General features: G+C 46.5%; 1 protein-coding gene across 3 annotated transcripts; it reads left to right on the top strand.

Moving 5' to 3' along the window:
• Positions 1-41,042: 41,042 nt before the first annotated feature.
• On the top strand, positions 41,043-44,303 carry LOC123445540. Of its 3 annotated transcripts, XM_045122530.1 has the most exons (5): positions 41,043-41,259; positions 41,700-41,765; positions 42,021-42,210; positions 42,807-43,448; positions 43,581-44,303. In XM_045122530.1, the coding sequence occupies exons 4-5, from the start codon at positions 43,320-43,322 to the stop codon at positions 43,998-44,000; spliced, it is 549 nt and encodes a 182-aa protein (XP_044978465.1). In that variant the 5' UTR covers positions 41,043-41,259; positions 41,700-41,765; positions 42,021-42,210; positions 42,807-43,319; the 3' UTR covers positions 44,001-44,303. The 3 variants fall into 3 exon arrangements, with proteins under 3 accessions (XP_044978465.1, XP_044978466.1, XP_044978467.1); XM_045122531.1 differs by lacking the exon at positions 41,700-41,765; XM_045122532.1 differs by lacking the exon at positions 41,043-41,259 and having other exon boundaries at positions 41,287-41,765.
• Positions 44,304-72,089: the final 27,786 nt, after the last annotated feature.

The raw sequence follows: 72,089 nt of genomic DNA, 5'->3' as shown, positions 1-72,089 counted from the left end.
TTAGGCGATGCTGGATCGCAGCTAAGCCCCCGAGTGTGACGTTAAGTGCACATTCGGAGAGAGTTAATAGTTAGGCGATGCTGGATCGCAGCTAAGCCCCCGAGTGTGACGTTAAGTGCACACTCGGAGAGAGTTAATAGTTAGGCGATGCTGGATTGCAGCTAAGCCCCCGAGTGTGACGTTAAGTGCACACTCAGAGAGAGTTAATACTTAGGCGATGCTGGATCGCAGCTAAGCTCCGAGTGTGACGTTAAGTGCACACTCGAAGAGAGTTAATACTTAGGCGATGCTGGATCGCAGCTAAGCCCCGAGTGTGACGTTAAGTGCACACTCGGAGAGAGTGAATACTTAGGCTATGCTGGATCGCAGCTAAGCCCTCGAGTGTGACGTTAAGTGCACACTCGGAGAGAGTGAATACTTAGGCGATGCTGGATCGCAGCTAAGCCCCCGAGTGTGACGTTAAGTGCACACTCGGAGAGAGTTAATACTTAGGCGATGCTGGATCGCAGCTAAGCCCCCGAGTATGACGTTAAGTGCACACTCAGAGAGAGTGAATACTTAGGCGATGCTGGATCGCAGCTAAGCCCCGAGTGTGACGTTAAGTGCACACTCGGAGAGAGTGAATACTTAGGCGATGCTGGATCGCAGCTAAGCCCCGAGTGTGACGTTAAGTGCACACTCGGAGAGAGTGAATACTTAGGCGATGCTGGATCGCAGCTAAGCCCCCGAGTGTGACGTTAAGTGCACACTCGGAGAGAGTGAATACTTAGGCGATGTTGGATCGCAGCTAAGCCCCCGAGTGTGACGTTAAGTGCACACTCGGAGAGAGTTAATACTTAGGCGATGCTGGATCGCAGCTAAGCCTCCGAGTGTGACGTTAAGTGCACACTCGGAGAGAGTTAATACTTAGGCGATGCGGGATCGCAGCTAAGCCCCCGAGTGTGACGTTAAGTACACACTCGGAGAAAGTTAATACTTAGGCGATGCTGGATCGCAGCTAAGTTTTTTTTTGAGACCGGAGTCTGCGACCGCGGAAGAACTTTGAACCTGCAAAAAACTCAATCTGCTTTATATTATTTCGCCAACACTTGTTCTTTACATCGCTTCAGTCGACGGTCACGTGTAGAAGCGCTTCAGGAGATCTCCGTTCCATGCGCGCGGCTCGTCAGTCTCTCTTTCGATGTTGTAGAGTCTGGATGCTCCGTTGTTCAACACCTTGGAGATGATGAAGGGTCCTTCCCAGGCCGGAGCCAACTTGTGAGTCCTTTATTGATCCACTCGGAGCACCAGGTCGCCTGCTTGGAACGTCCGACTTCTGACGTGGCGTGCATGAAAACGCCGCAGATTTTGTTGATAAATGGTCAAGTGAGTTAATGCCATCTCGCGTTCTTCCTCTAGAAGATCTACTCCATCTTGCCTTGCTTGTTCTGCCTCAGCTTCGGAGAAGAGTTCGACTCGTGGGGCATTATGAAGCAGGTCACTCGGAAGGACCGCTTCTACACCATAAACGAGGAAGAACGGTGATCGCCCCGTTGATCTGTTCAGAGTGGCGCGGAGGCCCCAAAGCACTGAAGGTAACTCGGTGACCCATGCGCCAGCAGCGTGTCCCACCTCTTGCAGGAGTCGGGGCTTCAAACCTTGAAGAATAAGCCCATTCGCCCGCTCAGCCTGTCCGTTGGATTGAGGATGTGCTACGGAAGCAAAATCCACTCGGATACCGTGACTCGCGCAGAAACCCTTGAATCTGTCCGAGTCGAAGTTTGTCCCGTTGTCCGTAATTATGCGGTGAGGTACACCGAATCTGAAGATGATGTCCCTGACAAACTTGACGGTTGTCGAAGCGTCGAGCTTCTTGATGGGCTTCGCTTCGATCCACTTCGTGAACTTGTCGACTGCCACCAACAGATGTGTGTATCCACCTTGGCCTGTCTTGAATGGGCCGACTGTATCTAATCCCCACACTGCAAACGGCCACACAAGAGGGATCATCTTCAACGCAGACGTTGGCTTGTGGGACTTGTTGGAGTAGAACTGGTAGCCCTCACATCGATCAACCATATCCCTAGCCATCTCATTAGCGTGTAGCCAAAAGAAGCCAGCCCTGAACGCCTTGGCTACGATTGCTCTCGAAGAAGCGTGATGACCGCAGGTTCCCGAGTGAATATCCTCCAGAATCAGCTGCCCCTCCTCTGGGGAGATGCATCGTTGAAGAACACCCGAGATACTTTCCTTGTACAGTTGGCCTTCAATGACAGTGAATGACTTCGATCTTTGGACTATCTGCCTGGCTTGGACTTTGTCTTCTGGAAGTTCTTGCCTCAAGATATATGCCATGATCGGCACAGTCCAATCGGGAATGACAGCCAGAATCTCCATGACCAAATCAACCACCGCAGGTACATCGACTTCAGTCGGATCTGTTGCGCTCTTGGGTTGTACTGATTCCTCTGTGAAAGGATCTTCTTTGACTGAGGGGAGGTGGAGGTGCTCGAGGCAGACGTCACTCGGGACTGGTCTCCGAGTAGATCCGAGTTTTGCTAATTCGTCAGCTGCTTAGTTCTTCAGTCTTGGAACATGGTGGAGCTCCAGACCTTCAAACTTCTTCTCCAGCTTCCTCACTGCATTGCAGTATGTGGTCATGGTGGGGTTCCTGACGTCCCACTCTTTCATCACTTGATTGACCACCAAATCCGAATCGCCGTAGACCATCAAGCGACGGACGCCGAGTGAGATAGCCATGCGCAATCCGTAGAGGAGAGCCTCATACTCTACCTCGTTGTTGGAGGAATCAAAGTGTATCTGCAACACGTATTTGAGCTTGTCGCCCTTTGGTGATATGATCACAACACCAGCGCCGGAGCCATTCAACATCTTAGACCCATCGATGAACATTGTCCAATGAGCCGAGTAGATGTGGGTCGGTTGCTGTTGTTCTACCCATTCTGCTATAAAGTCAGCCAGGGCTTGAGACTTAATAGCTTTCTTGGCCTCGAACTTGATGTCACAGTACAGCATCTCCATTGCCCACTTCGCCACTCGGACTGATGCGTCTCGATTGTGGAGAATTTCCGACAACGGAGCATCAGAAACGATAGATACTGAGTGGTCTTGGAAATAATGAGCCACCTTCTTCGCAGTCATATAGATCCCATAGATAAGTTTTTGATAATGGGGATACCTCTGCTTGGAAGGAGTCAGGACTTCGGAGACGTAGTACACTGGCCGCTGAAATTTGTATGCTTTGCCTTCTTCTTCTCGCTCGACTGTAAGAACAGTACTGACGACTTGATTTGTAGCCGCAATATATAGAAGAAGGGGCTCTTTACTGAGCGGAGCAGTAAGAACCGGCTGGGTGGAAAGTAGGACTTTGAGGTCGTCGAATGCGACTTGGGCTTCATCTGTCCACTCGAAGGTATCTGATTTCTTCATGAGTCGGTACAGAGGAAGTGCTTTTTCACCGAGTCGACTGATGAACCTGCTCAAAGCCGCTAGGCAACCTGTGAGCCGTTGAACATCGTGTATTCTGACCGGCCTTTCCATTCAGACGATGGTCCCGATTTTTTCGGGGTTGACGTCGATCCCTCGTTCGGAAACGAAGAAACCGAGTAACTTTCCGCTGGGAACACCGAATGAACATTTGGCTGGGTTGAGCTTGATATCGTACCTACGAAGGTTGGCGAATGTTTCTGCCAAGTTAGTCAGCAGGTCGGAACCTTTGCGTGACTTGACTACGATATCATCCATATATGCCTCCACATTGCGACCGATCTGGTCGAGGAGACATTTTTGGATCATCCGCATAAAGGTAGCTCCTGCATTCTTCAAACCGAAAGGCATAGTGCTGTAGTAGAAGCACCTGAATGGGGTGATGAAGGTTGTCTTTAACTCATCGGGACCATACAGACGGATCTGATGATAGCCCGAGTAGGCATCGAGAAACGACAGATGCTCGCAAGCCGCAGTCGAATCGACAATTTGATCTATGCGGGGGAGCGGAAAATGGTCTTTCGGGCAGACCTTATTGAGGTGCTTGAAGTCGATGCGCATTCGGAGCGACTTATCCTTCTTGGGCACCATGACAACATTGGCGAGCCACTCGGAGTGGTGAACCTCGCGAATGAAGTTGGCTGCCAACAGCTTGGCCACCTCTTCCCCGATTGTCTTCCTCTTGTGTGCGGCGGACCGGCGCGGGCGCTCTCGGACAGGCCGAGCTGTGGAATCCACGTGCAGTCGGTGCTCAGCCAACTCCCTGGGTACACCTGGCATGTCAGAGGGTTTCCATGCGAAGATGTCCCAGTTCTCACGGAGGAATTGGGTGAGCTCGGCTTCCTATTTAGGATCGAGGGTGGTAGAGATGTTCGTCGGGGTAGCAGTGGCGTCCGTCGGGTGGATGTTGACCTTCTTCGTCTCTCCTGCCGACTGAAATGCAGACTCTGAAGCTGGCTTCTTCGAGCGCATCAGGTTGGCGGGGTCGACTGTTTTTTTGTACTCGTCCAGCTCGAGGACGGCCATCTGCTGGTCGGCGATCCTTGATCCCTGCTGCAGACACTCTTCAGCCCGCTGCTGATTGCCTGTGATGGTGATCACGCCTTTCGGGCCCGGCATCTTCAGCTTCAGGTACACGTAACATGGACGGGCCATGAAATGCGCATACGCTGGGCGACCCAGAATTGCATGATAAGCGCTCTGGAAGTCAACCACTTCAAACGTCAGCCTTTCCTTGCGGAAGTTCTTGTCGGAGCCGAAAACGACGTCCAACGCGATCCGGCCGAGTGATTTGGCCTTCCGTCCAGGGACAACTCCGTGAAACTGCATGCTGCTCTCGCTGAGTCTGGACATCGGGATGCCCATCCCCTTGAGGGTGTCGGCGTACATGATGTTCAAGCCGCTGCCGCCATCCATGAGGACTTTGCGCAGTCGGACTCCTTCTACCATCGGGTCAACGACCAGGGCCTGTCTTCCCGGGGTGGGTACATGTGCCGGATGATCCGACTGGTCGAAGGTGATCGCAGTCTGGGACCATTTGAGGAACTTGGGGTTGGAAGGGGTGGCCATGTTCACCTCTCTGTTCACCAGCTTCAGTCGGCTCTTGCTCTCGACGTCAGCAAAGATCATCAGGGTGGCATGGACTTGGGGGAACGGATCCTCCTTATCTTCCTCATCCTGTTCATGGTCCTTCTCACTCAGTTGCCCTTCGCTGAATCCCTGGATCAGGAGGCGACACTGTCGAGTGGTATGCTTCGCATATATGGGGTTGCCTTCTTTGTCCATCTTCGTGTGCACCGGACAAGGCTGGTCCAGGATGGGATTGTTGAACGGCTTCTTCTTGGGGGTAAACTGCGCCTTCCCTTTGCCCTTGAACTTAGCATTATGTTGGTGAACGTCGCATGGGAAACAAAAATTTTCCTACGCGCACGAAGACCTATCATGGTGATGTCCATCTACGAGAGGGGATGAGTGATCTACGTACCCTTGTAGATCGTACAGCAAAAGCGTTAGAGAACGCGGTTGATGTAGTGGAACGTCCTCACGTCCCTCGATCCGCCCCGCGAACAATCCCGCGATCAGTCCCACGATCTAGTACCGAACGGACGGCACCTCCGCGTTCAGCACACGTACAGCTCGACGATGATCTCGGCCTTCTAGATCCAGCAAGAGAGACGGAGAGGTAGAAGAGTTCTCCGGCAGCGTGACGGCGCTCCGGAGGTTGGTGATGATCTCGTCTCAGCAGGGCTCCGCCCGAGCTCCGCAGAAACGCGATCTAGAGGAAAAACTATGGAGGTATGTGGTCGGGCAGCCGTGAGAAAGTCGTCTCAAATCTGCCCTAAAAGCCCCATATATATAGGAGGAGGGAGGGGGACCTTGCCTTGGGGTCCAAGGGACCCTCAAGGGGTCGTCCGAGCCAAGGGGGGGAGGACTCCCCCCCAAACCGAGTTGGACTTGGTTTGGTGGGAGGAGTCCCCCTCCCTTCCCACTTCCTCCCTCTTTTTTTTTCTTTTCCTTTGATTTCCTTCTCTTGGCGCATAGGCCCCCTTGGGGCTGTCCCACCAGCCCACTAAGGGCTGGTGTGTCTCCCCAAAGCCTATGGGCTTCCACGGGGTGGGTTGCCCCCCCCCCCCCCGGTGAACTCCCGGAACCCATTCGTCATTCCCGGTACATTCCCGGTAACTCCGAAAACCTTCCGGTAATCAAATGAGGTCATCCTATGTATCAATCTTCGTTTCCGGACCATTCCGGAAACCCTCGTGACGTCCGTGATCTCATCCGGGACTCCGAACAACATTCGGTAACCAACCATATAACTCAAATACGCATAAAACAACGTCGAACCTTAAGTGTGCAGACCCTGCGGGTTCGAGAACTATGTAGACATGACCCGAGAGACTCCTCGGTCAATATCCAATAGTGGGACCTGGATGCTCATATTGGATCCTACATATTCTACGAAGATCTTATCGTTTGAACCTCAGTGCCAAGGATTCGTATAATCCCGTATGTCATTCCCTTTGTCCTTCGGTATGTTACTTGCCCGAGATTCGATCGTCAGTATCCGCATACCTATTTCAATCTCGTTTACCGGCAAGTCTCTTTACTCGTTCCGTAATACAAGATCCCGTAACTTACACTAAGTTACATTGCTTGCAAGGCTTGTGTGTGATGTTGTATTACCGAGTGGGCCCCGAGATACCTCTCCGTCACACGGAGTGACAAATCCCAGTCTTGATCCATACAAAATCAACTAACACCTTCGGAGATACCTGTAGAGCATCTTTATAGTCACCCAGTTACGTTGCGACGTTTGATACACACAAAGCATTCCTCCGGTGTCAGTGAGTTATATGATCTCATGGTCATAGGAATAAATACTTGACACGCAGAAAACAATAGCAACAAAATGACACGATCAACATGCTACGTCTATTAGTTTGGGTCTAGTCCATCACGTGATTCTCCCAATGACGTGATCCAGTTATCAAGCAACAACACCTTGTTTATAATCAGAAGACACTGACTATCATCGATCAACTGGCTAGCCAACTAGAGGCATGCTAGGGACGGTGTTTTGTCTATGTATCCACACATGTAAATGAGTCTTCATTCAATACAATTATAGCATGGATAATAAACTATCACCTTGATACAGGAATTATAATAATAACTATACATTTATTATTGCCTCTAGGGCATAATTCCAACAGTCTCCCACTTGCACTAGAGTCAATAATCTAGCCCTCACATCACCATGTGAATTACATTGTAATAAATCTAACACCCATACAGTTCTGGTGTCGATCATGTTTTGGCCGTGGAAGAGGTTTAGTCAGCGGGTCTGCTACATTCAGATCCGTGTGCACTTTGCATATATTTACGTCCTCCTCCTCGACGTAGTCGCGGATGAGGTTGAAGCGTCGTTTGATGTGTCTGGTCTTCTTGTGAAACCTTGGTTCCTTTGCTAAGGCAATGGCACCAGTGTTGTCACAGAACAAGGTTATTGGATCCAGTGCACTTGGCATCACTCCAAGATCCGTCATGAACTGCTTCATCCAGACACCCTCCTTAGCCGCCTCCGAGGCAGCCATGTACTCTGCTTCACATGTAGAATCTGCTACGACGCTTTGCTTGGAACTGCACCAGCTTACTGCACCCCCATTAAGAATAAATACGTATCCGGTCTGCAACTTAGAGTCGTCCGGATCTGTGTCAAAGCTTGCATCGACGTAACCTTTTACGGCGAGCTCTTCGTCACCTCCATACACGAGAAACATCTCCTTTGTCCTTTTCAGGTACTTTAGGATATTCTTGACCGCTGTCCAGTGATCCACTCCTGGATTACTCTGGAACCTACCTGCCATACTTATGGCCAGGCTAACATCCGGTCTAGTGCACAGCATTGCATACATGATAGAACCTATGGCCGAAGCATAGGGGACGGAGCGCATATGCTCTCTATCTTCATCAGTTGCTGGGCACTGAGTCTTACTCAATCTCGTACCTTGTAACACTCGCAAGAACCCTTTCTTGGACTGTTCCATTTTGAACCTCTTCAAAACTTTATCAAGGTATGTGCTTTGTGAAAGTCCTATCAGGCGTTTTGATCTATCCCTATAGATCTTAATGCCTAGAATGTAAGCAGCTTCTCCTAGGTCCTTCATAGAGAAACTTTTATTCAAGTAACCTTTTATGCTCTCCAAAAGCTCTACGTTGTTTCCAATCAGTAATATGTCATCCACATATAATATTAGAAACGCCACAGAGCTCCCACTCACTTTCTTGTAAATACAAGATTCTCCAACCACTTGTATAAACCCAAATGCTTTGATCACCTCATCAAAGCGTTTGTTCCAACTCCGAGATGCTTGCACCAGTCCATAAATGGATCGCTGGAGCTTGCACACTTTGTCAGCATTTTTAGGATCGACAAAACCTTCGGGTTGCATCATATACAACTCTTCCTTAAGGAAACCGTTAAGGAACGCCGTTTTGACATCCATCTGCCAGATTCCATAATCGAAAAATGCAGCTATTGCTAACATTATTCTGACGGACTTAAGCATCGCTACGGGTGAGAAGGTCTCATCGTAGTCAACTCCTAGAACTTGTGAAAAACCCTTTGCCACAAGTCGAGCTTTATAAACGGTCACATTACCGTCAGCGTCCGTCTTCTTCTTAAAGATCCATTTGTTCTGAATAGCCTTGCGGCCCTCAGGTAGTATCTCCAAAGTCCACACTTTGTTCTCATACATGGATCCTATCTCGGATTTCCTGGCTTCTAGCCATTTGTTGGTATCTGGGCCCACCATTGCTTCTTCATAATTTGCAGGTTCATTGTTGTCTAACAACATGATTGATAAGACGGGATTACCGTACCACTCTGGAGCAGCGCGTGATCTCGTCGACCTGCGTGGTTCAACAGAAACTTGAACTGGAGTTTCATGATCATCATCATTAACTTCCTCCTCAACCGGCGTCGCAACGACAGAGGTTTCCCCTTGCCCTGCGCCACCATCCAGAGGGATGAGAGATTCGACAACCTCGTCAAGTTCTTTCTACCTCCCACTCAATTCTTTCGAGAGAAACTCCTTCTCGAGAAAAGTTCCGTTCTTAGCAACAAACACTTTGCCCTCGGAATTTGAGATAGAAGGTGTACCCAACTGTCTCCTTTGGGTAACCTATGAAGACGCACTTTTCCGCTTTGGGTTCCAGCTTTTCAGGCTGAAGCTTTTTGACATAAGCATCACATCCCCAAACTTTAAGAAACGACAACTTTGGCCTTTTGCCATACCACAGTTCGTATGGTGTCGTCTCAACGGATTTCGATGGTGCCCTATTTAAAGTGAATGCAGCTGTTTCTAATGCATAACCCCAAAATGATAACGGCAAATCAGTAAGAGACATCATAGATCGCACCATCTCTAACAAAGTACGATTACGACGTTCGGACACACCATTACGCTGTGGTGTTCCAGGCGGTGTTAACTGCGAAACAATTCCACATTGTCTTAAGTGAGTACCAAACTCGAAACTCAGATATTCACCCCCACGATCATACCGTAGGAACTTGATCTTCTTGTTACGATGATTTTCCACTTCACTCTGAAATTGCTTGAACTTTTCAAATGTTTCAGACTTGTGCTTCATCAAGTAGACATAACCATATCTACTTAAATCGTCAGTGAAGGTGAGAAAATAACGATATCCGCCGCGTGCCTCCACGCTCATTGGACCACACACATTGGTATGTATGATTTCCAACAAGTCACTTGCACGCTCCATTGTTCCGGAGAACGGAGTCTTAGTCATCTTGCCCATGAGACATGGTTCGCACGTGTCAAGTGAATCAAAGTCAAGTGACTCCAAAAGTCCATCAGCATGGAGTTTCTTCATGCGCTTTACACCAATATGACCCAAGCGGCAGTGCCACAAAAATATGGCGCTATCATTGTTTACTCTAACTCTTTTGGTCTCAATGTTATGTATATGCGTATCGCTATCAAAATTCAATATGAACAATCCTCTCACATTCGGTGCATGACCATAAAAGATGTTACTCATAGAAATAGAACAACCATTATTCTCAGACTTAAAAGAGTAACCGTCTCGCAATAAACAAGATCCAGATATAATGTTCATGCTCAACGCAGGCACTAAATAACAATGATTTAAGTTCATCACTAATCCCGATGGTAGTTGAAGTGACATTGTGCCGACGGCGATTGCATCAACCTTGGAACCGTTTCCTATGCGCATCGTCACTTCGTCTTTCGCCAGCCTTCGTCTATTCCGCAGTTCCTGCTTCGAGTTGCAAATGTGAGCAACAGAACCGGTATCAAATACCCAGGCACTACTACGAGAGCCGGTTAAGTACACATCAATAACATGTATATCAAATATACCTGATTTTTCTTTGCCCGCCTTCTTATCTGCCAGATACTTGGGGCAATTGCGCTTCTAGTGACCCATACCCTTGCAATAGAAGCACTCTGTTTCAGGCTTAGGTCCAGCTTTGGGTTTCTTCGGCGGATTGGCAACAGGCTTTCCGCTCTTCTTCGAATTGCCCTTCTTTCCTTTGCCGTTTCTCTTGAAACTAGTGGTCTTGCTCACCATCAACACTTGATGCTCTTTACGGAGTTCAGACTCTGCGACTTTCAGCATCGCAAACAACTCGCCGGGAGACTTGTTCATCCCTTGCATGTTGTAGTTCAACACAAAGCCTTTATAGCTTGGCGGCAGTGATTGAAGGATTCTGTCAGTGATAGCTTCTTGCGGGAGTTCAATCCCCAGTTCAGCTAGACGGTTTGAGTACCCAGACATTTTGAGCACATGTTCACTGACAGACGAGCTTTCCTCCATCTTGCAAGCATAGAATTTATCGGAGGTCTCATACCTCTTGATCCGGGCGTTCTTCTGAAAGATAAACTTCAACTCCTGAAACATCTCAAATGCTCCATGACGCTCAAAGCGACGTTGAAGTCCCGGTTCCAAGCCATACAAGACTGCACATTGAACTATTGAGTAGTCCTCCTTACGTGCTAACCAAGCGTTCTTAACGTCCTGATCAGCCGTAGCGGGTGGTTCATCTCCTAACGCAGCATTAAGGACATAATCCTTCTTTCCATCTTGTAAGATTAGCTTAAGATTATGAGCCCAGTCTACAAAGTTGCTTCCATCATCTTTCAACTTAGCTTTCTCTAGGAATGTATTAAAATTCAGGATGACACTCGCGTGAGCCATGATCTACAACACAAATTATATGCTAAACTCCCACTCAAAAAGTACATCTCTCTAGTCATTTGAGTGGTTCATGATCCACTTACACTATCCCAAGTCCGATCATCACGTGAGTTGAGTATAGTTTCAGTGGTAAGCATCCCTATGCTAATCATATCAACTATATGATTCATGATCGACCTTTCGGTCTCATGTGTTCCGAGGCCATGTCTGCACATGCTAGGCTCGTCAAGCTTAACCCGAGTGTTCCGCGTGCGCAACTGTTTTGCACCCGTTGTATGTGAACGTTGAGTCTATCACACCCGATCATCACGTGGTGTCTCGAAACGACGAACTGTAGCAACGGTGCACAGTCGGGGAGAACACAATTTCCTCTTGAAATTTTAGTGAGAGATCACCTCATAATGCTACCGTCGTTCTAAGCAAAAGAAGGTGCATAAAAGGATTAACATCACATGCAATTCATAAGTGACATGATATGGCCATCATCACGTGCTTCTTGATCTCCATCACCAAAGCACCGGCACGATCTTCTTGTCACCGGCGCCACAACATGATCTCCATCAACATGTTGCCATCGGAGTTGTCGTGCTACTCATGCTATTACTACTAAAGCTACATCCTAGCAAAATAGTAAACGCATCTGCAAGCACACACGCTAGTATAAAGACAACCCTATGGCTCCTGCCGGTTGCCGTACCATCGACGTGCAAGTCGATATTTCTATTACAACATGATCATCTCATACATCCAATATATCACATCACATCATTGGCCATATCACATCACAAGCATACCCTGCAAAAACAAGTTAGACGTCTTCTAATTTTGTTGTTGCATGTTTTACGTGGTGACCAAGGGTATCTAGTAGGATCGCATCTTACTTACGCAAACACCACAACGGAGATATATGAGTTGCTATTTAACCTCATCCAAGGACCTCCTCGGTCAAATCCGATTCAACTAAAGTTGGAGAAACCGTCACTTGCCAGTCATCTTTGAGCAAAGGGGGTTACTCGTAACGATGAAACCAGTCTCTCGTAAGCGTACGAGTAATGTCGGTCCAAGCCGCTTCAATCCAACAATACCGCGGAATCAAGAAAAGACTAAGGAGGGCAGCAAAACGCACATCACCGCCCACAAAAACTTTTGTGTTCTACTCGAGAAGACATCTACGCATGAACCTAGCTCATGATGCCACTGTTGGTGAACGTCGCATGGGAAACAAAAAATTTCCTACGCGCACGAAGACCTATCATGGTGATGTCGATCTACGAGAGGGGATGAGTGATCTACGTACCCTTGTAGATCGTACAGCAGAAGCGTTAGAGAACGCGGTTGATGTAGTGGAACGTCCTCACGTCCCTCGATCCGCCCCGCGAACAATCCCGCGATCAGTCCCACGATCTAGTACCGAACGGACGGCACCTCCGCGTTCAGCACACGTACAGCTCGACGATGATCTCGGCCTTCTTGATCCATCAAGAGAGACGGAGAGGTAGAAGAGTTCTCCGGCAGCGTGACGGCGCTCCGGAGGTTGGTGATGATTCGTCTCAGCAGGGCTCCGCCCGAGCTCCGCAGAAACGCGATCTAGAGGAAAAACTATGGAGGTATGTGGTCGGGCAGCCGTGAGAAAGTCGTCTCAAATCTGCCCTAAAAGCCCCATATATATAGGAGGAGGGAGGGGGACCTTGCCTTGGGGTCCAAGGGACCCTCAAGGGGTCGGCCGAGCCAAGGGGGGGAGGACTCCCCCCCCCAAACAGAGTTGGACTTGGTTTGGTGGGAGGAGTCCCCCTCCCTTCCCACTTCCTCCCTCTTTTTTTTTCTTTTCCTTTGATTTCCTTCTCTTGGCGCATAGGCCCCCTTGGGGCTGTCCCACCAGCCCACTAAGGGCTGGTGTGTCTCCCCAAAGCCTATGGGCTTCCCCGGGGTGGGTTGCCCCCCCCCCCCCAGGTGAACTCCCGGAACCCATTCGTCATTCCCGGTACATTCCCGGTAACTCCGAAAACCTTCCGGTAATCAAATGAGGTCATCCTATATATCAATCTTCGTTTCCGGACCATTCCGGAAACCCTCGTGACGTCCGTGATCTCATCCGGGACTCCGAACAACATTCGGTAACCAACCATATAACTCAAATACGCATAAAACAACGTCGAACCTTAAGTGTGCAGACCCTGCGGGTTCGAGAACTATGTAGACATGACCCGAGAGACTCCTCGGTCAATATCCAATAGCGGGACCTGGATGCCCATATTGGATCCTACATATTCTACGAAGATCTTATCGTTTGAACCTCAGTGCCAAGGATTCGTATAATCATGTATGTCATTCCCTTTGTCCTTCGGTATGTTACTTGCCCGAGATTCGATCGTCAGTATCCGCATACCTATTTCAATCTCGTTTACCGGCAAGTCTCTTTACTCGTTCCGTAATACAAGATCCCGCAACTTACACTAAGTTACATTGCTTGCAAGGCTTGTGTGTGATGTTGTATTACCGAGTGGGCCCCGAGATACCTCTCCGTCACACGGAGTGACAAATCCCAGTCTTGATCCATACTAAATCAACTAACACCTTCGGAGATACCTGTAGAGCATCTTTATAGTCACCCAGTTACGTTGCGACGTTTGATACACACAAAGCATTCCTCCGGTGTCAGTGAGTTATATGATCTCATGGTCATAGGAATAAATACTTGACACGCAGAAAACAGTAGCAACAAAATGACACGATCAACATGCTACGTCTATTAGTTTGGGTCTAGTCCATCACGTGATTCTCCCAATGACGTGATCCAGTTATCAAGCAACAACACCTTGTTTATAATCAGAAGACACTGACTATCATCGATCAACTGGCTAGCCAACTAGAGGCATGCTAGGGACGGTGTTTTGTCTATGTATCCACACATGTAAATGAGTCTTCATTCAATACAATTATAGCATGGATAATAAACTATTACCTTGATACAGGAATTATTATAATAACTATACATTTATTATTGCCTCTAGGGCATAATTCCAACACATTGGTCACGGTTGCAGCCTCTGCTTGCGGTGTGGGCGGAGCTTTCTGTTTCTGCTTCCGAGTGTTACCTCTGTCAACATCGCCGACTGTCTTGTGCTTGCCGCTCCGGATGCGGTCCTCTTCTTCGCCATTTGCATAGCGTGCCGCTATCTCCATCATCTTTCTCATGGAGATGTCGCCTGTTCGACCGAACTTTAAGTACAGCTCTCTGTACCGCACGCCTGCCTTGAAGGCGCAGACTGCCTGATGCTCGGTGACGTTCTCCACCATGTGGTAGAGAGTTGTACAATGCTGGATGAAGTCGCGCAGGGGCTCATTCGGCTTATGGACACAGTGCTGGAGCTCCACAAGGCCTGCAGGGCGTTTGCACGTCCCTTCGAAGGTCCTAATGAATACTCGGGCCAGATCTGCCCAACTGTAAATGCTCGAGGGGGCCAACTGGTTTAGCCAGGCTCACGCCGAGCCCTCGAGCATCAGAGGGAGGTGATTCATAGCGACATGGTCGTCCCCTCCTCCGATCTGGACTGCCACTCGGTAGTCATCGAGCCATGTTTCCGGCTTGGACTCTCCTGTAAACTTACTGATTCCCGCTGCCAATCGGAAGTTGCGCGGGATGTCAGCCGAGCGGATGGCTCGACTAAAACACTCGGGACCGGACACGATGGCCCTGCTTCCACTCGGACGGTCCATATCGTAACCATCACGGTGGGCTCGACCCCTGTCGACTCTTCGCTGGGCGATACGTCCTCTTGCGTCGGGTCTTGGGTCGTGAGTGTCGCCGACTGAACACCGATCATCATGATGTCGGGACCCATAGGGCCCACCCCGCGGAGGGGTGCGTGAGCGACGGCGATCTTCATGAATCAAGGAACGACTGCCTCCCCTGTGGCGCTGATGGGATCCAGGGCTGTGAACCGACCGATGCGTGTTGGCGTGGACGGAACTATTGTAGATCCGGTTGTGCGACTGGGAGACTGCCGAATTCTGCTGCTGCGCCGTGTGCAACAGGGCTCGGATCTGCACGATCCCTCTACCAGCCTCTGAATCAGTCGGCTGGAGGGAATCGGCTATCTTGGCAGCAGCAGCCAAGTTGAGGAGGGGCGTGCGGAACAACTCTACGTTGCTCCGCCGAGTGTGTCGACTGGCAGAACGGCGAGGTGGACGGCGTGCACCGGATGCTTCGCCGACCTCGCGCTCGCTTCGACCAGCTTGACGGGGATCTTCATGGGTGTTGGCCATGTGAACTTCTGCTGCAGGCCCGCGGCCCGCGTACTTAGAAGGAAACTCAGTCGGAACTGAGCCCGAGTGCTGGGAACGTGGGGCAACCACAACAGACTCCAGAACTGCCACTTGAGAAGACGCGATCTGACGCGCTCGGGCATGCTGCACCCAACGTTGGAGACGCGGACGGCGGGACCGCTTGTTACGGCGCATGATGGAGGTGCAGGTCGACAACGGAGCCGATTGTTGGAGAATAAGAACGCCGCGGGCGCCGGCACGGAAGTGCGTGGCCCCGCGACGGGGAAGCACCTCGACGTCGAGAGGTGCCTCCCGAAGCCACGCCGAATCATCGACGGTGAAGGAGAGAGCGCCGAAGAAGATCTGGTGACCCATGCTCGAATATCCACCGGACGACATGACGAAAGGAAGTAGTCGCAAACTCGCCGGAAGTCGCTTAGACGCCAGCCCCACGGTGGGCGCCAACTGTCGTGGGTATAAGCCTGACAGTAGATGTGTAGGGTACGAATGAGATGGGCAGAGTCCTAGCTACGGCGAGGTTGTATGAGTTCAGGCCCCTCTGCGGTGGAGGTAACAGCCCTACGTCTCAGTGCTCTCGGAGCTTATTACCGAGTGTAATATGGAATACAATGATTTTCTAACCCTTCTACCAGTGGGGGAGGGCGGCTTATATAGAGTGCGCTGCCCTCCACAACGGTTCCGGTATAAGGGCGGAGTAGTGGGGATTGAATGCATACGCTACAGATAACGTATGCTCTAAATGCTAATAAATGCACCCAGAAACGTACGACCGTTTCCCTCCAGGGAGGTTATGATGTACCGAGTGTATCCAGTCGGTTAGCTTGGTACTCTCCGAATGCTAGTATCCGACTGGATGATATAGGACCTCTTGCCGACTGGATAATGGGGATTCCTTAATTCAGTCAGGGTAGACTTAGGGTCTTGTCCTTTGTGTGGGGTAGTCCTTGGGTAGGACCTGTATGGCAGGCCTATGACCCTACCCTAGGACTATGACCCCATCACCAAGTTTGTTGGAAAGCTAACGACATGGGATAACACAATATTGATAGAAATATCAATAAGAAGCAAGTGAGAAAAGTCCCATAAGAAAATGGTGAGAACCCTTCTTCGAATAAGACCAGTAAAAACTCCCAACATCGAAAACATCATAGAAGATACATATGGACTCCGTTTTCGATGAACTCAAGCTTGTCATGAAGATGAACATAAGCTCTAAAACTCACAAAGAGAAACACCAAACAAGAACCAAGAAGTATGATGCAAGGATGCAAATGGTTTGAGCTCTCAACGAACGATACGATCAAGCTACTCACTTGAGAGACCCTATTGACAGGATGACAATCTATCCTAAAACAGAAAACATATCAAGGGAAAATCTATACCTTGCACCTCGTTCTATTGAGCTAGATGACGATGATATTGGCTTCCTCAAGATGGACCACCTTTCTTGATTGCGTTGGCTTGATAAAGACTAGTTGATTGCTCCCCCATACACACTATGGGTGAGCCGTTCTTCAGCATATCTTCACAAGTCCATTGCCACCACAATGGACGGCAAGCATCAAGCATGATATATTCGTGTTGATCCACTTGAACTTGCGCACCGCAATCTTGATGACGATCACCACTTGACGTCATCCTTCATGGGTTGTATGAGATCTTCCTTTTGGCGCAAGCCCATGGAAGCACACCTAACCCCCACATAGAACTCTCACAAAGACCATGGATTAGTACACAAACACGTAATGGACAATGCTTACCATACCATGGGATCACTTGATCCCTCTCGGTACATCTTGTACGCTTTGTGTGTTGATCATCTTGATTTACTCTTTGTCTGAGATCTTGGTCAACCTTGTGTCTCTATGACCATTCTTTGGATAATACCTTGAATACCATCTTGGTCATCATATAAACTCCTTGAACCCAAAAGATGGACTTCAAGAAGTGCCTATGGACAAATCCTATAAATATAACTTAAGGCAACCATTAGTCCATAGGAATTGTCATCAGTTACCAAAACCACATATGGAGATATATGCTCTAACAACACAATTCCCTTCAGCTTCTTTCTTGATCGTAAATTCCCACTTGAGCTCCATGGTTTTCTCATTGTTGGGAAGATCCACAGGCTCCCATGCATTGTTGTCGTGGATCGACCCAACTCTTCTTCCATAGCATGACGCCAACACTCCTTCGTATTCGCGTCCTCAAAGTTTGCCGGTTCCTCGGCAATTGGTAGACACCTTCGCCCACTTCCTTTGATCTTTACCAGGTCAATCGTCCGAAGAGTATCCTCCTGATATGGATGAAACACCGGCTGTAGCTTTATGGATACATGTGGTGGTGTCCTTTCCTCCATTACTGTTGCACGTGACATGAAAATTTATGTTGCGCGCGTTTCTTTTGGCGAAGCAAAAAATCCAGCCCGAACTAGGCTTCCTAGTATCCCTGATCCTTCATTTGGATCACTTGCTGCGTTGCATGTGCTCCCTCTAGCCATATGAACTACTTGTAGAGCTTCTTCATGTGATGGAACAAATCTACCACGTCCTGCTCCATGCCCTATTGCTGAAGACGTACTGCTACTACTACGTAGGATACAACAGCCTAGTGCACCTCCTTTGCTGCTGATTGGGACAGCCAGCTTCGGGTCTTCTGGCCGAGCGACCATAGCAGACTGGACGGTTGTTCATCCGTGAATTCGCGGTCCAAAATCTGGAATCTCCACCGCCAGAGCCGGGAGTGGACCTTTTTCCCTCGCTTTTCCATGCTCTGACACGGCGTGATTCTCATCAGGTCCGAGCGGCATAGCTCGTCGTGTGCTATGGTTTTTCGGCACCATCACAGGTGCATAGTGTACTTCTAACACCATGTCTTCGTCTATTACTGGACAGCATGACAAGGCTGGTGCGCACGTGCCTACTTTTACATCAACATACTTTGATTCGTGGTCTACAGGCGCCACGTACGCCGAAGTGATATTCGTGTCCGTAGCATCGACACAAATTTCAGACTTATGCATCGCGTGTTGGAATTATGCCCTAGAGGCAATAATAAATATAGTTATTATTATAATTCCTTTATCAAGATAATCGTTTATTATCCATGCTATAATTGTATTGAATGAAGACTCATTTACATGTGTGGATACATAGACAAAACACCGTCCCTAGCAAGCCTCTAGTTGGCTAGCCAGTTGATCAAAGATAGTCAGTGTCTTCTGATTATGAACAAGGTGTTGTTGCTTGATAACTGGATCACGTCATTAGGAGAATCACGTGATGGACTAGACCCAAACTAATAGACGTAGCATGTTGATCGTGTCATTTTGTTGCTACTGTTTTCTGCGTGTCAAGTATTTATTCCTATGACCATGAGATCATATAACTCACTGACACCGAAGGAATGCTTTGTGTGTATCAAACGTCGCAACGTAACTAGGTGATTATAAAGATGCTCTACAGGTATCTCCGAAGGTGTTAGTTGAGTTAGTATGGATCAAGACTGGGATTTGTCACTCCGTGTGAACGGAGAGGTATCTCGGGGCCCAATCGGTAATGCAACATCACACACAAGCCTTGCAAGCAATGTAACTTAGTGTAAGTTGCGGGATCTTGTATTACGGAACGAGTAAAGAGACTTGCCGGTAAACGAGATTGAAATAGGTATACGGATACTGACGATCGAATCTCGGGCAAGTAACATACCGAAGGACAAAGGGAATGACATACGGGATTATATGAATCCTTGGCACTGAGGTTCAAACGATAAGATCTTCGTAGAATATGTAGGATCCAATATGGGAATCCAGGTCCCGCTATTGGATATTGACCGAGGAGTCTCTCGGGTCATGTCTACATAGTTCTCGAACCCGCAGGGTCTGCACACTTAAGGTTCGACGTTGTTTTATGCGTATTTGAGTTATATGGTTGGTTACCGAATGTTGTTCGGAGTCCCGGATGAGATCACGGACGTCACGAGGGTTTCCGTAATAGTCCGGAAATGAAGATTGATATATAGGATGACCTCATTTGATTACCGGAAGGTTTTCGGAGTTACCGGGAATGTAACCGGGAATGACGAATGGGTTCCGGGAGTTCACCGGGAGGGGGCAACCCACCCCGGGGAAGCCCATAGGCCTTGAGGGTGGCACACCAGCCCTTAGTGGGCTGGTGGGACAGCCCAAAAGGGCTCTATGCGCCAAGAAGAGAAAATCAAGAGAAAAGAAAAAAAAAGAGGAGGAGGTGGGAAGGAAGGGGGACTCCCTCCCACCAAACCAAGTCCAACTCGGTTTGGGGGGGGAGTCCTCCCCCCTTGGACTCGGCCGACCCCCTTGGGGCTCCTTGAGCCCCAAGGCAAGGTCCCCTCCCTCCCACTTATATAGACGGAGGTCTTAGGTCTGATTTGAGACGACTTTTCCACGGCAGCCCGACCACATACCTCCACGGTTTTTCCTTTAGATCGCGTTTCTGCGGAGCTCGGGCGGAGCCCTGCTGAGACAAGGTCATCACCAACCTCCGGAGCACCGTCACGCTGCCGGATAACTCTTCTACCTCTCCGTCTCTCTTGCTGGATCAAGAAGGCCAAGATCATCGTCGAGCTGTACGTGTGCTGAACGCGGAGGTGCCGTCCGTTCGGTACTAGATCGTGGGACTGATCGCGGGATTGTTCGCGGGGCGGATCGAGGGACGTGAGGACGTTCCACTACATCAACCGCGTTCACTAACGCTTCTGCTGTACGATCTACAAGGGTACGTAGATCACTCATCCCCTCTCGTAGATGGACATCACCATGATAGGTCTTCGTGCGCGTAGGAAAATATTTGTTTCCCATGCGACGTTCCTCAACAGTGGTATCAGAGCCAGGTTCATGCGTAGATGTCTTCTCGAGTAGAACACAAAAGTTTTTGTGGGCGGTGATGTGCGTTTTGCTGCCCTCCTTAGTCTTTTCTTGATTCCGCGGTATTGTTGGATTGAAGCGGCTTGGACCGACATTACTCGTACGCTTACGAGAGACTGGTTTCATCGTTACGAGTAACTCCGTTGCTCAAAGATGACTGGCAAGTGTTGGTTTCTCCAACTTTAGTTGAATCGGATTTGACCGAGGAGGTCCTTGGATGAGGTTAAATAGCAACTCATATATCTCCGTTGTGGTGTTTGCGTAAGTAAGATGCGATCCTACTAGATACCCATGGTCACCACGTAAAACATGCAACAACAAAATTAGAAGACGTCTAACTTGTTTTTGCAGGGTATGCTTGTGATGTGATATGGCCAATGATGTGATGTGATATATTGGATGTATGAGATGATCATGTTGTAATAGAAATATCGACTTGCACGTCGATGGTACGGCAACCGGCAGGAGCCATAGGGTTGTCTTTATACTAACGTGTGTGCTTGCAGATGCGTTTACTATTTTGCTAGGATGTAGCTTTAGTAGTAATAGCATGAGTAGCATGACAACCCCGATGGCAACATGTTGATGGAGATCATGGTGTGGCGCCGGTGACAAGAAGATCATGCCGGTGCTTTGGTGATGGAGATCAAGAAGCACGTGATGATGGCCATATCATGTCACTTATGAATTGCATGTGATGTTAATCCTTTTATGCACCTTCTTTTGCTTAGAACGACGGTAGCATTATGAGGTGATCTCTCACTAAAATTTCAAGAGGAAATTGTGTTCTCCCCGACTGTGCACCGTTGCTACAGTTCGTCGTTTCGAGACACCACGTGATGATCGGGTGTGATAGACTCAACGTTCACATACAACGGGTGCAAAACAGTTGCGCACGCGGAACACTCGGGTTAAGCTTGACGAGCCTAGCATGTGCAGACATGGCCTCGGAACACATGAGACCGAAAGGTCGATCATGAATCATATAGATGATATGATTAGCATAGGGATGGTTACCACTGAAACTATACTCAACTCACGTGATGATCGGACTTGAGCTAGTGTAAGTGGATCATGAACCACTCAAATGACTAGAGAGATGTACTTTTTGAGTGGGAGTTTAGCAAATAATTTGATTAAGTTAAACTCTAATTATCTTGAACATAGTCTAAGTCCACTTTGAATATATTTGTGTTGTAGATCATGGCTCACGCGACAGTCATCCTGAATTTTAATACGTTCCTAGAGAAAGCTAAGTTGAAAGATGATGGAAGCAACTTTGTAGACTGGGCTCGTAATCTTAAGCTAATCTTACAAGCTGGGAAGAAGGAAAAAGCAACCCCCCCCCCCACCCCCTTGCCCAGCTGGGCCAAGAGGCCCAACCAGCCAGGCCCCAAATCGCCCCCCACCCAAACCCTAGATCCCCCCCCCCCTGGCGAGCAAGCCACCCCGCCGCCACCTCTCCCTCCCCCTCTCGGTCTCCCTCCCCCCCCCCACGACAGAGCCCACCCCACCGGGCAGGGAGACCGGCCCCCCTCGGCCCCTTCACCACGCCGGCGAGCCCCTCCCCCACCGGGCCTCCCCTACGCCTCTTCCTCGCCGGAACCCGCGCCGTCACCGTCACCGTCACCGCCTCGTCCACCTCCACGCCGTCTCCTCCGCCCCTTCCCGCGAACTCCGGCTTCATCGGGCCGTCCCATCACCGTTGGTGAGCCCTTCCTCGGGCTCCTCCCACCATGTCGTTCTCCTCGCCGTCCCGGTTCCGTTCCGGCAAACGAGGCCCCGATCCGTCGACGGTAGACTCCGGTAGGAGGGATCAAATTTTATGTTCTTCTATGTTGAGTTGGAGCAGAGAGTTGTTCTCTGTTAACAGAGAGAGAGATGAGTGTTGAGAGTTAAAAGAAAATAAAAAACAAAGGTTGTATTCCGTATGTATGTATGTATGTATTTGATACCCGTATTTATGTATGTATTGTGTATATAGATATTGGAGGAATACGATATTTGCATGTTTATATCTATGGAAAAAATCGAGTATATGGCCTATGTCACTTACCGGTGGGGCCATACCTCCACACCCACTTACAGGGAGGCCCCACACTCGCTTTGAAGAAAATGGAAATTAAAATATAATTAATAAAAAATAATGTTTTATTAAATAAATAAATGAATAGATATAATAATTAATTAATGAGTTAATGAATTAGTTAAATAGATATATTAGTTAAATTAATTAATTAGAATAATTAGAGTATGACACGTGGGTCCCCCACTAAATTTAATCTGATTAATTAATATTTAATTTTAAATAAAACTTGTGCCTATGACGTTCGGGACCCGCTGGTCAATTGACCAGTCAAATGTTGTTGTCAGCATGACATCGCGATGATGTCATAATAGGATTTTATTAAATCATTTAAATCTGTTTTTAATTCCTAAATAATTAATAAAACTTTGAAAATTAATATTAAATAATCCGTAAGTCAGATCAAAATATTTTCAACATGAAAGTTGATCAGCAGATCGAGACGAACCCGGATACACGGCCTGTTCGTCTGTCACGCGTCCCTAGCATAGCAAACAGGGAACTTTTCCATCGTTTCCAGTATAATCGGTAGTAGCCCAAGACCCGGAAAATATCGTCAGATATTCTTCCGACCCGTCTATGACGGATGTTCCTGCGTTAGCTCATGTCTAGCCTGCATCTTTCCATGTCATGCTTTGTGTTGCATCGGTGCTATTATTTATTGTTTCTTCCCCCTCTTCTTACTGGTAGACCCCGAGACTGACGCTGCTGTCGGGTACATCTACGACCCTGCCGATCAGTCCTTTGCCGCAGAGCAGCAAGGCAAGCAAATTTCCCCTTGATCATTCCTATATCGCCTATGTCTTTCTTCCTACTGCTTGCATTAGTATTTTGCTACTGTTGTAGTTAGCTCCTATATCTGATGCATAGTCTATTTTTGATTAACTGCTACTTTCAGTCATGTACCTTTAACCTTCTTAGTATAGGTGGAGCAGTCATCCCCTCTGACCCCATAGTTCAGTTGCCCCGCTTGTTTTCAAGTCTCGATCTCTGATCGACGAGCCAGACCCGACACAGCACATTCACCCCCTTCGTTGTACGACGCTACAGAGATACTATCGGGTACCGAGGGTGACACCTCGCTAAGTACTCCTGATGATATCTCTGTAGTATAGCTAGTCGGTCATGGTTATCGAGGGTGATTCCTCTTTCACCATTCCCGATGACGCCTCTGTCGTGCCACCCCGCGAGTCTGGGACCCCCGAGGGTGATTCCTCTAAGCCCACCTTGACGGGTACAACATTCGGAATCCAACGAGGGTGATACCTCGGATTCCCCCGATGTTACAACCACACAGTTACTCGACCATGTTACTGGGATCATTGGTGATTAGTTGTAAGACGGGTGGATTCCCGTGAGACTGTGTTGATGGCCTAATTAAAATGCTAATGGATTTGGGTATTTGATCTGGGTTGGTCGGAGACCTTTTCGCACTAACCGGCTACGCGGGAAGAATTATGGGTACTCGGCGTCGCGGTATCAGCCGAAGCTTTTCAGATGCCAGCAATGTAGCGGCGCGCGCCCGAGTGGTCCCGAGATGCATCGCGCTTGTGATTAAGGGATGCTAGGACTGACGTCGGCCGCCCACGCCACGTGCAGGAGCGTGAAGTGGAACTGGGCCCACGAACCCTTTGTGCTTAGGATTTAGACCGGCTGGCTGGCCTCTCTGATTAGTCTTAGGTGGGGCTGCAACGTGTCGATATTCCGAGGCCGGGCAGGACCCAGAAAAGTATGTCCGGCCAGAGTGTTATCGAGCGTGACGGGACATGTGGTGCACCCCTGCAGGGATGAAAAATAACTATTCGGATAGCCGTGTCCACGGTTACAGGACGACTTGGAGTTGCGCCCCGATCTTTTACAACTACAATTGTTACTTAACTGGAATTAGTTTGCCTCGGGATTGCTTCCTCGCAGGGAGTCGAGGGAGGATCTTTAGGCGTGACCTCACTTTAATATTGCTGCAACAATATGACTATTAATGTTTTACCCCTGTTCTACCCTCGTCTATTGCTGCAAGACCCTGAAGATGCTAGTCTTCGATAGGACTAGGCCTTCTCTCTGTATTCTCGCATTTGCTGCAGTCAGTCCACACATAACCCCCTTCTTTGATACTGATGCATAATTAGGATAGTTCTGATGTAAGACTTGCGAGTACTTGGATGAGTACTCACCGCTGCTTTGCTCCCCCCTTGTCCCCTTGATCCGTTTTGCTGCGACCAGATGTTGGAGCCCAGGAGATGGAGGTCCCCGCCACCGACGACTGCTACCCCGACGGTGCCTACTACTACGTGGAGGCCGCTGATGACCAGGAGTAGTTAGGAGGTTCCCAGGCAGGAGGCCTCGCCTCGTTCGATCGTTGTATCTTTTGTGCTAGCCTTCTCTAAGGCACCCCATGTTTATGTCTGTACTCAGATATTTGTTGCTTCCGCTGACTCGTGTGTTTATCGAGCTTTCGTATTCTAGCTCTCGAGGCCCCTGGCTTGTAATATGAAGCTGATGTTATTTTATTTGTGTCTAGAGTTGTGTTGTGATATCTTCCCGTGAGTCCTTGGGTTTGATCGTACGCATTTGTGTGTATGTTTAGCGTACGATTAAATCGAGGGCGTCACAAGTTGGTATCAGAGCCAACTGCCTGTAGGTAGCCCCCTTTCCAACTCCTTGGCCGAAGTTGAGTCTAGTGTTTGAAAAACTTTACTAACACTGATGTTGTGGCTTACGGACCCACATCTCAATTGGGTGGTATTAGTATCTTTTACTCCTTTCCTATACTCTGGGCTCTACTCTCTCTTCCATTTCGGGTTAAAGATTTTACTAACTCTAACATTAGGTTCGCGTAAATATTTCCTCCCGAGGAGTCTCGTATTCCAGACGATGGCTTGATCCATCAGATGGCTCCGAAGTTACTCGCTGATGTTATCTCGAGAACTTGTGCCCATCGCTCTTGCGATTTCCCTTCCTCCGTCGACCACTATGGATGACTACATATACAAATGTCGTTCAGACCTTCTTCTCCAATTGCTCTTACTTTACGAGAGGCAATGAATTTTCTTATCGGGGATTCGTCCATCATTAGTTGTCTTGGGTTTCGAGAGTTCTTCGAATTACTAATTGATCTTTCGGAATCCCCTGTAGCCTATTGCTTTTGACCTTTTCCACCTGCTTGTGTTAGGGTTAAATCCAGATGTCTAGCCGCGTTCATTAAATTCCTTTGTGAATTTCCTCTGATCTTATCGATTCTACTTTTATGTGAATACGCACAATCATTTATTGATACTTATGAATTATCTTCCGTCTTAGACGTCCTTCCAGATAGAACTGGTTCGCGACAAATCAACTTTGATTGATTGTCCATCTAAGTCCCTTCAACTTACTTATGGTTGATCGGAGCATCTGATTATGATACCCCAACCTGGAAATCCTAATTCCTTTGGTAATTAAATATCAGCCTTTTCCAGATGTTTTATAATTCGATGCCTTGCGTTTTACCCCCTCTGATTGAGTACCGATACTCACATCAGGTCCTTTGTGGATTGCCAGGACCATTGTTGGGTTACTAACCGACGACATCCCTTTGCATTAAAAAATTCTTGTGATAGTGTTCCACTGATACATAATGTCATTGATAGATTGTGTCTTCTCCATCTGATAAATTGTACCCTATGCTTTCGTCGGCCATGCTTTGTTGTCAAGCATGTGTTAATTACTCTTGGAGTGTATGGTATATGTTTCTAAGGTGCCCCGATGGGTTGAACCTATGCCTTCCTAAATCAATATGACTCGGAAGGTTTTCATGAGTCTTACTCTTCTCGTGCTTTGCCGAATATCCTTTCAAAGCTACAACCTGATCTAAGGCGATGAGTAAATGGCAAGTGATGCATTGATAAAGTGGGAGTCGACCTTGAACTTTGTGTTCATGCCCATGGAAACGACGTTGATCCTATCATAGAAACTTCTCGTATCAATAATCATTCATTATATAATTTGATCTGGTATATGTGATCTTATCCTTTGCAATCATGGTTCCGACCATGTTGTCCTACAATGACTTCATTCTCAGGCGAATTAAAAGTACTTGTCTTCTTCAGATCAACACACCGGTCCAAACCTTAAAGTTGATCTACCTTCGCGTATTATTCCTTATAGCTCGAGGATATCGCGGAGCTATGAAACTTCTTGTGAGCTCCTCATCAACTATGATATTTTCCTTATTTCCAGTTGCCTCGTGTTTGAGTTGTTGGACACGTGACTACATCGATAACTGAATCGAGTACGCATTACGATTCAACAATTTTTTGTAATCTTTCTTGTTTACGAGTTTGTACTCGATCATGGCATTCCAAGCTGTTAGGCTACAATATCATCATCATGCGAAAGCTTGACCATGTTATCTCTGTCCTACATCCGTGCAGCACCTTTCCAAATTGTGCGTTAAGCTTACATAGGGGTTCCAACATCAAATTGGTTGTCTGAAAGGCAATCTCAATTCTAAGCGAGCAGTCTTATGTGTGTTTCCGACAACCTCTTGCTTCATCATTCCCTTGCTTGATGTCGTCGCTAAACGATTACATCTTCATGAAATTTCTCGACAAATGTGTCGTGATCACCATCAGCATTCGGAGCTCTTGGAGGGTATCAATTGAATGCATGTTGAGAAATACCATCCTTTTCCCTCGATGATTTGTATTATCATCGACACCCGTGTTGCTTTCCCTCCAACACAAACGTGTTCATGTTTTGTGTTGACCTTTGTGTTACTCACTATCCAGCTTATGTTATCTTCTACCTTGGAGTATTACTATCTGGTATGTCAAGAATGTCGTGAAAATTGCACGCTTATTAAGAATTCTTGATATAGTAATACTTCTTGCCATCACCATTCATTTCTTGGTCCTGTGTTGTTTCTAACCGGTATACCGACAAATGAACTCTGATGTGTGATTCCCATACTTCTGTCAACCCTATCCCCTTGAGGTTAACAACTGATTGTTTCCTTCTTGGTGTGTTGGGTGTTGACTCATCATTTTAGCATTGGTTGTGCTACTCAACCCGTATTTCCAAGTGCACCCTTCGACCAATGTTTAATTGTTGTTGTTCCCTCGAGCATACGACATTATACCATTTGATTTGACAAATGCTATCTCCTTAATATTATAAATTTTGGAAGTTCAACACTGGTAAAACCTTGAGGGATTGTTGTTGAGCCTATCAGCCACACCCTCAACTTCTCTATGTACCACGATGAAGCTCTTGAAATCATTATCCTTGTGCCTAGCTCATGAAGAATATGTGGATAGTAGGAGTGTATTTCCCAAAGTTCACGTGCACTCTTTCCACCGTGAATATGGGAAGTTTTGTTTCGCTTCCTCTCGTGAAATACCAAATCATTCACGCATGTGCGAAGTGTTATATGTTTTGAAGAATTGTTATCTTCACTTGATATAATTTCTTTTAGCACGCCAAGCCACCGACTGATTTGATCAAGGAAAATAAGTTCTTTCATAAGAGCTAATCCAGACTTACACATGGAACCTTGTCATCCTCGATGATGGTTCCCAAAATGAGAACCCAGTTGCCTTTTGAGATAAGAATTTCACGTGGGCCCGAATGTCTTGACATGTTGTTCATGTGTATTACAATCAAACTCATGATTCAAGGATTACTTGTGAAGTTCATACCCTGAGAATCTTACATCCTCATTTTTCTTCTCAGACATCTTGAGTCTGAGGTATCCTAACACCAACCAGATCGGAATCTCGGGCAGATATGATGGTTGTGACATTTTCCCAATAATTATAACTTTGGTCTTTAGGTAAACCGGCACAGTGATGTCTTGTATGGCACACTGGGTCGGAGGACCTATTGTTATAAATCCTTCCATATGTAAGGTTCGCCATTCTACCATGAGGAAACTGTATGACTTAGCTTTGTAAGTTGTCCCTCCTGGTTCCTCTTTGTATATCCATAAGTCCAACCTTTATCTGATGACCATGTCGATGCTACCCCAAAGCACGGATGTGGTAATTTAAATTTCAACAGGAACATTGGAAGCGCAATGCTAAATTGTTCCTGATCAATTATCCAAACCGCATGGTATGGATAAACATGATGATTCTTCTTGTCTCTTTACCAAGATGGTTATGTACTGGATGACCTATCATGTATACCATACTCTATGATTTCCTCGGGAATGGTATACTCTAATACTTGTGTGTGTGTGAACACATTTTCCCTCCCATTGGTCTGTTTGATTTTTATTGTGGCATAACTTATCTAAGCAGTGTTAATTCCCTGCTTAGGTAAAATTCTTGGTTTACGACTCTGTCGGTAAGACCCTGCTGCTATTATGGATAACATTCCGGTAGCCACCGGTGGACGAGAACCTTGCCTATTGGCCCGCCTCGTTTCAACGAGCAGGAAAATGGTTCTATTCGTTCCCCGCCCTTGGTATCGACGATGTTGCCAACATAACTGACAGGTTATCCTCTGACATGTCTTGTTACCAAGACCGTATAGTATGTCACCCCTCTACCTACTCTCGGGCCACATGGTGAACCCATAACCCAAAGTTCCACAGGATTGAAACCTGACTCTCCTGTACACCTTTGATTCCAAGTTATCCCTTATACTTGGCTTCGTATGAAATTCCCGAGCCACCGTTCAAAGTACCGATCACTCTATGGTCCAGATGTTACCCAACATGTTGAAGATCAAGTCCGCATTATTCATGAGAATCTGAAGACTGCTCAGTCTCGTCAGAAAAGTCAGTATGACCGTCATCCTCAGGATATGGTCTATCAACCTGGCGAAAACACATCTTCGTATCACCCCAATGAGAGGCGCACACCGTTTTGTAATCACGGGCAAGTTAGCTCCTCGTTATATTGGTCCTTTCACCGTTCTCGAAAGGCGTGGGAGAGTGGCTTATCAATTGGAACTGTCGGCGAACCTTTTTTCAGGTTCACGATGTCTTCCATGTTTTCTCAGCTCCGTTGCTGCTTCAAGGATCCTATTCGAGCCGTGGATTATGGTATGCTTGAGCTGCAACAAGGCATCCCTTATAAGGAGCATCCGGTCCGCATTCTCGACCAAGCCGAACGTAAGACTCGTCGCAAAGTCACCAAGTTCCTTAAGGTACAGTGGTCAAATCACTCTGAAGATGAAGCCACTTGGGAACGCGAGGATCATCTTCGTGATGAATACCCCGGGCTCTTTCCCTCTACCTCTTAATTCTCGGGACGAGAATTCTTGTTAGTAGGGGAGAATTGTGACATCCTCGACTTTTGCTACAGTAATTATTGTAATTAAGCTACAGTGATCAACCGCTAAGGATGTCACGTCATCGAATTCCCATCTCAGACCCGCGTTGATTCGAGTCTGTCCGGATCCAAAATTTGAAAACAAAAGAAAAGTACTTTGTAAGTTCATTTCAAATATTAAAAGAATATGTATATGAAAGAAAGAATTAAAAGTATGTATAATAAATTATAAAAGAAAGTATTTAAAAAGAAAAATCAAATAGTAAAATAAATAATGAAAGAAATAAATAATAGAAAAGGGAAAAGGCAAAATAAAACAAAACAAAACAAAACAAAAGGAAAAAGCAACCCCCCCCACCCCCTGGCCTAGCTAGGCCAAGAGGCCCAACCGGCCAGGCCCCAAATCGCCCCCCACCCAAACCCTAGAGCCCCCCCCCCCCCCGGCGAGCAAACCACCCCGCCGCCACCTCTCCCTCCCCCTCTCGGTCTCCCTTCCCCCCCCCCCCACGACAGAGCCCACCCCACCGGGCAGGGAGACCGGCCCCCCTCGGCCCCTTCACCACGCCGGCGAGCCCCTCCCCCACCAGGCCTCCCCTACGCCTCTTCCTCGCCGGAACCGCGCCGTCACCGTCACCGTCACCGCCTCGTCCGCCTCCACGCCGTCTCCTCCGCCCCTTCCCGCGAACTCCGGCTTCATCGGGCCGTCCCATCACCGTTGGTGAGCCCTTCCTCGGGCTCCTCCCACCATGTCGTTCTCCTCACCGTCCCGGTTCCGTTCCGGCAAACGAGGCCCCGATCCGTCGACGATAGACTCCGGTAGGAGGGATCGAAGTTTATGTTCTTCTATGTTGAGTTGGAGTACAGAGTTGTTCTCTGTTAACAGAGAGAGAGATGAGTGTTGAGAGTTAAAAGAAAATAAAAAACAAAGGTTGTATTCCGTATGTATGTATGTATGTATTTGATACCCGTATTTATGTATGTATTGCGTATATAGATATTGGAGGAATACGATATTTGCATGTTTATATCTATGGAAAAAATCGAGTATATGGCCTATGTCACTTACCGGTGGGGCCATACCTCCACACCCACTTACAGGGAGGCCCCACACTCGCTTTGAAGAAAATGGAAATTAAAATATAATTAATAAAAAATAATGTTTTTATTAAATAAATAAATGAATAGATATAATAATTAATTAATGAGTTAATGAATTAGTTAAATAGATATATTAGTTAAATTAATTAATTAGAATAATTAGAGTATGACACGTGGGTCCTGCACTAAATTTAATCTGATTAATTAATATTTAATTTTAAATAAAACTTGTGCCTATGACATTCGGGACCCGCTGGTCAGTTGACCAGTCAAATGCTGTTGTCAGCATGACATCGCGATGATGTCATAATAGGATTTTATTAAATCATTTAAATCTGTTTTTAATTCCTAAATAATTAATAAAACTTTGAAAATTAATATTAAATAATCCGTAAGTCAAATCAAAATATTTTCAACATGAAAGTTGATCAGCAGATCGAGACGAACCCGGATACACGGCCCGTTCGTCTATCACGCGTCCCTAGCATAGCAAACAGGGAACTTTTCCATCGTTTCTAGTATAACCGGTAGTAGCCCGAGACACGGAAAATATCGTCAGATATTCTTCCGACCCGTCTATGACGGATGTTCCTGCGTTAGCTCATGTCTAGCCTGCATCTTTCCATGTCATGCTTTGTGTTGCATCGGTGCTATTATTTATTGTTTCTTCCCCCTCTTCTTACCGGTAGACCCCGAGACTGACGCTGCTGCCGGGTACATCTACGACCCTGCCGATCAGTCCTTTGCCGCAGAGCAGCAAGGCAAGCAAATTTCCCCTTGATCATTCCTATATCGCCTATGTCTTTCTTCCTACTGCTTGCATTAGTATTTTGCTACTGTTGTAGTTAGCTCCTATATCTGATGCATAGTCTATTTTTGATGAACTGCTACTTTCAGTCCTGTACCTTTAACCTGCTTAGTATAGGTGGAGCAGTCATCCCCTCTGACCCCGTAGTTCAGTTGCCCCGCTTGTTTTCAAGTCTCGATCTCTGATCGACGAGCCAGACCCGACACAGCACATTCACCCCCTTCGTTGTACGACGCTACAGAGATACTATCGGGTACCGAGGGTGACACCTCGCTAAGTACTCCTGATGATATCTCTGTAGTATAGCTAGTCGGTCGTGGTTATCGAGGGTGATTCCTCTTTCACCATTCCCAATGACGCCTCTGTCGTGCCACCCCGCGAGTGTGGGACCCCCGAGGGTGATTCCTCTAAGCCCACCTTGACGGGTACATCGTTCGGAATCCAACGAGGGTGATACCTCGGATTCCCCCGATGTTACAACCACACAGTTACTCGACCATGTTACTGGGATCATTGGTGATTAGTTGTAAGACGGGTGGATTCCCGTGAGACTGTGTTGATGGCCTAATTAAAATGCTAATGGATTTGGGTATTTGATCTGGGTTGGTCGGAGACCTTTTCGCACTAACCGGCTATGCGGGAAGAATTATGGGTACTCGGCGTCGCGGTATCAGCCGAAGCTTTTCAGATGCCAGCAATGTAGCGGCGCGCGCCCGAGTGGTCCCGAGATGCATCGCGCTTGTGATTAAGGGATGCTAGGACTGACGTCGGCCGCCCACGCCACGTGCAGGAGTGTGAAGTGGAACTGGGCCCACGAACCCTTTGTGCTTAGGATTTAGACCGGAGAGCTGGCCTCTCTGATTAGTCTTAGGTGGGGCTGCGACGTGTCGATATTCCGAGGCCGGGCAGGACCCAGAAAAGTATGTCCGGCCAGAGTGTTATCGAGCATGACGGGACATGTGGTGCACCCCTGCAGGGATGAAAATTAACTATTCGGATAGCCGTGTCCACGGTTACAGGACGACTTGGAGTTGCGCCCCGATCTTTTACAACTACAATTGTTACTTAACTGGAATTAGTTTGCCTCGGGATTGCTTCCTCGCAGGGAGTCGAGGGAGGATCTTTAGGCGTGACCTCACTTTAATATTGCTGCAACAATATGACTATTAATGTTTTACCCCTGTTCTACCCTCGTCTATTGCTGCAAGACCCTGAAGATGCTAGTCTTCGATAGGACTAGGCCTTCTCTCTCTATTCTCGCATTTGCTGCAGTCAGTCCACACATAACCCCCTTCTTTGATACTGATGCATAATTAGGATAGTTCTGATGTAAGACTTGCGAGTACTTGGATGAGTACTCACCGCTGCTTTGCTCCCCCCTTGTCCCCTTGATCCGTTTTGCTGCGACCAGATGTTGGAGCCCAGGAGATGGAGGTCCCCGCCACCGACGACTGCTACCCCGACGGTGCCTACTACTACGTGGAGGCCGCTGATGATCAGGAGTAGTTAGGAGGTTCCTAGGCAGGAGGCCTCGCCTCGTTCGATCGTTGTATCTTTTGTGCTAGCCTTCTCTAAGGCACCCCATGTTTATGTTTGTACTCAGATATTTGTTGCTTCCGCTGACTCGTGTGTTTATCGATCTTTCGTATTCTAGCCCTCGAGGCCCCTGGCTTGTAATATGAAGCTGATGTTATTTTATTTGTGTCTGGAGTTGTGTTGTGATATCTTCCCGTGAGTCCTTGGGTTTGATCGTACGCATTTGCGTGTATGTTTAGCGTACGATTAAATCGAGGGCGTCACAGGCTATGCATTAGAAACAGCTGCATTCACTTTAAATAGGGCACCATCAAAATCCGTTGAGACGACACCATACGAAATGTGGTATGGCAAAAGGCCAAAGTTGTCGTTTCTTAAAGTTTGGGGATGTGATTCTTATGTCAAAAAGCTTCAGCCTGAAAAGCTGGAACCCAAAGCGGAAAAGTGCGTCTTCATAGGTTATCCAAAAGAGACAGTTGGGTACACCTTCTATCTCAAATCCGAGGGCAAAGTGTTTGTTGCTAAAAACAGAGCTTTTCTCGAGAAGGAGTTTCTCTCGAGAGACTTGAGTGGGAGGAAGATAGAACTTGACGAGGTTGTCGAACCTCTCATCCCTCTGGATGGTGGCGCAGGGCAAGGGGAAACCTCTGTCATTGCGACGCCGGTTGAGGAGGAAGTTAATGATGATGGTCATGAAACTCCAGTTCAAGTTTCTGTCGAACCACGCAGGTCGACGAGACCACGTGCTGCTCCAGAGTGGTACGGTAATCCCGTCTTATCAATCATGTTGTTAGACAACAATGAACCTGCAAATTATGAAGAAGCAATGGTGGGCCCAGATTCCAACAAATGGCTAGAAGCCATGAAGTCCGAGATAGGATCCATGTATGAGAACAAAGTGTGGACTTTGGAGGTACTGCCTGAGGGCTGCAAGGCCATTCAGAACAAATGAATCTTTAAGAGGAAGACGGACGGTGACGGTAATGTGACCGTTTATAAAGCTCGACTTGTGGCAAAGGGTTTTTCACAAGTTCAAGGAGTTGACTACGATGAGACTTTCTCACCCGTAGCGATGCTTAAGTCCGTCAGAATCATGTTAGCAATAGCTGCATTTTTCGATTATGAAATCTGGCAGATGGATGTCAAAACGGCATTCCTTAACGGTTTCCTTAAGGAAGAATTGTATATGATACAACCCGAAGGTTTTGTCGATCCTAAGAATGCTAATAAGGTGTGCAAGCTCCAGCGATCCATTTATGGACTGGTGCAAGCATCTCGGAGTTGGAACAAACGCTTTGATGAGGTGATCAAGGCATTTGGGTTTATACAAGTGGTTGGAGAATCTTGTATTTACAAGAAAGTGAGTGGGAGCTCTGTGGCGTTTCTAATATTATATGTGGATGACATATTGCTGATTGGAAACAACGTGGAGTTTTTAGAGAGCGTAAAGGATTACTTGAATAAAAGTTTCTCTATGAAGGACCTAGGAAAAGCTGCTTACATTCTAGGCATTAAGATCTAGAGGGATAGATCAAAACGCCTGATAGGACTTTCATAAAGCACATACCTTGATAAAGTTTTGAAGAGGTTCAAAATGGAACAATCCAAGAAAGGGTTCTTGCCAGTTCTACAAGGTACGAGATTGAGTAAGACTCAGTGCCCAGCAACTGATGAAGATAGAGAGCATATGCGCTCCGTCCCCTATGCTTCAGCCATAGGTTCTATCATGTATGCGATGTTGTGCACTAGACCGGATGTTAGCCTGGCCATAAGTATGGCAGGTAGGTTCCAGAGTAATCCAGGATTGGATCACTGTACAGCGGTCAAGAATATCCTGAAGTACCTGAAAAGGACTAAGGAGATGTTTATCGTGTATGGAGGTGACGAAGAGCTCGCCGTAAAAGGTTACGTCGACTTTGACACAGATCCGGACGACTCTAAGTCGCAAACCGGATACGTATTTATTCTTAATGGGGGTGCAGTAAGCTGGTGCAGTTCCAAGCAAAGCGTCGTAGCAGATTCTACATGTGAAGCGGAATACATGGCTGCCTCGGAGGCAGCTAAGGAGGGTGTCTGGATGAAGCAGTTCATGACGGATCTTGGAGTGGTGCCAAGCGCACTGAATCCAATAACCTTGTTCTGTGACAACACTGGTGCCATTGCCTTAGCAAAGGAACCACGGTTTCACAAGAAGACCAGACACATCAAACGACGCTTCAACCTCATCCGCGACTACGTCGAGGGAGAGGACGTGAATATATGCAAAGTGCACACGGATCTGAATGTAGCGGACCCGCTGACTAAACCTCTTCCACGGCCAAAGCATGATCAACACCAGAACGGTATGGGTGTTAGATTTATTACAATGTAAATTCACATGGTGATGTGAGGGCTAGATTATTGACTCTAGTGCAAGTGGGAGACTGTTGTAATTATGCCCTAGAGGCAATAATAAATATAGTTATTATTATAATTCCTGTATCAAGATAATCGTTTATTATCCATGCTATAATTGTATTGAATGAAGACTCATTTACATGTGTGGATACATAGACAAAACACCGTCCCTAGCAAGCCTCTAGTTGGCTAGCCAGTTGATCAAAGATAGTCAGTGTCTTCTGATTATGAACAAGGTGTTGTTGCTTGATAACTGGATCACGTCATTAGGAGAATCACGTGATGGACTAGACCCAAACTAATAGACGTAGCATGTTGATCGTGTCATTTTGTTGCTACTGTTTTCTGCGTGTCAAGTATTTATTCCTATGACCATGAGATCATATAACTCACTGACACCGAAGGAATGCTTTGTGTGTATCAAACGTCGCAACGTAACTAGGTGATTATAAAGATGCTCTACAGGTATCTCTGAAGGTGTTAGTTGAGTTAGTATGGATCAAGAATGGGATTTCTCACTCTGTGTGAACGGAGAGGTATCTCGGGGCCCACTCGGTAATGCAACATCACACACAAGCCTTGCAAGCAATGTAACTTAGTGTAAGTTGCGGGATCTTGTATTACGGAACGAGTAAAGAGACTTGCCGGTAAACGAGATTGAAATAGGTATACGGATACTGACGATCGAATCTCGGGCAAGTAACATACCGAAGGACAAAGGGAATGACATACGGGATTATATGAATCCTTGGCACTGAGGTTCAAACGATAAGATCTTCGTAGAATATGTAGGATCCAATATGGGAATCCAGGTCCCGCTATTGGATATTGACCGAGGAGTCTCTCGGGTCATGTCTACATAGTACTCGAACCCGCAGGGTCTGCACACTTAAGGTTCGACGTTGTTTTATGCGTATTTGAGTTATATGGTTGGTTACCGAATGTTGTTCGGAGTCCCGGATGAGATCACGGACGTCACAAGGGTTTCCGGAATAGCCCGGAAACGAAGATTGATATATAGGATGACCTCATTTGATTACCGGAAGGTTTTCGGAGTTACCGGGAATGTACCGGGAATGACGAATGGGTTCCGGGAGTTCACTGGGAGGGGGCAACCCACCCCGGGGAAGCCCATAGGCCTTGAGGGTGGCACACCAGCCCTTAGTGGGCTGGTGGGACAGCCCAAAAGGGCTCTATGCGCCAAGAAGAGAAAATCAAGAGAAAAGAAAAAAAAAGAGGAGGAGGTGGGAAGGAAGGGGGACTCCCTCCCACCAAACCAAGTCCAACTCGGTTTGGGGGGGGAGTCCTCCCCCCTTGGACTCGGCCGACCCCAGCCCCAAGGCAAGGTCCCCTCCCTCCCACCTATATATACGGAGGTCTTAGGGCTGATTTGAGACGACTTTTCCACGGCAGCCCGACCACATACCTCCACGGTTTTTCCTCTAGATCGCGTTTCTGCGGAGTTCGGGCGGAGCCCTGCTGAGACAAGGTCATCACCAACCTCCGGAGCGCCGTCACGCTGCCGGAGAACTCTTCTACCTCTCTGTCTCTCTTGCTGGATCAAGAAGGCCGAGATCATCGTCGAGCTGTACGTGTGCTGAACGCGGAGGTACCGTCCGTTCGGTACTAGATCGTGGGACTGATCGCGGGATTGTTCGCGGGGCGGATCGAGGGACGTGAGGACGTTCCACTACATCAACTGCGTTCACTAACGCTTCTGCTGTACGATCTACAAGGGTACGTAGATCACTCATCCCCTCTCGTAGATGGACATCACCATGATAGGTCTTCGTGCGCGTAGGAAAATTTTTGTTTCCCATGCGACGTTCCTCAACATCGCGTGAGTAGCTTCGACACGAATTTTGGAATCACCCCTCATGCTTGTAACAAAATCTCTTCTCCATGGCCGCGCGCATGCAATGAGCGCTTCCGTCGCTCCAGCAAAGATAGCACTTACACCCGTAGAATTGATGTAAGTTTCGGAATCACCCCCCGCATCCGTAGCATCGATACGGGTTTCCGAACCATGATGTTGAGAGCAAAAATTTTCTTCATGGAGTGCGGCAATTTCTTTAGCTGACACTTGAAGAACTGGATCCTCCTCGTCCACGAGTTCACACATCAACATCATGTCACCTTCATCTCCTTGTTGGGCCATGAGCGCCTTCTCCTTTGGGGGATTCTTGCACTCCGACTTGAAGTGCCCCATGATGCCACAATTATGACACTTGATCTTGCGCTTGTCGAACTTCTTCTTCTTCTTCGGAGTGCCATCGCTGGCGTCCTTTTGATTTTGTTCGTTTGGCACATGATCTTGGCGAGCGTAACTGCTAGAGCCCTCACCTTCTCTCCTTGAGACCAGCGCTTGTCACTGAGCCCGCGTGAGCATGACAAGCTCATCGTTCCTCCCGTCCCCGAGACTGTACCTCATACGCTCGTCACGAGCCTTGTATCATCTGACGAGATCATCAATGGAGAGAGTCACGAGATCGACCCACCGCTTGATCGGCGTGACAATTTGCAGGTACCGGGGAGGAGCCGCGCGCAAGAACCGACGGACAACCGAGGCCTCCGTGAGGTTTTCTCCAAGTGCGCGGATCCGATTGACGAGAGTAGCAACCCGTGAAGCAAACACGTCCACGGACTCATTATCGCCCATGACCAAAGTCTCGTATTTCCTTAAGAGAGTTAGGAGATTGGCTTGCTTGACGCGGTCGTGTCCCTCGAACATGAGCTTCAAGGTATCCCACACCTCCTTCGCTGTTTCTTTGGCGATCACGTGTTGAAGGACATCCATCGACATCACCGAATAAATCGCCGACGCCGCCTGCCGATCCTTCCGATGCTCAGCTCCCTCCTTCTTGAAAGCGTCGCCTCCTGGATGGACTGCATCCCACAACACGTTGGCGTGGAGACCACACTCCATCAGGGCCTTCCAGACCCCGAAGTTCTCACAATCAAATCGTGGGTACGACGACCTCGCCGAAGCAGCAAATACATTAGCCGCACCGGTGTACTCTGCCAGCTGTTGGGCCTTGTCGTCCTCCGACATGATCTTCCGTTACTATAAGGTCAACCTTGCTCTAGATACCAATTGTTGGCACGGGCCCAGACCCGATGCTGCGATCCGTCGAGTACTTCCGACGACACGCGACGAACGACGACGAAGCAAAGCAACGCTGACGAACTCGATGAAATTCCTTTACATCGAGATGCGTCGCACCGTAGAGCTAGCCTCGAGTATGTTGATATCCAATCGATCCTTCCTGGCGTGCACTAGTACTGCGCGTACTAGTACTTCTAGCCGGGAGACAATACAGGAACGTTCACAGACACTCGATCGATCTATGCTTTGATCGACTTGGTGCTAGTTACGTACGCGAACACTTGATCGATGTCGTGGCGTACGGTGACAGGTGACGGCACGGTGGCGTGGGTTCTCATTCCCTTTTGTTGTGGCCGACGTCGCTGCCTCTAGTTTCCGGCCTCGCCATGTGTGAGGATCCCGCGGTCTCCCAATTCACCAACAATCCAGGCCGAGCACCCAGGTCCGTACGATCTGCTCGGGCATCGGAAGAGATCTTGCCTGCCTCTTGGAGTAGAAAGCTCATGCTTCTCAAGGAAGATTTCACTGTTTTGAACCTGTTGCCATAGTTTAGCCCGATATGATTGTAGTTGTAATTTTTTTTTTCCAATCACACCATTTTTTTACCGCCACTCGTTGTGGTGATAGGCATAAACACCCCACCGTCAGTCTGTGTGATGGTAGGGTTCAAAATTAACTATCTAAACATCCTACAGCTCTATCGTCATTCCTTGTGACGGTAGCCACTTATCCACGTCAGCAGAATCAGATGACGTCGTCTGTGTTGGTCCGAACCCTACCGTCACAGAAAACGGCGGTACAGTGTGTATGTCTACCGCCACAACGAGTGACGGTACAAAAGGGTCTGATCTAAAAAATTACAACCAGGGTCACAACGGGCTAAACAATGTCGAAAGAGTCAAAACAATGAATTTGTCCGTTCCTCGACACAAGCACCAAAATTGTTCAACTCTTGCACATGCAGAACAAAGATCGAGGTTTATGTTTTGTGCTACCTACGTTTTTTCTTTTCATCGATTCATGCGATGGTGACCGTCGTAAACCAGGGGGTATTTAAGTTGAAAGCAAGGGCGGAGATTAGCGTACAAATACAGATCATAGGGAGCTACTAGAAAGACGGAGCGTGCATTGTGATGGGAGAAAAAAATTCAAAATCTTTAATGATGATGATCACATTTTATTGCATCATCGAGATATATTATCATTCTCATTTTAGTGAAATCACGAACAATTTTTGCAAAACATGAAAAACAGGACTCATGAATACGGAGTATATTTAAAATTGTGAACATTTTTAAAATCACAAACATTTTCTAAAATCATGACCATTGTTTGAATTCATGTACATTTCAGTCTATTTGCAAACATTTTTTAAAAGACTGTGAACATTTTTTAAAACACTTTTCTTGCATCGGCGAACATGTCTACATTCGACGAACATTTTTTTGAAAATTGGTGGAACAATTTTCTAAATTTATGGGTTTTTTTCAAATGCAAGATCCTTTTTGAAATAGCAAACATTTTATGAATCAATAAACTATTTTTATAATTTATGAATAATTTCTGAATTCTTAGGAAATTTATAAATTCATGAATATTTTGAATTGACCAAATTTTGTTCAGTTTCATTAAAAAAAAACTTAGACTATTTGAATAAAATCAGGAACTTTTTTATTTTCTGAATATTTGTTTTAAAAGGTGCGAACATTTTTTTAAAATCGCAAACATTTTCTGAATCCACAAACATTTAAGAATTAATAAGCATTTTATTTCAAATCCTTTTTTTAAAATTGTCGAATTGAATCCCCAAATTAGTTAAAGTAGAAAAAACAATGACAAAGAAGAAAGATGAAAAATAAAAAACGTAATCTAAGATATAGGTCGCTCGTACATGTGCCGGTCCAAATAGACTTGTTGTGTGTTCTCATAGCACGCAGATCACAGTATAGGAGGTTCCTAGTGCATGGGCGGCCCAGTCTGAGATGTGTGGAACATTTTTTATCGCTTATCGATGATGGACGGATACAAACACTCTTTCCAATTATTAGTACTAGCAAACATGTCCATGCACTGCAACGAAGAAAAAAAATATCACAAGCCTTGGCCCATAAGCAAGCACCTAGCAAACTTTCACGTACTAAATATGCAATACTAAACATGCGGCTAATGACTCATAGTATGTAAAAAATATTATATAAAAATACGGAAAAGCTTACCTCTTACGCGAGCGTCCCCCTTCCCCGTGTCCGCCCGATCGGAACTTGATCTGACGGTCGAGAGTATATCCCCATGTCCGTCGGCTCCGTGGCTGTTTCGTACAACCCAGCTCTTGTTTTAGGACCATTTCCTGAAACTGTGTTTCTGCAGTTGGATAACAAAGCATGACGATGTAGGTTCGTGCAGCTCGGAGCGGCGATGCCGGCTAGATTTGGAAGGGCGACAGAGGGTTACGACAACTGTATTTGAGAGTGTAGCGGCGCCAGGCTAATTCACCGGTGTGACGACGACGACGTTCTCGGGATGGGCGGAGGCCGGCGACGACTCAAGCAGGTACGGATATGAGATCCGCCCCCCTTCCCCGCGCGCGCGATGTGGTCGTGGTGTTTCTTCATGCGATTTCGGTTGCCTCGTTGGCGGCTACGCGAAGTTTTTTTTGCGGTGGCGACGGCAACACTCACCGGCGATTCCGGTTGCTCCATGCTCCATGTCGTTCATGTAATTTTGTTTGACTCTATGACGGGGTGTTGGATGGATGGATGGGATTGTAGTTGAATTGTAGCATTCTAGATTGTACAAGAGAGAGATTTCCTTGTTTCTATGATGCAGGAATAGATACACACTTGATACATATTTATGTAGCTTATAATTGGATCTATGTTACAGGAATTGACATACACATTTTTGTAGCTAATAACAGGATGGCGTACTCTGTGTGCTATGCTTCAGCATTTGATACACATTCATGCTATAACTGGATCTATGTGCTGCAGGAATTTTCAGAGCTGCATTTCTGCACTGAATGTTTTGCAGAATTTTCTTCTTACTTCTGAATTTAGGTAGCTTATACCTTCACTGCATTTTCCTCTACATTGATTCGGTACTGCATTTTAGCTTATGCTTCTGAAAAGCTTATGCTTCTATAATTAGGTAGATTTTTGCTAGAAATAACTTCATCAATTTTTGGTATCGCATTTCTTGCAGCTTATAAAGACAGGGTAATTAGGCATTGTTTTCTCTGAATCTAGTCATACCTGATTGAAAGAGCTAATTTTTCTAAATCATTCTCATTTTTGTTTGTTTTTGCCGCATAGGCATCTACCAAACTCGATGGTCGGCAAAGCAGCTACGCGATATAGCCAATGCCATCAAAGGAAAGAAGAGGGATGTCATAAGCAAGTCCTCTTTCAGGGATTTGCTTCATATATCTCCTTTGGTTTCTCCTCTAGAAGCGCTTGTTGATTTCATAGTCATGAAGATTGATACTAAGAAGCGTCTGCTCAAGTATGTTTGCTGTTTTTTGTTTTGCTTTATCTTTGTGTTGCATAAAACCCTTTTTCCCTTTATCTTCGAAACATCTACATATTTCATATTTTTTTTGTGTCTTGTGGGATAAATGACCGCAAGAAGGTCCACTTCACAAGAGATATGGTTCAGAAGATATTCAATGTCCCATCTGGTAGCAAGCCGCTAGAATTCGACAAGAGGGGAAAATAAGATTCCCGCGATGTTTATCTGGATGGTGAAAGGGCTCCAATAGCCACCACATTTTTTACTAAAAGGGATGATGACGATGAGGAGACCATTGATAGGTCATGGGTCCTAGCTCTTGGGATAGGAAACATGGCACCTCTAGAATATTTATACACCTTATGAGACATGAGTGATGTCCGTGAGTTTGAGTGGGACGAGTATATTCCGTTTGATGTGATGACGGAAGTTAAAAATATGAGGACAAGAGTAATGATGGTAAACTAAAATTCGTGATTGACACTTGTCTACCAATGCTTCTCGTACAACCCTTCATTCCTGTAACAACTCCTTATTTTTTCCAGAACATCCTGCTTTTACAGTGGCTTATGTGTCCTCTGATTTTGCAGGAATTTACGTGGACCACATTGACATTCCAAAAGGATGCATAGTTGATAATAACTTCGACTATTCTCTACCACGGTCTTGTTTCGTTCAGGATTTGGATTCTTGTTTCGTTCAGGATTTGGATTTCACTGTTGTTGTCGGAGTTGACACCCTAAAAGATGGTTTCGGAAAGTGTTCTGAAGTATCCTTTCTTCAAATTTTGGAAACAATACATTTTGTTTCTTTTTGTCAACTCCAATTCTAAATTATTGTTACATTTTTCATGTCTTTCCTCTATTTTGTATTTTGAAATGCAGTTCAGCTCCATTACACCTTACGCAACAACCAAGTCTATGTCATACGTAGACAGATATCAATCCAAGCTAGTGTGACAGAGGAGCTGCCGAGATAAATGGCCAAGGTGGAGTCGTTGCGTCCGCAACACACATATTCTCGATGTGTCGTATAACTCGCGCACACAAGCCAAGCTACAAGGGGGTGTCATTGTTGGCGCTCGAGAACCATCTAAGGATGGTATGGGTGGTGTTGATGGCACAGCAGAGAATGTGCATGAGCCGCCTCCGGATAACATGAAGGGTGGTGATGATGCGTGCAGCTCTTTGGAGGACTTGCTCCATCCATTACTTACATTTGATGAGTTAGAGGTGAGCCATATAACATTTCTTTTTGCAACTCTCTTTTTCCCGCATCGTATCTTTGCTTGTCAAAAATTTCAAAACTATGTAGCTAACAACTGATGTCGTTTTTTAGTTTCTCCTTTTTTCTATGCATTACAGCTGCCCCCGCATACGTGTGCCATATACAACAAGCGTAAAAGGATCCATGCTAGAGAACTTAATGATGCATTGACCTCATTTGGGAGGTCGTTAGAGGGCATATACTGCAAACGAATGGGGTTGATGCCGTTTGAGGCATCCAAAGCTGGATTCGGGAGTGACAAAACCAAATATGAAGGTCCAGAAGTCACTTTCAATCTAACAGCAGCTCCTGCTGCAGGCATGTGTGATGCGAATGGCACTAGACCATCTGCGCAGCAACCAAACAATGATGATTGCTCGCATGGGGTGCAGGCATGGCTGATGCAATCCCTAGTGACTCATCTCCGCAGCAATAGAAGCAATCAGATGGGACTGCAACAACTACCGATGCAATTGTCGCTCTTTCATCTCGGCGGCAGCTACTTCATTTCAAGTTGACATCAATTATCACTTTGTGAGGGAACATGTTGCACAGAAGGTACTTGCATTAAGTTCATCTCCTCTAAAGATCAACTTGTTGACATCTTCGCGAAGCCTCTATCATAGTCGCAGTTTGTAGGTTGTAGGTGCAATCTTACCTCGCTCTGTACCATAAGCCACGGTTAAGATTTAGGGACGGTGCTAGACTGTATTATACGTAGCTCTGTACATGTCTTATAATCTGTATTGTATACCTCTCTATACCCCTATATATATGAGATAACCACATCCGTTTTAGGATGTCGAGTAGTTTCCTAATAATCACGATTTACAAAAAAGGCAAAAATCACACAAGTACACCCAAACCCACGTCAGAATAGTGGATAGAAGAGGCGCAAACTACACGTGGCCCCAAATTTAGTAAAGGCCCAACCAAGGTAACAAAGTCTCACCTTAGAGCATCTAAGGTCGGACCTTACAAATCCGACCCCTCAAACGCCCATGGACACGTCCGTGCACGTCCACGGACAATGATCGGGCGCCTCATTTGTTGACTTCCACATTCGCGTCCTTCATCTTCGAACCCTCAAAACCATACAATCCATGCAACTCTACATAAATAGATCAAGGTTCATTGGATTGGCCAAACAACAGAAGCATAGTTCATCGGAGTTCATTGGCAAATCCTAACTACAAACTAGCTAAACATAGGTAAAATATGAACGGAGACGGGAGAGTCACCACTTCCTCGCCAACCCTTTTCCCTTCCCGTTACCGGCACAACTGTAGGAGTCGGTGGTTGGTGGGCAATTGGCCGAGTCTTCGGACGAGGAGTCGTGGTCGTCATCGTCGTCGTCGGAGAGGATGGCGAGCCCTTTTAGCCACCGAACCTTCCTCTCCTGCCCCCGTTTGAGCTTGGCGAGCCGAGCTTCCTCTGCCGCCTCACGCTTGGACTGTTCAACGGCAATCTGCAGCGCCTTCCCGTTCTTCCGCCGGAGACGTTGAACGCCCGTCTTCGCGGTCGTAAGTGACCAACGGTAGAACCATTCAAGGAGCCGCGCGTCCTCGTTGGGCTCCGCCGCGATCCCACGGTTGTCGTGGCCGTTTGTCGCAGGCGGCGTGCGCCTCTGGTTCCGGCATGCGTGTCCAAGGGGGCGCGGCGGGCACAAGCACCAGTCGCTGCGCACGTGATGGAGCAGCAGCCGGGGGAAGGGGACGGTGCAGGAAAGGCACGGATTGCGCGGGCTTCCTGCCGGAGCTAAGTACGGACCGGGAGGAGCCAACGCCGAGCTGTACGGGAGGGGAAGCGGGAGGCTGTCGATCTGAAGCTTCCCCCGGTGTCCACCTTGGACCGCTCCAAGGCGATGCGGAGGGCAAGCTCATACTCCGGATCCAGGTCGTCGTCGAAGCGGTTGCCGGAGCTCGACATTTCACCAGATTCGATCGGATTAGGTGTGGGGAGAGGAGAGGATGGAACGAGAGAGGAGAGTGGGTGAGCTAGGGTTTCGGAGCGATGAGCCGGATGCGGCTTTTTGTGGGACAGCCTTGGGGTCGTGTGATAGTCTGACATATTAGGGATGAAAGAGTACTCATATCAATAAAGAATTTCTTCATTTTCAGAAACACATTCGAACAAAGCTCACAGGTTAAACGTGTTTGACTTGGAGTAGTTTTAGGATGGGTGACCGACCATCGAGGGATGTGTTCGAGGCGTTACGGATAGATTGGGTTTGTCAGACGAGTGTGACCGAGCTTCTTCATATTCGCCCCATATTTAAATTAAATGTAAAGGATGTCGGTTGGCCCGGACATTTGAGCCTCGTTTAGAGCGTCCATATAGGTCACTTTCTAACGATCGAACACTGATTAGTCGGTTGTCCAAACGTTTAAGACCAATATAAGAAATCCGGCTGTAGATAATCTTATAGCAACGAAAATAAGACCTCACCAAGGCGACCCCGCAATGTTTATCGTATCGGCCGTACGAGATTCAGTCGGTGGAGCCGACGATCTGGCCCGACGCCGCTGCCGCCGTTGTCCCGTTCCCGTTAATTCCTCTGCACACAATGTTCCAAACCGCCGCAGTCCAGTACGCACAGTAACGTAACACTTGGTGCAGCTTCCCTTTTCACCGTAGTTTTTTCGGCGTACTACATAGTACGTAGTGAATCGAAGGTCTGGAAGAACGCTTGCGGAGATTAGTAACCGTGGTCTTCCAGGCTGGTTTGAAAGCACCTACTCCTAGTTGAAAAGGAAAATGGAGGCATCCCCGTACGTACGTGGTCCTGGGCTAGCTGCGTCCATCTTCAAGATCCTCGTGTCTCGTGCGCCCGCAAAATATGCACCCCACGCATCACAGCAGATGCGGCCAAAGTTTTATTATGGCACGCAGATCTGCCGGAATTGAAGGGCGAGAGCTACCACTCCTACCATCACGCACGCACTAGTGCACTACTACCGGAGAAAAGACCCGAGGAGGAGACGACGGCACCGTCCAGATCGCCAAAGGAACAGAGCATCTGCTCCTCCGTTTCGGAGCAGAGATAAGATAAGATCGTCAAGATCGCGATTCTTTTCGGCGCGTGGATGGCGCTGCCCGAGGCGTCGGTTTCAATGCTCCCCGCCGTTCGAGGCTCGTCAGTTCTTTTGGGCCAACGACGGGCCGGGCAGCCGTGGGAAGGCGCGCAAGGAAAAAAGGGGAGCTCGGCGGCGATCCCCACTCGCAGCGTGTGGTCTCGCTCCGGCACTGTGGTAGGCTATCGTACCAGAGAGGCGAGGGTGAAAAGAAGAGACCGACCAGCTGCAGCGGCTGTGGGCCGAAAGAACAAGCGCAGAGGGAGACGAGATCTTGACCGGAGCACGTGGAATTGCTCGCTCGCTCGCGTTTTCATCACCGTTGATGATAGATAGAGGGAGAGAGACAAAATGCTGGGTGTATAATACCGTACTTTATTTACGGGTTGCGCAAGCGTACACGAGCGTGGGTGAAATGCTTTTCCGACGATACGCTTTAAGTGTGAGGGAACGTTTTCGTCGATGACGAGGCGTCTGCCTGACTTTGTAAATCTTAAGATGATATGCCGGCTTAGTCTTTCGGATATGCTCATAAAGATAGAGTGTGCGTGTATGCGTTTATAGGGATGAATGTATGTACGTGTATATGAACACTTGCATATGTACTATGTTTGAAAAGAAAAGCACAGGTGAAATGCATGGTCTTGCATGCCGGGCTCCCTTTTCTTTCTTTCCTTGGCATCAAACTAGGAGAAATGTCTCTGGCTCAACAGAGACAAACAAATCGACCACGGGTTATCATCGTATCTCGCCTTAGGATTCTCGTCGATCACGGCCAGGAGGTCGCACGGAACGGGACGGGGCATGTATGTCATGCTTTCTTTTTCTTTTTTCATGGTATAATGTTTTTGTTCATATCATAAAGAACAAACTATAATTTACGTAAAGATTTACAAGATACAACTGAAAAAACAGCACAACGTCTCTGAGCTTGACATCAACGTTCATCACCTGCGTGCGGCATCACCGCAACAACCATCGAAGAAAGAAATGACGAATTAACTCGTCATTCAAGCTCAAGGTGGCTCCGTCGCTAATATGCAGATTTACAGGCCTTCAAGGTGGCTCATCAAAAGTAAAGTCATTACCGTTGAACGAATTAAGTTGGGGCAACACCCTTGACACGTCATCCAACTTCAGATGTGTCACCCCACCACGACTAAGACATCGAAAGAGGACTGCCATCCATTAACCAGAAACCCAGGACACGTTCCATCTTTCAGACGTCGTCAATGCAGACTACCACCTGTCTCCGCTCCTGGACTACTTCCCGAGCTCCGCACCGACATTGGAGCAGACATCATCGCAATGGTGGATCCTGAGGACACATGTTCACCACACGGATTCCATCGTCGTCACGACATCCCCACTTGAACAGACTAGTTCCCAAATCATCACTGACCATAGGGACGATCGCCTCGCCGAAGAACAATCCTAAGCTACTAGGGGACTAATACCTAAAGCTAAAATGATCCGCACGCGCGAGATCCGACGATACCCTTCACCACCGACGATCAAGAGGTCGCCAACAAAGAGGACCATCTCAAGCCGACGTCCGAAGAGTGTCAACTCTTGGTGACGACGGCTAGGGTTCCTAATTGCTAGCCAAAGAGGAAACATGTGCCCGCTTTCTTCCTTAGTGGCCTCTTTTTTTATGGCTTCACTATCTCTTCAAAGAATGCTTACGATAAAATAACTACTATTAGTATTTAAATCTTTGTGGTTTTTGGTTGACATATGGTGGGGAAGGAAATCTCGGTGTCTTGAGGGGCAACACTCGGACAAATGGCGATCTTTTTTTAGTTAATCTTTTAGGCCATGGTCCTCTTCAGGTTTGTCCGTCGGGAAGAATTAGACTGAGCTTCAATGTCTGGCGGCTATGGAATGGTGAGAGTTGTTGTCAGGTTCTTCAGATCGAATCAATGGTTCAATGAAGACAACTATGGGTAATGATGCATGATAACATAAAACCTAATAAAAGAAGTATAACATGTGACTAACATGCATAAACAAATGATGTGGTAGAGATGCATGGATAGGCTAAAGTGAAAAAGGTGTAACTTATTTACATGGACTTGTTAATTTGACATGGGTGCATAGCTAGAGAAAATAGGTAGTGGGTCATTTTTTCGACAAAGGGGAAATTTTATTGGATCAAAAGGAGCATCAACAAGATACATCACAACGAGCACAACCGACCTATGCATAACTAAGATGCATACAGCCAACTCAACACACAAGTACAAAAACACAACATTAACTAGCAAAGTCATAAGACCAAAATCTATGCGCGAGCGTGGAAAAAAGAAAAAAGAAACAAGTAAAAAGCCCCAGATGATTAAATGAGCTATTGACAAACTATAACTAAGAACATATCCGCAACAACCATTGACATCACATGGATGATGAGGGTGTTTAACTGCAAATAATGCCTTCAGGAAGGAAGCGACACTAGAGTGCCATACTAGGGGTACTAATCCGAGGTGTTTTTTTATCATGGGCTGAATTAGGGTTCACTAAGTCACCGTGTGGAGGACAAGTGAAGCCTAAGGACTTACTTGTAAGCAAGTGGGAAACTACCAAAGACTTGACGGGCACTTCATGGACAACCTTGTATTTGGCATATTGGCATCCGACCTGAAGTGTAACCTAGGTACCTTGGGCATCCATATAAGCCCAGGGTCTTAGTACGTAGAGACGCAATTACTCGTCTTAGGGTTTAGAGCATACGCAACCAATCTCGAGGTAGATCATGATCATGTACTCGATACCCCATCATCAATACTATCAAGCACGACGTAGGGTTTAATCTCTTTGAGAGGACCGAACCTGGTAAACATTGTCTCCCTTGTCTCCTATTACCATTGATCCTAGATATACAGCTCCGGACCCCAACTGAGATCAACCGGTTTTAGTACCGACAAGCACCATCACGGGATCCAACCACAATGGCCAGTATCAAAGTTTTCACCCTAGAGAATCAGTTCGAACATATCTGAGCAATGCCTCCAACAAGGTAATGACGTAACAAACATCACCATTGCTAGGAATAACTACTCAGGTCTGTCCTAGACTTTCGCCCCGAAGCTCGAGACCGGGGGCACGCACCACAACCATCCAAGCCTCACATGTGTTGTCTCCACCGCAATTATGCCATCTCGGGAGCTAAAATTGGACCGCTGCTACTCCATAGACATCCCTATGTGTCAATTCATCATCCACGATTTCTAACCCACCACAGAACTCATCCACTCAATCAAGAGATAAAACCTCCCGAAGTCTTTTCGATGACCCCCGCTGGCGTGGATCCATAGGAAATTGATGTAGAACAATCTCCATACAACATCGTCTGTCCAATCAGATCTAAATCACCTTCAGCATCCAAGGATCCAAGCATAGGCGTTCAACCAGCATATCGACGTGTTCCCACCTTACTAGAGACCGTGTGACCAGCGCAGTGCCAAAACCACCGTTACCTCAACGATCGCCATGCCGGAGCCTCCACCATAGATCGAGGGAGGCGGGCATCGTCGGAGACAAGGGCCGCCTGTACGAGGCATGTGTGTGACTGACTGCAACTAGGGTTGATCTCGATAAGGACGTTAGGCGCAATGCATGCCGAGGAAACAATCCGCCGCTACCATGGCTACAGCCATTCCGCGACTCCGGCCGACACCCGCCATCGAAGACCATGACACAAGCAAGGACGGAAGGGGGCGCTTAACAAGCAAGGGAGCGGATCTGTCCTTCCTCCACCATCCGCAATTGCAGGACCTCGTTGCCGGAGCAGGCCCGCTCCAACGCCGCCTATGCAACCACCTTGGCACCACCACCCGAGGCCGATGTGGACTCCCAAGCTCCGCCACCTAAATGCGTCTTTTGTGGCCGTCGCACGCCAGTTGAAGCGATCCTCGTGCGAGAGACATCCCTGCCACCCCCGATGGCCAAGCCGGTTTTGCTCGCCAGCATCCTCAAGCGGCCAAGCAGGCTTTGCCCGTCGGCGCCCTCCGACAACGACGGCGAAGAAAATCGTGAGGGCGAATGCCGCTGTCTAGGGTTTTCGCCTGAGCACCTTCCCCCTCCCCCGCATGAGAGCGGCTCGGATGATTCTCTCTCCAATGCCTTGTGGAAGTAGGTAGTGGGTCATAGCTATTTAAAAATAGAATAGAATTTACATCGGCCTCGTGAAAAAGAGAGGAAGATAAATGGAAGAGAAACGATGGGCCATCCACGTTTCACATAGAGAGGCCACATATGTGGATGCATCATTAGCCCGATGGATGCAAAAAAAATGTCACAAAGGAGGTTATTTCCTGGCCGAACCATTACAAGTTAAACATGTACGACTAATTAGTTGACTTGTTCACAATAGCGTCTTCAAGAAGGGATAACCATTTAATGAAGGATGGATATGAATCTGGAATGCTCTCTAGCATGCTCATCCACAGAACACAGTAGCTGCTAGTTTATGGACATGCCATTCCCTCGTTCCTACACTGATCCCCAGCTAGGTTTCGAGTGTATTTCCCTACACAAGGTCCAGCAGCCCTCGAGCATTTGCACGTGAAGGAAAGTAAAGCATGGTTCCACAATAGTTGTCGTCGATCACCCGGCCACCCGGCCAGCAGAACAAGCAGTTTGTTCTTTTGTGATCTGGGAGGTACAACAAATACTCCTCCTGCTGCTCTACGAGCAGACACGCCGCTATAAGAAAAACAACAATCCTACCGACCGTCAGACCTCAAGGAAGAACATGCATCACGGCGTGGGTTCTCGTTCCCTTTTGCCTTGGCCGACGCCGCTGCCTCTCCGGCCAGGCCATGTGTGGCGATCCTGCGGCCTCCCGCTTGCCCTACACACCGGCATTTCATCCCGACCGATACGATCGATTGGGAATCGGAAGAGATCCTACCTGCCCTGCCCTGCCCCCAGCGTGGAAAGCTCCTCCTTCTCGACACGAGCTCCACCGGCAAATTAGGGGGTGTTTGTTTCCGGGGACTTTTTGATGTAGGTACTAAAAAAAGTTCCAAAAAGTCCCATGTGAAACAAACAGGAGGAACTTTTAGCGACTAAAAGGGATTATTTGGGACTATGGGGGTGTTTGTTTCGAGGGACTTTTTGGTGTAGGGACTAGAAAAAAGTCCCAAAAAGTTCCATGTGAAACAAACAGGAGGGACTTTTAGGGACTAAAAGGGGGGGTATTTGGGACTATTTGGAGAAGTCCCTATGGAAGGTCTTTTTGAGACTTTTTGGCACTTTTTCCAACAATGCCCCTACTTTTAGCATGTCATTTAATAACTACTACTACATTACTAAGGGTAACATGGTCTTTTTACATGTCATTTTATGACCTCTAGTCCCTATTTAGTCCCTGGAAACAAACGGGTAGGGACTAGGGACTTTTAAGTTGGGACTAAAAAAAGTCCCGGGACTCCTCAAACAAACATGGCCTATTTGGAGAAGTCCCTATGGAAGGGTCTTTTTGGGACTTTTTGACATTTTTTTCAACAATGCCCCTACTTTTAGCATGTCATTTAATAATTACTACTACATTACTAAGGGTAACATGGTCTTTTTGCATGTCATTTAATAACCTTTAGTCCCTATTTAGTCTCTGGAAACAAACGGGTAGGGACTAGGGACTTTTAAGTTGAGACTAAAAAAAGTCTCGAGACTTCTGAAACAAACAGGGAATCATGCATGCATGGAGCTGCTGCAGTGAGTCATGTATCGTCCAAGCGCAGAACGCTGGTCGAGGCTGGCAACTAGACAAGTCGACAGGCCTAGGCCCTATTTGTTTCAAAAGTCCCCGGACTTCTTTTAGTCCCAACTAAAAAGTTCCTAGTCCCTACATGTTTGTTTTCATGGACTAAACAGGGACTGAAGGTCATTAAATGACATGCAAAAAGACCATGTTACCCTTAGTAATATACTAGAAGTTATTAAATGACATGCTAAAAGTAGGGGTAGTGTTGAAAAAAGTGCCAAAAAAATCCCAAAAAGACCCTCCCATAGGGACTTCTTCCTTTAGTCCCAAATACCTTCTTTTAGTCCCTAAAAATCCCTCTTATTTGTTTCACATGGAACTAAAAGTGACTTTTTTTAGTCACTATACCAAAAAATCCCTGAAAACAAACACCTCCTAAATTCTTCCACACAAGTTGGCTGGAGGAGTTCGATCGGCCAGGCCAATAGTTGATCCACAAGGAACCATGGGGAACCACTCTCATGCGTACACGCTAGACAGATTGATGTCACCTGGTAGTTAGCACGTCAAACCTAGTCAGAACCTTGGTCATCTTCAGTACGCGCTCCACGGCATTCGAAATATACTCTCTCGGTTCCATAATATTTGTCGTGGTTTTAGTTCATATTTAAATTAAAACCACAATAAGTATTATGAAACGGAGGGAAGACTTCACACTCATACTGGGTTTTATCTGAATGGAGTGATGCATGCTCACCATTTGTGTGATGGCAAATCCAACATTTCTAATTTTTTTTTAGAAAAGGGGATTAACCCCCGGACTCTGCACCAATGGATGCATACAAGCATCTTTATTAGTTATTTTACGAATGTCTAACAAAAACATACATTAAACCATCGTTCAAACTTACAAACTTGATAATGTAGAGTGCTCTTACTTCTCATATCTAAAATTAATGTGATTGTCGATTCATCCATATACCGTATTAAAACTAACAGTTGATGCGGCAGACATAAAGCGTACATCATATGCACACGTTTTAGAAACCGTCATCATCATCGAACAGATGTCCCATCCTCAAGAGAGAAATCCACACCATCCTTACCAGTCCGACCATCCATCGACGCCACCACGGTGCCCAACGACGCTTCTCGGCCATCCCGACACAGAGACTCTCAAAGATCTGCCATGCGTAGCACCTGCCGAACTCGCATTACACCGCATAGCACCTGTTGGCCAGCCATGATTTGACATCTTCACAGAAGCTCCGTTCAAGACGAAGCCGCTCCACTTCTGCCTCTATCTTCCAGTGCTGCTCCATAAACGATGCTTTTTCAAAGAGAAATGATATCGTAGTATCGCCATCGTCCGATCTAAAAAACAAAATCTAGCAGACGTCGAGCATTAGCACTTGAAGGAAAGTAAAGCATGGTTCCACGCACGCAAACCACAATGGTTGTTGCTGGTTACCCGGCCAGCCAGTCAGCCAGCCAGCAGAAGCAAGCAGTTCGTTCTTCAGCGGTCCGGGAGGTACAACAAGTACTCCTCCTGCTGCCTTACGAGGCAAAATTTATGAATATGACCCGTCGATCAAAGTATTTCACAAACTGGACCGCAATCAAAAAAATCCACTCAGCTGATCCTTTTGTATGGCGTCCGACAGGCAGGCGCCACACTGCATTATGTGGCGTCTTTCTCTTAGGTGCCACACAGTACAGTGTGACGCCTATGGCTTCGACGTCACACTAGGTCTTGGACACCACACAACGTACTGTGACGCCTAAGCTAAAGACGTCAGAAAAAGGGTCAGACAGATGAATTTTTTTCAAACGTGGTTCAGTTTATAAAATACTTTTGTTCCTCGATCATTTTTTCCATTTTTACGTCTTAAGAGCGCACACGCCGCTAAAAGAAAAACAACAAATCTCCCGGCCGTAAGACATCAAGGAAGAACATGCATCACGGCGTGGGTTCTCGTTCCCTTTTGCCTTCGCCAACGCCGCTGCCTCTCCGGCCAGGCCATGTGTGGCGATCCCGCGGTCTCCCGCTTCCACTACACACCATTATTTCACCCCGACCGATACGATCGCTTGGGATCGGAAGAGATCCTACCTGCCATGTGCCCTCTCCGTGGAGTGGAGAGCTCCTCCTCATCGACGCGAGCTCCACCGCCAAATTATTCCCTTCCGCGAAAAGCACAGGAATTATATATGCATGGAGCCGCGACAACATCGTCCAAGAACCCGGTAGTTAGCATGTCAAACCCAGTCAAAACCTTCATCGTCTTCAGTGCGTGCTCCACAACATTCGACGTACTTCACTCTTATAGGATCTTTAATGTCGACCCATGAAAATCTTCGATATATGTCTGTTTTTATATCTAAATATGGTTCGCAAACATGATGCCGGAGCAAGTCATCCAAAATTAATTTCAAAATATCGGGTTAGGAGAACAAAATTAGATGATAACCATGCATGATGTGGGCGGTGAGAGGACCGAGAGGAAAGGGGAGCATGCTTGTCAAAATAGAGGAAAGGGAAGCATGTGTATGAAGAGAGAGAGAAAAGAAGGATCACACAGATGCTTTTGCTAAGTCAAGTAGATGTCCGGACTAATTCTGACCAAATGGTCGTGGAAATCGGACCGGTCCGACAGCCTGCATGCCTGGCACGACACGGACCCGGTCCGGTAGGGGTTAGTCGTGCTCGGGCCCTGCACGAAACACGTCTCGGGCCATGTCTGGGTCTGGAGGTTGGGCACGCGGGCCGGCATGGCACAACCCATTTATTTTTTATTTCATTTTTAATATATATATATATATAACATATGGTCCAATAGGCCCAAAAATAAACCCATAAGGCTAAAAATATACGATCCAACGTGCTAATCGGGCCAACATGATGACCCTTTTAATAATCAGGTCGTGCCTGGGCCTCGAGGCGCAGCCCACAGGCCGACACGGCACGGACCGACTAATAAACGTGCCTGGGCGGGTTGTGTCGTGCCAGGCCTGATTACAACGGGTGGTGTCGTGCCCGTGTCGTGCCGACCCGTTTGGCCAGGTCTGGTCCGGACTCTAGTATAACTTCACGTTTGTCTTTGATTTACTAAAAGCGGACATCCAGATCACTTCAAATAACAATACAGAACTGCGTTGCATTTTAAAAATAAATAAACATGTTTGATCAAGCATATACATAAGTTTTGAGGTCTCTTTGAGGATGCCCTTAGAGCATCTAGAGCCGGATCATTCATATTCGTCTCAAACGCCCGGGCAGGCCACCCGGCCATTGACCGGTCACGAAATTTTGACCCAAGGGGACCGTAAATGCCCGACCCTAGATCTGTCAACCACGAGCTCATCCCACGCGGCCCCGAGGAAGAGATAACCGTCCGGCTTGCCTTCGTCGCTCCCGGGAGTCGGCCTCCCATGGCAGCGCTCAGACTCACAACATCGGGAATCTGTTGCATTGGCATAACCGGTGCTTGGATCCGGGGTCGCTGCCTCATCGGAGGTGGTGCAGTTTGTCGAATGCCATGGCGGGTGCGCAATCCCTCCGTTGGCGCGGCGAGGACTCACCATATGGGAGTCCTCGGACGCTAACATGGCGCGGCGTTCCCGCTGTGCGAGGCAGCGGGTGTGAGGGACGGCGTAGGCCCTCGCGGTGGTGGAAATTGCATAGGCATAGTCACACTCTCAGGTGCCTCGTATGTTGCACGGGTGCGGGCGCTGCAATCGCGTCATGGTGGACGCCATTTTCTCCCAGGAAGGATCCATCATTGACTTACGTCCACCAACATCGTCCGGGTTACTGGCTCCAACAAGAAAGAGTAGCGCATAGGAGACGGCAAGAGCTCGACTCTCTTTAGCCGACTAGTGTCCTATATCCTACTCTACTTCGCCGATAATCGGACCAATACTACGAGGGACGCAACCCGCCACTGGAAATGGGCATGGGCCTTGCCCTTCTCCTTTCAAAATGCACTCACGATTGAAGAACACAACACATTGGTCGACACAATCAACCGGGTGAGAAGGAACGACCTTTTGGGTGGCAAGTTTGTTACAATGCCACAACGCCCAACGATAAGCCGCAAACACAACCACCTCCAACACCGAGATAAATTGACACGATGATACCAAAACCTGACAAACTAGGCCAAGATTCCACACGAGCACGGAGATCCATGATTTTCCACGCCTCTCGACATTGAAATTGACCACGGAAGGCGAGGGCGAGGGCGATGGGAAGATCTATCATGTAAGGATGAGAGACGTGGCGGGTTTATGTTTTTCCACGAAGTTACAGGAGCTATGGTGGGTCTATATTTTTCTACCCTAGTTGCCATTCCTTTTGCCGTACTTTTACGTTAGGCCATGCACGTCCGAGACATGGTCAAATTCATTGTTTTGACTCTTTTGCAAAAATTAAGGAAGATCTGACCCCGAGTTGAAAACAAATTACGATCTGACTCTTTTCCTACCATAATGGTCAAAGGTGATAGGGTATAATTGTCTAGTGTTTACCGTCAAGGTCCCAGCAGTAGTCAACTTATTCACGTCGGACATACAACTAAATAAATCGGCGATAGAATGTGCAACCCTAGCGTCAAGGTGTCTGACGGTAGGCATTTACAAGATACTTATTTTATTTTTTATGATAGGACGTACGGTCCTACCGTCAAAGAACTCGGCGATAGACAGTTATGCCCTACTGCCATAGATCCCGAGGTAGGAAAAATGTCAAATTCTGAAAACAAATTCAAACCAGGGTTAGTCGCACTTAACTTTTGCAAAGAGACCAAACCACCTAATTCTACCCCAAAGGTCGGCCAAGTCCAACAACTATCCGGACTTGAGGCGGTAGGCTACACACCTGTGAAGCACCGATACTTCAGAAATCTATGTATCGCCGTTCAGTACTTTGTCGATACTCCGATACGTCTTCGATACGGGTATCCCCGAAGTATCGCCTTTTTCAATTTTAAAAAAAATGGTGATACGCATATCTTTAAAGTATCGTCATTGAGTATTGCTCATGATTTGATGTATCGTTGATCTGTTCATATAGATAGTGTACGTGTACTATACTGATATAGTAGTTGGATAAAAGTGCTTCCTAAAGATGTTGTTTGTTGAATAAAATTGCTTGTTGATGCTATTGGCTTGCTGCTTGTTGATTTTTGTGGCATAAAATTACTTGTTGTTGTTGTTGCCGCCTCCTATTGCTAGGGAAGAAAATACAAGTATAAATCATGGCATCTTTTAACTTTCTCCATCATCATTTGAGCATTATTGATGTGTATAGCTTGCTGATCTTAGTTATCATCATGTTCATAGGTGAGAGTTTCTATATATTTATTGTTATGAGAATAAAAAGCTCAATGAAGATTGTGCTCTCTATATCATTATTAAGAAAAGACTTTTAAAATGTTGAAAGAAGAGTAATACCCCTCCATTATTTGACCAACTCGTGCAATCTAAGGTTGCTCTTTATATATGTTTGTTATTTGACAATTTCAAATTTTTAACTCTAAAAGGTTTATTGATTTTATGTTGTCATGTTAATATATATTACAATCTGAATTAGATTGGAGCAGTCTATGACCGATTGGCCGTATTACCCCATTGATGATAGTGCGATTTTTAGAATGAGAAACACAGAGGTATGAAATCAATTAATCAAACAGTGATCCGGTATTTTGATATCATCTTATACATTTTATTATGTATGTTTTTATTACACATTATTTCATTATTATTTGTATATACTTGACGTATCGTTGTTTGTTGTTTTTAAAAATTATCATATTTTGTATCACCGTACCTGTATCGCCATGTCAGTGTCGCCGCATCGGTGTATGGGTGCTTCGTAGCTACGTACCCGTCCAACAGGCAAATCCAGCTGAGGGTACGCCGGAGTCCGACGACAAGTCTCCTTCTTGTCCCATGTGCATGCGGGGCCTATGGTTCACCGTATTCTGCTGAGGAATGGAGAAGAACCGATTGACCCGGCAATCGTTTTCATATCGTCCGTACGAGATTCAGCTGGTGGAGCCGGTGATCCGGTCCACCGCCGCTGTCCCGGTCCAATTAAAAATCCTGTGTACAATGGTCCATTCCACCGCTAGGCTATCAGCGTATGTATCTACGTACGTACATCGCCGCGGTACTTACGTAGTCGTAGTTGTAGTTTCTTCCGGATTGGATAAAGCGAGCACTAGGCGCCCGCGTGCCTTGGGCCGGTCGCGTCCCAACCGCTCGATGCAGCCCTCTCAGCCATCCGATATGTCTATGTTGACTTTTGCCTCGTCTTTTTTTTTCCTTACGTCGATGCGTGCACTATTCCTTAACGTCTTCATGGCCGCCGATGACCACCCCCTCACCTGGACATCCTTCCTCTTCCGTCCCGTGCCACTGGTTGTGCTCGTCGGTCTCGTCGCCGACGGTCGCCGTCGCAGGATCCGTCCTCGTCGATTCAGTAGGAAGTTGTCGTCCACTTGTAGCAAAAACATCGTCGTCTTGAAGCACGCCGATGCTCTCTGTCGTTGCAGCACCTAGCAACCATCGTCGTAGCACATCCCTCGTTGCACTGTCATGTTGCCGGCCGTACATAGCTCTCCACATCGTCGCTTGCACCATTGGTGTGTCTGTTGAAGCTTTTCTCACACAGGTTGAAGCTTTTTCATGTCGGTTGAAGCATTTTCCGCAAATTGAAGCTGTCCACTGTGTCGGTTGAAGCATTTTTCATCTACGATTGAAGCTTACTCCACAAACGGTGCAAGTTTTTTCGTCTTTTGCAGTACCTGGTTGAAACTTTCTATATCTTTCGGTTGAAACTTTTTTCACCTAAGGTTGAAGCTTTTTACGTAATGGTTGTAGCTTTTTCAGCTTGACAGTGCTGGTTGAAGCCTCCCTTGTAGATGGTTAAAACTTTTTCAATCTAGGTTTGAAGCTTTTTTATCAATGGTTGCAACACTTGCATCGGTGGGTGTAGCTTTTTTTTGTCTCTGGTTTCAGCTTTTCCGGTGCACTGAGGTCAGCTGGAGCTTTCTACTCTTCGGTTGTAGCTTTCACAAAAGCCGGTTGTAGCTTCCGACGTTGCCGGTTGTAGCACTGCCCTCATCTCATTTCACAGCGCCGTTCGGTTGAAGCAAAAGAAAGGTCGTCGCTTGTAGCGTCGCCGCCGGCTGCAGAAGCCCGCCATTGAAGCTTGGAATGCAGTAGCGGGGATGGGCTGTTGCAGTAGCGGTGGAGAGGTAGAGATAGAAGAGGGGAAGAGGTCAAACTCGTGGGTGCCTCATTCATGGCTGTTCGAGGAGAGAGGCTCGTCGGCAACGACGGGAGCGTGCGAGGTTGAGGTGGAAGGTCGTGGAGATGCACGATGAAGGACGAAGAGACAGGAGAAGATAAAGTGGGCCTACAGGTGAGGGAGCACGCTGGGCCACAAAATCGCTCCTTCATCGAATGCGCCGACGCGCCATGGACAAATGACGTTTTTCATTGGATAAACCATGGAGAATTTCAGGACGTGGTGGTGACGAGCTTGTGTGGCCATCTATCGGGCAGATCAAGCGTGGCTGGTTTGCAATTGCATTGAGGACTTGGTAGAAAAGACGGGAACGTCCCGTACGTGGAGTACGTGGTCCAACGACCCACCAGCCCTGCCTGCCCTGCATCCATCTTCAAGATCGTCACGTTTGCTGTCGAAATGTGAATGATGCATCATACCACATTCGGCCAAAGTTTATCATTCATGGCATGCAGATCTTGGAGAATTACAGGATGAGAGCTGCTACTGTTGCCACGCATCGATGATTGTTACCACCCGACGACGCCGGATAGCATCTCTTTCTCCTCCTCCGTTTCCGTTTCAGAGTGTAGAGATAAGATGGGTCCGTGGATCCGTCATGGTCGTCAAGATCGCGATTCTTTTCGGCGCATCGGTCCGTCCATCCATCCATCGGATCGCGCTAGCTAGCTGCCGTCAAACGCAAGACGTAGATGGTTTCAATGCGGTCCGCAGTTCGAGGTTGGTTGATGGTTTGTCCGTTCGTTGGTGTAGATGGGATTCGATGCTTTCGTACATGCATGCGTATCTTCCATCTGCGCAAGCATGCATGGCTTCCCTTCGCTTGGCTTGGCTTAGCTTTGGTCCGTCAAATCAGAATGCATGCACCGCACCGGTAGATGGTGCAGACTGCAGACAAGCTAGTGAGGGTGAAAAGCTACCAAGCACCCCTACTTGCAGAACATGTGAAAAGCTTCCCTTCATCGATACGCCGATACGCCTGATACGGTAGCGATGCGGATATCGCCGGAGTATTGTGTTTTCCGATACGTGCTATTCACCGTCCATGCTACATCGTCCATGAACTCCGTCGTGGTTGCCTGCATCACTAGCCTGCAAGTAAGTTGACCCGGCGAATTTTGCTCCTGTTTAGTTGATCTATCCATTCATCTTTTTGTCTTCGGTTATTAGCGATGAAGTAGGTTGCTATTGTAGTTGATTAAGCAGGTTGGCTCCTTGTAATTGTTGATTACTTGATTCAGGTGGTGTTTCTTTACCCAGGGACTAGACTAAAAAGTCTCTTTTAGTCCGCAGGTAAAGAAACAGAAGGGACTTTTCTTTAATGGACTACAAAAAAACTCTTTTGAAGAGACTTTTTTCTTTAGTCCCTGGGACTAAAAAAAGTCTAGTCCCTTGGAAAGAAACATCACCTCAGTAGGTTGTAGAGATTGTAGTTGCTTGCTAATGTTACCGCTTTACTAATGATTAACCATATGCTAACAGTGTTAATTTCGTGATTGGTCATCCGCTCGCAAAGAAAAAGGACATGAACTGCTGGCAGAGACCACCAGAAGAATTGTGCCAAAACGCTAAGCTCCATAATCCATCTACAACTTACTAATGCACCGCCTACAACATTTTAATCTATTCTGACACGTTTTATTATGTTTGTTTTTATTACATGCTATTTTATTATAATTTATATATACTTTCGTATCGTCGTATTGGTGTTTCTAGAAATTGCCGTATCCTGTACCGTCGTAACAGTGCTGTCGTATCGATGATTCATAGGTGAAAAGAACAGACCAACCGGCATCGGCTGGCCGTTTGACCAACAACTAGCCGGTCTTGAGGCGGTAGGGAATACATCCGTCCAACAGGCAAATCCAACTAAGAATCTACGAAGCATCGATACTTCAGAAATATGTGTATCGTCGTTCGGTACCTTGCCGATACCCCGATATGTCAGATACGGTTTCGATATGGGTATCCTTGGAGTATCTTTTTTTCAATTTAAAAACAACAGAAAAAATAGTGGTATCGGTATCCCCGAAGTATCGTCGTTCAGTATTGCTCCTGCATTGATGTAACGTTGATATATTCATATACGTAATGGACGTGTATTGGACTGATGTACTAGTTCGATAAAAGTGTTTGCTATGAATGTTGATTATTGAATAAAATTTCTTGCTGATGATGTTGGCTTGCTGCTTGTTAATTTTAGTGGCGTAAAATTACTTGCTGATGTTGCTGCTGATTCCTATTGCTAGGGAAGAAGATACAAGTATATACCATGGCATCTTTTAGCTTTTGTCATCATCAGTTGAGCATTATGAATGGGTATTGCTTGTTAATTTTAATTATTGTCATGTTCATAGGTGAGAGTTTCTATATACTTATCGTTATGAGAATAAGGAGCTCAATAAAGATTGTGCTTTCTCTATATTGTTATCAAGAAACAAACTTCTAAAACATTGAAAAAAGAGTAGCACGCCTTCATTATTTGGCTCACTCGTGCAATCCAAATTTGCTTTTTATATATGTTTGTCATTTGACAATCTCAATTTTTCAATTTTAAAAGGTTTGTTGATTTTATGTTGTCATATTAATTGGTATTACAATCTAAATTAGGTGGAGGCAGTCCATGACCATGTTACCCCCTTAATGACAGTCAGATTTTCAAATAAGAAACAAGAAAGCATGGAAGCAATTAGACAACAAGTGAGACAACTTTTTTTTATCTCAACTCATACATTTTATTATATTAGTATTTATTATATGTCATATTATTATTATTTATATATAATTAATGTATTGCAATATTGCTGCTTTTAGAAATTATCATATCCTGTATCACCATAACCGTATTGCCGTATCAGTGTCGCGCGAATGCTTCATAGCTGAGGATCTACGAAGCACCGATACTTCAGAAATCTGTGTATCACCGTTCAGTACTTCACCAATACTCCGATATGTCAGATACGCTTCCGATACGGGTATCCCTGAAGTATCGTCTTTTTCAATTTAAAAACAAAAGAAACAATAGCGATACAAGTATCCTTGAAGTACCGTCACTGAGTATTGCTCATAACTTGATGTATCGTTGATCTATTCATATAGATAGTGTACGTGTACTATTACTGATGTAGTAGTTGGATAAAACTGCTTTCTAAGGATGTTGTTTGTTGGTTAAAATTGCTTGTTGATGCTATTGGCTTATTGCTTGTTGATTTTTGTGGCGTAAAATTATTTGCTGATGTTGTTACTGCCTCCTATTGCTAGGGGAGAAGATACAAGTATAAGTCATGGTATCTTTTAACTTTCTGCGTCATCATTTGAGCATTATTGATGTGTATTGCTTGCAGATTTTAATTATCGTCATGTTTATAGGTGAGAGTTTCCATATATTTATTGTTATGAGAATACAGAGCTCAATGAAGATTGTGCTCTCTATATCGTTGTTAAAAAAAAACTTTTAAAATGTTGGAAGAAGAGTAATACCCCTTCATTATTTGATCAACTCGTGCAATCTAAAGTTGCTCTTTATATATGTTTGTCATTTGATAATCTTAAGTTTTTAACTCTAAAAGATTAGTTGATTTTATGTTGTCATGTTAATATGTATTAAAATCCAAATTAGATTGTGATAGTCTATGATCGATTGGCTGTGTTACCCCATTGATGATAGTGCCATTTTTAGAATGAGAAACACGAAGGTATGAAAACAATTAGGCAACCAGTAATGCGGTATTTTGATCTCACCTCATATATTTTATTATGTTAGCTTTTTTACATGTTATTTTATCATTATTTATATATGCTTGACGTATCACCGTATTATTATTTTTAAAAATTACCGTATTCTATACCGACGTACCGTATCACCGTATCAGTGTTACGGTATGGGTGCTTCGTAGCTGAGGATACGCCGGTGTCCGACGACAAGTCTCCTTCATCTTGTCCCATGCCCATGCGGGGCCTATGGTTCACCGTATTTTGCCGGGTGGGCCTATGGTTCACCGTATTTTGCCTATCGACCCGGCAATCGTTCTGGTATCGTCCGTACGAGATTCAGCTGGTGGAGCTGGTGATCCGGTCCACCGCCGCTATCCCGTTTCAATTAAAAATCCAGTGTACAATGGTCCGTTTCCACCGCTGTATTGACCAGGCTAGCAGCGTACGTATCTACGTACGTACGCCGCCGCTGTACTAACGTAGTAGCACCAGTAGTTTCTTCCGGATAAACCATGTTGAATTTGAGGACGTGGTGGTGGTGAGCTTGAGCGGCGATCTACGGAGCACATCAACCGTGGAGGGCTTGCTAGAAAAGACGCGGACAACCGGTACGTAGAGTACGTGATCATGTATCCATCTTCGTTGTCAAAATATGCATTCCACACGTCACTCACACCACATTCGTCCAAAGTTTATCATGGCACGCAGATCTGCGAGAATCGAAGGACGAGAGCTACCACGCATCGATGATTGTTACCACTGGAGAAAACAAAAACACCCGACCACGACGGCACCGTCCAGATCGTCAAACGTAACCAGCATCGATCTTCCGTTTCCGTCTCAGAACAGACATAAGATGGGTACGTCGATCCGTCATGATCGCGATTCGTTTCGGCCCATCCATCCATCCATCGGATCGCGATAGCTACCGGCCGGAGGGGCGTCGATCGATCGGCATGGTTGGTTTTCGAGTGCATGTGAGGTTACTCCTGGTTTATAGATGAGCTTAGACCCATATGAGAATCGATGTTCACTTCGGTTCATAAACTTGAAAAATACGCCTAATTGATGCTAAAGCTTGGTTCATTGATTCAAATACGGTTCAGTTCAAATCACGTTTTCGTACGTCCGCTCTGCTGACTAGGATCCCAGCGTGTCTGCCGGATCCATCTTCAGTGACTGCGAGCACACACAAGGCGTGTTGCCGCACTCGCGGCTGGATTTTTCCAAAAAAAAGTTGGTATTTTTTCGAAAAATTTGAGCCGGTGGGACACAACAACCCTGAAAAATTTACGTACACGCCCAACCCATATCCTAACATACCATAGATCAGTTTGATCGTGCATGTTCCTCGAGCTCTTCTCCACGTCTTGATCGTTCGTAGCCGTCGCCTGGGTGTATCATGAATACGGCGTCGATCGTCGCGGGCGTGGATGGTGGAGCCTTGTCGGCGAGGTCCCGGAGATGCAGCTCCTACATATGGTGAAATTTGCCTCTTCTCCTCTGCCCCTCTGTCCCTGTTTACGTTAGGATTTTTAATGAATTTGTGGTGCGGGAATTAGGATCTATGTCGTGGGCTGATGTGATGATTCATAGTTGTGTTTAGGTTGTTCCCCTGATGTGCATTGACACTTAGGATCTGGAAAATAACTGATTGTACTGTTTGTTCAAAGGTAATCCACGGGTTAGAAAGACACCTCTTTTGGGTATTTTTAATGGACAAAAAAGGTTGATTTGATGACACGGAGAAAAATGGATTAGATTTTATCATAAATATGCAGTTGGTATACTGAAAATTTGATAGTAGCATTACTGAACTTGATGACAGCACCATTGCTAAAAGTTTTGACAGTTGCAACACTGAATTTTGGACAGCTGCTAAACTGCATTTTTTCACACTTGCTTAACTGAACTATGGCTAGTTGTGGCTCGGCTAATTGTTAGACACATATTTCACTTTGATGGCATTTAAAAGTTCCCATTATCCTCCGCTCCTACTATACCTCTGTAGCTTGCAATATACACTTTGCACTATTGTACAGAGTAACTTATAGTGTGTCAGAAATTATGTACGCATATATTTTGACATTATCTCTTTCATGTGTATTTGGTTTCCCTAAAACCGCGGCTCCAAAAACGATACACCCAGGCGGCGGTGGCGAACGATCAATACGTGAAGAAGAGCTCGAGGAAAATGCACGATCAAACTGATCTGCGGTATGTTAGGATATGGGCTGGGCGTATACGCAAAATTTTCAGGGTAGTTGTGTCCCATCATGTCACGCCCAAGATGCGACCATATCCTCAATTTTGGCACGAGGGCCTCGTCAGGGATAGAAGCGCATCTCGTCGTGTCGCAAAAATGGATATCGTTACAAGTACATGTACTGAAAAGAAGAAATATATAAAGAGTTGGCTTACACTCGCCACAAGCTACATCAGTGTCACTTCAGTACATTACATAATCATCAAGAGTGAGAGCAGGGTCCGACTACGGACGAAAACAAACGAGAAAATAAGAACGACGTCCATCCTTGCTATCCCAGGCTGCCGGCCTGGAACCCATCCTAGATCGATGATGAAGAAGAAGAAGAAGCATCTCCAAATGAACAGTCAACGCGCTCGCGTCAAGTAACCTTTACCTGTACCTGCAACTGGTGTTGTAGTAATCTGTGAGCCACAGGGGACTTAGCAATCTCATTTCCAAAGGTATCAAGACTAGCAAAGCTTAATGGGTGAGGCATGGTTAAGTGGTGAGATTGCAGCAGCGGCTAAGCATATATTTATGGTGACTAACTTACGAGTACAAGAAGTAAGAGAGGGAAGATCTACGCATAACGGACGTGAACTACTGATGATCAAATGAATGATCCTGAACACCTACCTACTTGAGACGTAACCCCACCGTGTCCTCGATCGGAGAAGGAACTCACGAAAGAGACAGTCACGGTTACGCACACAGTTGACAAGTTTTAATTAAGTTAACTTCAAGTTATCTAGAACCAGTGTTAAACATAGTTTCCACGTTGCCACATAACTGCGGGCACGGCTTTCCAAAAAGATTTAACCCTGCAGGGGTGCTCCAACTAGTCCATCACAAATTACCACAAGCCGCATAGAAATCCTCAATCGCGAAGCTCGCGATCTCATCGGATTCCCTAGTGGAAAACCTCAACTCTGAGATTACCCAAAGCATCACCGGAATCCCGATGCACAAGATATCTCGTCAAAGGTAAAACTAATCCAGCAAGGCCGCCCGACGTGTCGACAATCCCGATAGGAGCCGCGTACCTCGTTCTCAGGACACGACGGATAAGCGACGCGTACAAGTGCCAAACCTCGAGTTTCCTCGCGGTGGCCCCGTACAGTGCTCTGTTTTGGACCAACACTCATGAGGAGAATTGGCCCGGGGGTTGATTAAATTAGTCCGCGGGTGCTGGCGGGTCCCTATGCATTATTATTAGGTTATTAGGCAAATGTAGTATCAAAGTTGGGCCTTGTCAGACCAGTCTTAAAACGAATTATCAAGGGGGTCCCCATAACAACCCCGATCGTGTTAGGAGTGCTCATTTATGAAACATAACACCGGTAGCCGGTAACTAAGGGGGGCAAAGGTGGAACAAAACACCAAGCTAGAAAGGCCGAGCCTTCCACCTTTTACCAAGTATATAGGTGCATTAAATTAAATAGCATTTAAATATGGTGATATAACAAGGAACCCTTGTTTTCTCATGGAAGTAACTGCACCTGCAACTAGCAACGCTAACACAGGGTTAAGCAAGCAGTAAAATAGCCAATCAGTGGTTTGCTAGGTCGAACAGGTTGAAGGTGAACATGGCATTGTTGAGAGGCTGATATTTAACATGTGGTAGGCAACGAGACATAAGCGATAGCATCGAAATAACTAGCATGGCAATGATAGTAATGGTATCTAGGGAAATGATCATCTTGCCTGAGATCCCGCTTGGAAGAAGAATGCCTCTGTGAAGCAGACGAACCAACGTAGACGAATGGGTCCTCACAATCCGACATGCTTGCGGAACTCTATCGAGACGAAGCAAACCGGAAACACAAATCAACACACGTAATTCACCACACGATGCAACAACACATATGATGCATGAGCAGTTGAAAACATGCACGTCACGGCATGACAATCCACACAATCAAACTCTACACATTAAGTGAAGTTCAATTTGCAACGAGTTGCATATGGACGAAACTCCACGTTAATTTATTTAGTTCTATCCCGATTAAATACACGGCAATATTAAATGTGGTTAAACATGTAAAGAGGTGAAACACAATTAAGCCACCTATCTAGGCATTTTAAATGAGGTCGGAAATGACATATAGCATCTCCGAGACGACCTCACATGTTAATTTACAATTCTGTCCAGATATGAACTAATTCATTTAATTGGTTGTTAAACAGCAAAACAAATAGTTTCACGTGATTCTCCGCGTCGAGACAAGAAATTTACACGTAGAAATCATCTCCAACGGAGCTACGGATCAAAAGATACAAGTACCGCAAGATATGATGGCAAGAATGAAATATGTGTGCAACGTCGGCTCCGAGCACTTCAAATCATACAACCAGCAAGAGAAAATGAAACTACACGAGATTCTAAGCAAGTTCCATGTAGGACACGATCAAATCGGAGCTACGGTTCAACATCTACGAACAAAACAAGAAAACACTACAATCTGCCAAAATCAGCCACATAGCATTTTCTACGCCCCACATCTACGGCTACACAACTCCGATATGCTCAAGCAAGGCATGGAACGAAAGAGGGCAAGAAGCACTACTACAAACAACTAACAACAACTAGCATGACATCATGGATCACTAGGGAAAGAAGACACAAAATGGCATCTCACACTCTATTTCAGACTTAGTGAAAATTACACCTCATGAAAGTGCAGTTTTCGATCTGAAGCAATATTGACAGCAGCAAAACCTATAGCTACAGGACTCCAAATGGGATGGAAATTTACAGCATGCTAGAGAAACACAAGGGGTACAACTAACTCCATTGGACCAACCTCAAAAGAGCTACAGATCACAAGATGCTAGCAAGACAAGACAGCAACAAAATATAACAGATTTCAGACTTAGAAATATTTCAGCACGTCTAAAACAGCACTATTTCTAGCAACTTGAGGGCAATCAAAACACACCTAAACATGCATTGCTATTGCAACCAAAAATACTAGGGGCTAGTCTAAATACCCAAGATCAACTCTCTAGTTGACAACTCCGACAAACGAAGCACGGAATAAATCCTACGAATTAAACAAAAGGGCATCACGGCAAAAATATCGCGCGAACTAACTTGCCCGAATGCTAAAACTAATTGCACAGAAAAATCCCATGGATGTTTCTAATGCGAAAACATATAAAATATGTGGGGTTGAACAACAAAATAAAGCCACACGAAAATGCGAGAAATAATCCTAGACACGGAAAATAATCTAGCGGCAAATCCCTACACGCAAAAATATCAATGACCGCTCTAAAATACGTGGAATAATGGTCCCTAAAACATGGGCATTTATCTAAGGCATTCGAGCAACCCGATCTTGCATGAAAAATAAATACGGGTCGAAACCTATTAGGACAACACACTTATCTAGGCAAACAGCATGCTAAACGACGTCAAACAAATGTGCAAGTTATAAAATTGGATTCTACGCGAAAAGTTACACGAGATACATATGCTACTCGTCGCGATCCGATATACGGTTAAAAAGTTACGTACGTTTAAATATTTAGCTAAAACCTGAAATTAATATAAACTCAGAAAAAAACCTAAACTAAATGGGCCGGATCTAAACGCTAACGGGCTACAGGGGTATGAGCGTTTCATAATAAAAAAATGCACACGGCGAGAGTTAGGATCCTCACCTCGGCTTGGGCCGGCTGAGGTAGGAGGAGATGGGCCGGGGGAGCTACGCCCAGCTGGGCCGCGGTGTTGTGGAGTTGGGCCGGCGGCTCGGTGCGCTGGGCCACTGCAGGACGGGGCCGGCCTGGGCGAGCGACGTGCCGGCCACGGGAGGCCGGTCAACGCTCCGTTCGAGCGGCACCTCCAAGCTCTCCCGATCCCGCTGGATCGAGGAGCACGCCGGCGACGGTTCTCGGCCGGAGGAGTTGCAGGCGGCCGGGAACTGAAGCGATCGACCGGATCTGGTCGGACTTCGTCGGATCCGGCCACCGGTTGGACGAGGGAGCAAGGCGCGCGCGAGCACCGGCTCCGGCGAGGTGCTGCACTCCGGCCGGGATCGAGGGCGCCAGGAGGCCAGCGACTCGGCTGCTCGACGCTGGTGGATGGCGGAGGCGAGCAGGGCCACCGGCGGCATGCAGGAGGCGGCGGCCGACGGGACTCCGGCGAGGTGGTGCACGGCAGGGGAGGTGGCTGCCATGGGAGGCGGCGGCGGCGGTTCGGGCCCGGGTGGGTCTCGGACGGGCTCGACGGGCCCGCGACGGCTGGAGGCTGGTGGGAGGCTAGGGTTTGAGGGGTAGGTGTGCGGAAATCGAGGGAGAGAGAGGGTTAGTGTCCAGATTAGGAAGGGGGAGCTGTTTAAATAGGGAAGGGGGCTAGGTTTAGCAGTTTTTTTTGCCCCGGTTTCAACCGCGTGGTCGGAATCGTACAATTCCAAACGCGGGAACGGTTAAATGACCGCGTAGAGTACGCTAGCCGGGGAAGAGAGGGAAACGATGCGGCGCGGCAACGAATTTTAAACACCGACAAACATCCGACGGTAGACCAAATACGGTGCCGCTACGGTCGATCGTTCGGGTATCAAACGGTCTCCAATTGCGACGAAACTTGACAGGCGGCCTTCCTATATTAAAATAACACCGCACGTCAAATCTCAGCCTAATCAGAGAAAGTTTTACGCACACTTTAAAAGAAGGGTTACGACGATGCCGCGGGCTTGTGCGAGTGCGGTCGGACTCAGAACGGACAACGACGCGAACCGGCAACTAACAACGGATGCAAGTTTTGGAAAACTGGCGGCAACAGAGATGCCGATGCAATGCAGATGATGCGAATGATGCGATGATGATGCGACAAAAGAAAAATGGACACACGACGAAAACGGAAAGAAGGGGGAATCTTCTGGAACGTCGGCATCGGGCTGTCACAACTCTCCTACACTACAAGAGGATCTCGCCCCGAGATCCAAGAATGAAAGGGGGAGAGGATGAGAAAGCACAAGAGGTAAAAACTTAGTCGTTCTTTGACAAACGAGTGAAACCAACGATCCTTGAAGGTTACAAAGAGATGAGAATGATATTAGAAAGAAGGAAGAATTCACGGAAAATTTCGGCAGCACTTCGGTAGGAATATGGGACAAAAAATTCGATAAGAAGAGAGAATTAGACAAAATACATAACAAACAACTAAATAGAACAAGGGAACACCATGATCTTGATAGAACAACATAATAGACCCAAAAGAGCAACATCACAATGCCTCCGGAACAATAGAATAGGAACTAGCTCATACGGAAGAAGAGAATGAAGAAAAGAATAATAGAATTGAAGAGCCTCCGGACAGAGAATTGACAGAGTAGTTGGAAAACCAACAACAAAAACAAGATACTAGTGGGCCTATGAAAATCATCTCAACAAATATGAGGTGATAACCAACCACTAAAATAAACAAGGAATGATTGGGAGAAACAAGATATGAACAATTCTTACACGAAGAGGATACATTGAGAACTTGGATTAATGACAAGCACCATGATAGCCACAATCCATAAGAAAAGCTTTAGGTGAAATTCAAACCAAGATAGCTCAATGAAGAAATCATGGGTTGAAAATATCTCATGATCATAGAATTGGTGGATTTAATTATCTCATTCTTGAAAGAAAATCTCTTCGAGACTCCTACACTAACAAGAATGCTATAATACCACCTCAAAGGATAAAGGAAGAACAATTGCACATATAAATGCAAGAGAAAGGATACTTGAGGTACTCCAACAAGAATCTTGAAGAACATTTGATAAAGTATTAAAACCTTGATGCACCACCAAGAAGGACCTCCGTATACAAATGAACGATGCAAAGATAACAAGGTAGAAAAGGATAAGATTATGACCTTGCCAAGATTTAGAAGAAGCTTCACAAAGAGATACTTGATAAACTTAAAACTCCGGAAAAGAAAGATAAGAACACTAGAGAAAAGAATTGATATCATGAACCACTCCGGAAGAAGAATTCAGATTACTATGAGCTAGAATAAGAATTATGTTATGCTCATCCTTCATCAAGTTAAATTGATGACAAGCTACGGATTTAGCATATCACTTATTCTACTAGAAATGAATCTTGAAGAGGCAGAGAGATAAGCACCACTAGAGGCAAAATTAAGGAAGCACCGGTAAGAATTCACAATTGAATGGAAACACCATGAATTAATGGAGATACATGAGAATGAAGAGATCATAAGCCACCTGAGAGAAAACTTGAACAAGGCACCAGATAAACGAGAGGCGACGAAGAGACAACAATGGAGAAGAATTGAGGATGAAAGCTGAAAGCTGAGCACGAAGAATCTTCTGAAATGATGGCCTTCGGAGGATAAAGAAATAAAAACAACTCATAGAAGCACGGGATAGCAAGAAGGGATCACTCATGATTGGAGCAAATAAGATGACGACACCAAGCTGAAATGATGAATTTCCAAGAGAATGAACCAAGATTGAGAGAAACACTCCTTCGGATAGCAAGATGAGAATGAGGAGGAGAATACCACCAAGAATTAATGAGACACTC

Source organism: Hordeum vulgare, chromosome 3H (assembly GCF_904849725.1).
Source record: "Hordeum vulgare subsp. vulgare chromosome 3H, MorexV3_pseudomolecules_assembly, whole genome shotgun sequence".
NCBI lineage: Eukaryota > Viridiplantae > Streptophyta > Magnoliopsida > Poales > Poaceae > Hordeum > Hordeum vulgare.
Note: the sequence above shows the minus strand (reverse complement) of the source record. Positions and strands in the feature narration are given on the sequence as shown.

Coding starts and splice junctions, on each gene's coding strand:
- LOC123445540 (XM_045122531.1), top strand. CDS start 43,320: ATGGGTGGTGTTGATGGCACAGCAGAGAATGTGCATGAGCCGCCTCCG. Junction 43,449..43,580: donor TTACATTTGATGAGTTAGAG/GTGAGCCATATA, acceptor TATGCATTACAG/CTGCCCCCGCATACGTGTGC.